We start from the raw sequence: 57,410 nt of genomic DNA on the forward strand, positions 1-57,410 counted from the left end.
CTAGGTACAATTAGCTTAGGCAGCAGGTGAGATCCATAGGTAACTGCTATTAGAAACAAATATGGCTTGGCTTGTCAGCGCACTGTAAAGGTCTTTTTACATCAGGAACAATGCAAATAAACAACATGAAAAAGAATGTCTTAAAGGTGTTGGATAAAACAAAACAAACAAAATTAGGATAGCTAGCTAAACAAGAATATATTGGTATAGGTAGAAAGCCACACCTGAAAACTGCTATTTACCAAACGAACAGGGTTTGGTGTAGTGATTTTAAGAATGCTAATAGTCAAGTATAAAATAATCTATTTAGCTACATTAGCCTTTAGCGCACTATACAAGTCTGTAGACAGTGACAGCGGGGATAACTGCTTATGAAAACAGATTGGGCTTGGTATAATATATACTATATAATATTAAAAAAAAGCAAAATACATTTAAAAAAAATATATGACTTGATATCATGTTTGCTAAGTAATGTAGCTCCTTAGCTAACAAGGATGACTAATCATTTTTGGTCAGCGCATTAACACTGAACTACATTAACAGTTACCGCATGAATACTAAAGTACATTAACGGTCAGCGCATGAATACTGAATTACATTAACGGTCAGCGCATTAATTCTGAACTGCATCAACAGTCAGCACATTAATATTTACATTAACCGTAATCAGTCACAGGTGCTGCATGTATCGGGAATTTACCAACGGTTTCGAACGCAACTCCGCCAATCAGATGTGAAGATGAGAACCATCCGTTCCAGGATTGGTTAATCATTTCCAGTACTTGAGGAATGCAAACGTGGGCAAGTGCCATATTGTCCAATCGGTGACTTGGCCACGGAGCACAGCGGACCTCATTGAGAGCAGTTTCTGTTAGAGAGGCAGACTGAGAGCAACGTTACCGTACGTGGATCCTGTGAGCATCACCGGGAGAGCGCGCAGACATTCACCGCAACGACGAAACTGAAATAACGTGACTTGACTCGAAATATACCCTTTTTTAAAAGCGCATCCTCTCGCTCATTTTATACGCTTTCTTTGTGTTATATTTTGTTGTTGTTGTACTGGCGGGGAACAGCGAGCGAGGAGGCTTCACTGCGGCTGATCAATTTCCTCTTCCAGACCTGGGAATTACAATGAAAAATGTAGGTGACACGTTTTCTTTTACAACCCAGGAATCACAATAGGATTCAAGCGAAGGCGGCAAAGAAAACGAAAGGTAAAAAAAAAAAAAAAAACACTCATACTGAGCACCTCTTGTTTGAGAGACGTAAAAAATGTGAATTCAAGTGGCATATCATGTTTTTAACCCTGCGTAACTTCAAAGCCAGTCACATTTGGTTAAGAGGAAAATGTGTCCGAGTGTCGTACTTTACATCATAACATCCCCAGCCGACCCCTGGGCTTTTAAAAATTATTAGTGGTGGATAATATGAACTTAGAGGCGTCAATAATGCCACATTTTCAGGACTAGGACGCATATGTAGCACTGCAATGTTTGCGCTTTATTGTTGAGCTCTCGTTTATTTTATTGAGGCGGAAAAAAAACTGTTATCACCAGTGCATTGTAGTTCAGTTAATACGATGCACTGTTTTCTTCTCTTCAAAGGGGGAAAATGGTGACGGGTGCCGCATCTATAGGATCAGCATCCTCTCTGTGGAGCCCCTACGTAAAAGAAATAACAGGTAATTTATTTTTTTTTGCTGCCTTTTTGTTGTGCTGCTGCAGTGTGTTAGACAGGCGAACAGGTTTTTGATCATGAGGCTGTGCTCTCATCTGCTGCCATCAATGCATACATACAATACAGTAACGCCTCGGCATAATGCAACAAAACCCTCCCATTTTGTGTCTCACACTGTGATGCCCTGAATGCAGCAGCAGCATCAGTCACACATGGAGTCACCTAGTAGCTTATAAAAAGAGAATAATTGTGTGTTTTTGTATGCACATGTGTGCGAGTGTGTGTCACATTATAGTCTTGCAGAAAAAGACTGATTATATACATGCACAAACACACACACACACACACACACACACTCAAGTGCCATGACTGGCTCCAGCCTGAGCATAATTGCCTCATGAATGCTAATGCAGAAACACTGCAAACTAACTGCTCCCCTCTGCACTGCTGCCTCATGGGCTCACAGGTGCTGGCTAGCCTTACCTAACTTATTGTGTGAATTTGTGTGCGTGCATGTGTGTGTGTGTGTTTGGGGAAGCATGCGTGTAGGTGTTTGTGTAGGTGAGTGTTTGTGGATGATATCACCTTGCATATGGTTGCAGGGCCATGTGTGGTTGAGGATGTGTTTTAACCAGGGTTTTTAGAGCTGCACACCTACACCTGCCTCAACGGGTTACTAAAGTGAGGGTATTAGAGAAGTGCTTCCCATCCTCCATGACTGACACACTTAGATTCAGCCTTTTTGGCACATAGAAACGTCTGCTGTGATACTTCACCTGCAGCAGAGTGACTAATTGAAACTTTAAATAAAAACATGACTTGAAACACTAAATCTGTGAAAACAGCTTTCAGCAATGCATCCTGCATTTAGGACGAATTCTGTTTTTTATAACTGAATTACTGTAAATAAACATAGATGATTTAACATCTGAACAGATTTTTAACAGCGTCACTGTAGTTACAGGAAATGTTTGAGCGAAAGTAGGATCGCAATGAATATTATTTTCTTTACTGATTAATCTGTCAATGAATTCTCAGTCAGTAAAATGTCAGTAACAGAGAAAGTTGGCTGTCCTATTTTCAAGAACTCAAAGAGATGTCTTCACATTGACATCTTCACAAAGTTTAAAACCCAAAGAAATCTGTTTATAACCATATGAAACAGAAGGGATGAAATTCATTCTTTTAAAAGCTGAAAACAGCAAATGTTTGGCATTTTTGCTTAATAAATGACTTAAATGATTAACTGATAATGAAAATATCAGACTTTTAATTGTCTTTTGATCAATAATTGATTACTAATTAAACATTTTCGGGCTATAAACATGAATGTTGCATCCTCCTCATATCACCTGCAGATATTCTAAGAGGTTTGGCAGCATGTTTTAGATACTGAAGCAAGATTGCAACTAATGATTATTTTCATTATTGATTTTCTGCATCTGACAATCACCTTTGCATTAAGCAATTTATCACTTAGTCTATAAAATGGCATAAAACTGATAAAAGCTTTTTTGTTTTTAAATGGGCTGTTTCCCAGAGCCCAAGGTGACATTTTTAAATTCCTTGTTTTTTCTGATCAACTGGCCAGAACTCAAAAAATATTAAATATATAATCATGTTAAAGAGAGAGAAGCAGCTAATCCTCACATTTGGGAAGCTGAAACCAGGAATTTGGAATTTTTGATTGATAAATGTCTTAAATGATTAATTGCTTGATCAATAAACTAATTGTTTCAGCACTCAAAACATGGATGACATAACTTTTTTTACGTTACATCCAGATATTTGTAGCAACCTCTCTGGAGTTTGGTTGCAGGAAATGGCAGTAACTATTGATTAAGTTGTATTATTGATTCATCTGTTGATAAGGGGACCTGAGGCTCTGGTGGTGAAATGGGTTGGCTGCTGATTCCTGGGTTGATGGTTCGATCCCCTGCTCCTTGAACCCAGTGTTGTGTCATACAGTGTAAATATCTATGTCAAATCAACTATGCAGACGGTGTTCTGCTGCAGCAGAAAGTTGAAATTCATTTTTTATTATTTTTGCAGATGATCAGTTTTTTGGTTTGTTTAAAAAATTTAGTGAAAATTAGTGAAAATGCCCAAGTGATGTCTTAAAATAGCTTATTTCGTTTGACCAACATTTTAAAACAAGAAGACATTTAATTTATAATAATGTAAAACACAGTCTGGCTGCAGCTAACAATTCATTTCGTTATTGATTAATCTAGAAATCATTTTTTTCTATTGATGGATTGAGCGTTTAGTCAATAAAATGTTGATCTTCTGTTAATCGTTTAAAGCATCAGCGCTAAATAAAATATTTCAGTGTCAGTTCCTCATTTTCGAAGAGCAGAGGCATCTTCTGACAACATTTAACATTTAACATGAACATGAGGCTAAAATCCTGTGCAGAACAGGAAGAGAGAGAGAGAGAGAGCACTCAGTACACCCACAGCAGCCTCCATAGACCAGACTGCAGTGCAGCCACAGCACATGTTGTGTTTGAGTAAGGGGCATAGCTGCGATTATAGATGTGTATAACCCTACAGCTGAATGATCACACTTTGAAGCTGTTTGTAAGCCTGTGTACGCCTACCTTTGAGTGAAATCAACAAGTTCACGCCCACTCTCTGGGGGCTGTTGACAGGCATTCTGGGAAACGCAGGGAACCACAGCCTGAAGTGGAAGCGGACGAGAAAGTTGGTGCAGCAAGTTGATGACAAAAGCATTGCACATCACAGGTGGATGATATAACAGTGTCAGAGTATCAGAGGGGGGTTGTTCCTTATAATGTGGTGTATTTTGGGTGATGCTTAGCTTAGGTGCAGAGTTTAGGTTCTTAAAAGGTTGTGTAAATGATGATTTGAAGCTACTGTCCCTTGTACTGTAATGGGCGACTTTAGGTCAGTTATGGTTGTGCTCATTCCCGATACGATGGAGGAGGTGGATCGTCTGCATCTTTGCCATCCATCATGATTGTTTTATGAGTCAGCAGTGATTAATCTGATAGGTGGTGGTCAGGCTTTCAGCCTTCCCCAGAGAACGAGCTGGAAATGGGCTTCGTACATAGACAAACAACCTTGACTGCACCCCCGGATGTTGGGGGATTTTACCGGCAGCTTCTACAGACTCTCAGGTGTTCATGTCCTCAACGGGGGCGTGGGTGCAAATGGCTGATGGCATTCTCTGCACACAACAACCTCCAAGAACAAACACTCTTGTGTTTGTACTGTACAGTGACTCCTCTTCCTGGAACTCCTCCACTGCATCATTGACGTGAGTGAGAAATGTTTACAGGTGTGGAAAAACCCTGATCTAACATCTGTGGGTGTATTTTTTTAGATGATGATCCCTAAGAAGCAGCACACTCATACCAGAACCTTGACTTTTCTCCAGTGTCACCTGCTTCCTTTTAAAGTGACATGATATAACTGCACCCTTCATGATTTTATTAAAGATATAAGTGAAAATAAGGTTTGTAACCCTTCAGTTTAATCCCCAAGAAGCATACAAACATTCAGCTAATGATTTTTTACACACTATGATGTAGTTGTAAAGCAGCTTTAAGGACATTTTAAGTGTTTAATAATAATAGTAATGATGATAATACATTTTATTATAGAGTACTTTTCATACAGGAGATGTAGCTCAAAGTGCTTTACAATAGAAATGAAATAGTACAATACAATAAGGATGAATAGTGAAGGACAATGAAATTAGGAAATAGAATAATTTATTAATGTACTGTGCATGACAACAATCGTAACTTCTTCTGAAGACATGCAGTATATTATAGCATCAGTCATTGTCTGTTTATACAGCGGCCTCCTCATATAGATGTTGCCAAACCGCTGGAAGAAAAAATCCACACAGTCACAGCCGTTAGTTCATGTACACTGCTTATAAAAGATAGATAGAGGGACTTCAAGTAAAGTGTTAAACGTTAACTGCCTAATTTTGGAATGACCCATTTGACGTCTGGCAGACGTCTTTTATTAAAAGTTCCAGTTTAATTGGTGACATGTGACTGACCTGGTTGGGCTCAATGCTGGCTGTTCCCAGATCAGTTGGGAATATAGTCAGTGATACTGGAGCAGACTCGGAGCCTGCGTGGCAGCACTGGAAGCTATTTAGAATCAATCACATCCTTTATGCAAAGACAAAGTAGAACTCAGCCTATTATTCACACTTCTCCTGCTTCACTTCTTGGAATTTAAGTGACTCTTTAGATTTGTATTTCTGGAATGGAAAAGAAGCTTTTTCTCTGTGAACTTCTCTGCTGTGTAGACCCAGTTTTAATCTGGCACATTGCCCTTGTGCCAATGGCTCTTATAGTTTTCTGTGAATGAAGGAAACTGTCTCCAATGTAGTAAATCACAATAAGAATATGATTTTTTTGGTTCTTAAATTTCTCCTGCATGTAAAAGCATTTAGTAGCAAACTGAGTGACATTTAATAGCCACTTAAAAAAAAAAAGGTATGGCGTTTACTCCCATGTTACAGATACAGCTTGTAGTAACTGCTTATTTGTGATCTCAGTGCTTCTCATGCACAGTGCAGCCCCTCACTCATACTCATGTAACAATCTTCCCACACTTGGCAGCAGTGATTGTTGTTGAAAAGATTGTTTGTTGACTTGTTTTTGACGATTCTTCTCGCCAGTGTCGCTGTCTGAGCGAAGCCGAGCATCCAGCATGTGCCACTGTTCAACCTCAAGTTATTTACCAAGCGGTTAGTCATAGCGCTCAGGCCTGGAGTGGTTATACGAGCAGCGAGATGAGAGCTGAAAATGCCCCTCGCTGGACCGACACCTTCTAGTTGGCTGTGAGGGAGGTGCAGCTCAGATCAACCACCTCTAACAGATGGGACCGTGTGGCGACATCCCACTGCTGCACATACATGACAGCAAAACATTATGTTTAATTTACGCCTGCTGAAGCTGTCACCAAGAAATATTACACCACTGTTTCCGTGGAGAGGGAATAATTATCGCCTAGATCAGATTGACTAATTATACAGTTGATAATCTTTTGAAAGAAATATTCAAAGTGGCTTCACAGGCCGGCAGCATCGGTACCAACACAGCAAATGAATGTGTGTGGTATCTGTGAGATGTCTCACAATGGTCCTCATTCACTGGAGCTGTCACTATCTGTTTCACACTTATGATGAGCACATATGGTGTCATAAACTGAGAGTGGATGATGTAATCAGTAATAACATTTACATATCGCATGATAACTCTTGAGACAAACAGTGATTTATAGTTTCAGTATTGATTAAACCCTTATTTCTCATATAGTTGCTTTATAGACATCGACGTGTCAGTTCACTGTGATTATTTGTCATCTTTTGCACCTCTTATTCTGCACATTATGTATTCTGGCTTGGTTCATTTACTGATTTTGATTTTATATATTTTCACCAAGGAGTGGTTAAGCTCAGGTCGAAATCAGAAAGTCCAGATTCACATTTCTCTGCCTTTAGGTCCGTCTCTGCTGTGCCAATGAAATTACAGCCAAATATGTCACTATTGATTAATCTGAAATGTGTTCAGCTCAAATTACAATTGAAGTAATTGTCAGTAAGGAACTTGTATTTGTCTAAACAATGCAACAGACATTATCTGCAGGATTATATGGAACTGATTTTGTGGGTAATATAAAACCTTTTGTGTAGTTACACTGGGGGATACAGAGGCTGTGACATGGGCTGCTTTGGGCAAAAGCAGTGATTCTGTCATCTAATTCAAAGTTTTTGTTTCCTTACACCAGCACAAAAACTGCTTTGATGTTAGGGAAAGGCATTTTAGTGGCGTCTGTCCTCAGGAATTGGACCTGGATGTTATTTAGAGGGAGACTATGTAAAAAAAAAAAAAAAAAGGCCAGAGGGCCAGAGAACGAGTCAAAAGCAGCCGTGTTCTTGTGCATAATCGTCAGATCCTTGAAAATGAATTGATTTTACCAGTTGTCACTGAAAATGAGATGAAATAAATGGAGCTTCAGAGGAGTGAACAGCTTAAAGTTTAGACCCAGGTTGTCACTGTTGTTGTTTCAGTTAAGATGTTGCAGGTTTTATATTGTTAATAGAAACATTTGGAAAGTGTTATGTGTTTCTTAAGCATGTCCACTGGTGTATAATGATATAACAAATATTACTAAAACATATATATGTAACCAAATATTCACTGTAGGGCATAAGCAATTTAACATCACTTGAGAGTACTCATGTCTTGTCATAGAGAAGTTTTACGATACTTGTAGGTATCACAACCCAGAATGTAGAAGCCTTCAGAAAATGAGTCACTAGAGTTCAGCCCTGTTGTAGTTGCTGTATATACTGTAAGTGTAGGTGGGGGTGGCAGTCAAACTGCCGACGGTTAAGTTGAACTTAAAGCAGTGTAAGACGTCTGCCCCTTTTAATATGGGACTGACTGGTGAGGTGAATAATGCCCCTTGCAGTCCAAAGATGAAAAATTGTAACTTGATGCAAATGTGGATGAAACTGAGTGCCATGCAGTGATTTACAGAAGAAAACAATGTATGAATGTGGTAGAGCAGTGGGACAGGAAGCTGAGAGGTTATTAAAGGTCATGAAGCTTATTAAAGCACTGTGAAAGTCATGTACCATACATTAATGGTGTACAAAATGAAAATCCGAAACGCAGTGAATGACTTACGTAAGTCTGCTTTGTATGTGTTGGTTGGTTAAATTATGTAGTTATGGCTCAACCCACCAAACATTACTCACCTCTGGCCGAAATAAATCATTATGACATTATGTAGTGTCATTCTGACGAGAGTTAATGGAAGCATCGGCCTTCTATAATACTCCTCACTCCACACTATCATTTGAAAACTAGGCTACATTAATGGATTTTTATTTTTAAACCGGTTTTATTCCACCACCGCCGCATCACTGTGTCAGGACCAAGGGCAGTGCATTGACCTTTACGGACAGAGTTCACAGCAGTAACGCCTCTGCCAGCTTCCCCCAGTCCATATTAGAATACAGAGCCATACTGTTGGTGCTGCTACTGCTGCTACATGCCCTTATGCACTGGCACATTTCCCAGCATGCTTCAGAGAGGCAGGGAGGGAAGGGAGGGAGGGAATTTAGTTGAGAAGAAAGAGAGAAGTATTGAGGACGGGGGATAAAGAAGAGAAAGAGAGGAATGGTTATAGAGAAAAGATGAGAGAGGAATGAGAGTGAGGTGAAAGACGTGTAGTTGTAGGGAAGAGGAGGCACGTGGAGGAGGAAGATAGTGAATGAGGAAGAGGAGACAGAGGCTATATTCATATAGAAACACACCACCGTGAGATGATGGCCGCCTGACGGTTGTTGATATGGACGCTAGCCAGCAAGACTGACTGATATTTGTTTGTGTTATGTTACAGAGAAACGAACATGACACATAAAAAAATGATCCACATAGTAACAACGGGAACAAACGTCTTTTTTTTTTTTTTTTTTTTTTTGCTTCTTTTTTTTGTTTTCTCTCTTTTCAATGCTGCAATGCTATTCTGAGAAAGATGCTTCGGCCCACGCACTGCCAGAGAGGGAGGGAGTGAATGGATGGAGGGATGGAGTGTGGAGAGATAGTGTTTGTATGTGTGTGTGTGTGTGTGTGTGTGTGTGTGTGTGTGTGTGTGTGTGTGTGTGTGGTAGTTACAGGGGGGTCTGCTGCACTAACTCACTGCCTGTCGGGGGTCTTTACAGCTCATGTGTCCCTGCAAGGGAAAGTCAGACAGGCACACGGCAGTGAGACAGGTACACAGGCACATATACAGTATACTACAAGCTTCGAGATGGATGCACAGGCACACACACACACATATATATATATGTATGTATGTATATATAAGTAGTAGCCTGGCTATAATGGTTGAAATGAATGTAAAGATATTAATACTATTTTTTCAATTATGATGTGTAATACCAAATGAAACTTATGCATATCTATAAATAATAATAATAATTAAATTCAATGCAATGTGTTTCACTGACTTTTGTAGGGCTGCAACTAATATTTTATTTATCATTCATTGACTTATCAATTGCTCTTTATTAGTAATTGATTAACTGTCCACTGACGAGAAGAGTGAATATTGCTCACTTTCTCTTACACTTTCTCTTACACACTAAACAATGGATGTTTACCTTGATAAATTACCAAAACAGTTAATTGAAAAATCAAAATTGTTGTTGATTTATTTTCTGTCAATCAGTTAATTGAGTAATTGACTATTAATTGACTAATTTTCTCTTAAGTGGCTCTCTTTGTTAGCTTTATGTACTTGGAGTCAATAATTTAGATGACTACATTTAGTAAAATGATAACATATGATCTTATAATCACAATATCACTCCATGAATAGTATTACAAGTAAAAGTTAATAGAAAAATATCATCCAGCCTGAATATATATTGTAGACAGGAAAAAGGTTTACTATTACATCATTTATCCTGAATGGATTTGAATTGATTTATAAGTAATTCTGACTGCACATAAATGTATGTGTTTGTTCTACAACCAAAACTCAAATCACTCGTTAACCACGGGTGATCTTTTCCATATGTGCTTTCTGAACTATAAGTTGTCAGGTTCCTTCTAAATGAAGCACAATATGGCAGCGAGTCAACAGACTGGCACCACGTCTCCAAATGTTTGAATCACTCAGGGAGGCATTACTCATACATTTTAGGTTTTGTAACATACTGTGCTTAAAATAACTGCATTTTCAAGTAGGTTTTCTCCAGAATTACTGCAGTTTGGACAGATGACTGTGGATCAGCATTTAAAATTTTATATAACAAATAGCAATATTTATAGTTAATATACATATTTACAGTGGTTTCTAAAAATCTGAGACCATTTTCCCATTCACCTGAATGGGTGGGTGTAACCCAGGTTATTTTCTGTAGCTACAATTTACAATGTCCCCAGTCCCATCAGTAGGATCTACAATTTACAGATGGTCCGTAAATGCCTCACATGCAGGCTATCTGTAGATGCTAAGCTAGGCAGCTGCGCACAGAGAAGCCTCTAGTCCCTACTCAGCTACTGCAGTGCACGCAACTCAGACAGGCGTGTGGCCAGAAGTCTGTGGTCTGTTTGAAAAGAGTGAAACTGAGTGATTTTATCTACCTGTGCAGACCGCCCAAGTACAACCTATGTATGGGAAACACTGCAGTGTCTATGGCATAAATGGTATTGTCTGACAGTAGACAAATGTTTAATGTGTCACCCTTTATATCATCATATTCCCATCTCTACAAAACAGTAAACTAAATCTTTGTGGACTACTTCTGAGTAAAATATGATATAAAACATTTGATATAGCACATACTGTATACTATAGTGTTCTGTCACATGCTGTTGGCAGGAAGGCAGAGCAGCAGGTATATAGGCAGCAAGACAGCACACACAGCAAGACGAATGGCCAGGCTCAGCAGGAAGACAGGAAACGCAGGAAGATAGAGTGAAACCAGCAAGGTTATACCGACAGACAGATAGAGACACAGACACACAGTATTTAAGAAAACTGATCCGCATTCGCAGACTCTTAGATTAATAAACAAGCTGGATAGCAAGAAGAATATCCTTTAATAAACACAGTCACAATGAAATGAAAATGCGATTACTTGAACTTCCTGGAGAACAGTGTTATCTTTAGTGTTACCTCATTGTGTTGTAGTAAGCATGAAAGATAACAGCCCATAAAACTGTCACAGATGTTTGAACAGTCCCACCTCTGCCCCTCACATCCTAATTTAACAAGAGATAATATCAAACTTAGAAAGAAAAAATGGACACAAAATGCTGCAGAATTATGTACTTTAATGCACTGTTCATTTAGAATTTGCATTACCCATGTGTAGTTTTACTGGATGTGAAATTTTAGCATTACGTTTTAAGTTTTTATTCTCTTACACCTGCAGACACCCAGTCCATGTTTAATCCTTGAATGAACACAAGTGTGTATATCTGCATTTGTGTGCGCGCCTTCAGAATTGGAGTGTTTTTACTTATTCTTTTTTTTATTGTTATTGAAGTAATTCACTTATTGCCTAGAAAGCAACAGAAGTTCAGCTGTTTGTCAGCGGGGGCTTCTCGATTACGACATCTGAAGAAGCGGCTCGGAAAAGCCCCCGGAGGGTGGAGACACATTGATGTGAAGCCCGGCTGTCAGGGCAGCAGCACAGCGCCCAGAACCTTCCAGCGGAGAGGAAGTTCTGGGCTCTGGGTTTTTAGGTTACTGTGATAACTCAGGGTGAGTGAGTTTCAATTGTTAACTTTATTTTAGCAACATGTCATCAACATGCTCAACAATGCTCCACACATAACATTTTCAAAGGCTAATGTTAGCTTGTTTAGGCTAACAGCGACAGCTCATAACGTGAGCTGGGAGCTCACAACATTAGCAGGCTGCTGTCATTACTGTTTAGTCTTTCAGAATATAACTCTGACTTTATGGGTCTGTCACTCTGTTAGTCGATTTATGTAGTATGTTTCGTACATCTGCCATCTTTGGCATTACTGACTTTTCTATTCAGGATTCTGTAAATGGTTTGTCTCCTCCTGTATAACGTCTGTGATATTGTCTCTGGCTACGAGAAGTGAACAGTGAACAGTGCGTGGATTCTGAGCCTTCATAAGCTCCTGCAGGTTAAACTGGGCTAACAGAACACTTTTAGGGCTGACTGACTCTGAAAGACTCACTGTGAACAGACTTGAAAACACTCACTAGCCTAGAAACATTAAGGCTACAAACAACCCATAATGCAACACTCTGTAAAAGACCATAGTTACAGTGGTACTCCCTCCATTCAGAAATAATATCTGACATTGTGAGCACATTAAAACCTAATATCTAGAGAAAAAAACCCTTTTATATTCAGGCCAATACAGAATCCTATCTGTCTTGGTATCACAGAGGCCAAAGGTCCTGAAAGCCTCTTAGTACATGTACTGTAGTTTATGGTGACATAAACTACAAATATTAACTAAGAGTATGTCATGTATATTTTAAGGTTTGTTTGATTTTTTTCCTGTCAGCAGTGTTATGCTGAGCCCCTACCGTTCCTGGTGCTGCAGGCCTCATTCTGTAAACAGAGCACGCACACACACACACACACACACACACACACACACACACACACACACACACACACACACACACACACACACACACACACACACACACACACATCTGTGGTCTCTTTCCTCTGTCCCTCTGTCAGATGAGTCCATATGGCAGCTGTCATGTCGCCTGCTCTCTTTTTATCAAAGTCAGATCACGGCTGCTCCCATCTCCTCTGTCAGCTGATGTTTTATATATACGTGTGTGTGTGTGTGTGTGTGTATGTGTGTGTTGTAGGCAGTATATGTGCTATAGGTCCCTCAGTTAAGCAGAATTTCAGGTTTAATCAAGCATTCAATAAGCTGTTCTTACAGTTGCTCAAGGCAACAGCATTATAAAATACCTCCAACCTCCAGCCTAAATCACAGCATCTCTAATAACAGACTTCCTGCACAAATTTCCGCTCTGCCCACATTAAATTCTGCTGCTGTGTTTGTGCATTTCTTCACACAGGAGGCAAAACAGTCAACATTATGAGCAAATCTCCTAATAAATAGTGCAGAGTTTGACTTTACTGAAATCACATTAACAGATTTACAGGTATTGAAGTAAAACATTTCCAAATTGTTTCTTGCTGACAGTTTGAGGTACACAGTAGAGATAGTTTTATTAAATTTATGTGGTACAACAAATATTCAGTTAAAGATTTTACTTTCAGTCACCTCAGTAAACTTTGCTGTTGTTGCTTTGTTCGTTTTTATGAATAATGTGCATCATTTTTCAGCCTCTCAGATACAGAGATTTTCTGTTTTATTTCATTACAAGCTGATTATCTTTGGGTTTTTGACTGTTGGTTGGATAAAACAAGACAACAAAGACCATAACTTGAACTCTGGGATAGATATTCATCTCTATTTTCTTACATTTTACAGATTATAAACAATTAATTGATTAATGGAGAAAACAAGCAGCAGCAGATAATTTGATAATGAAAATAATTGTAATATTTTCAGCCCTAGTTTGATATTTAATTACTGATGCAAATCAAATGTGAAAATTTGCTGTTTTCAACATAAATTAGGTGTGTGGGTGTAGGTGTGGGTGTGTGTGTGTGTGTGTGTGTAGTAAGTGTGTCGTCAGAAATAATCAATCATATTAAATCCAGTGACTCCAGATTACAGCATCACATTAATGATCATGTTTTTCTCCTGGTAGTTTAGCTCAGGTAATACAACAACTAAAGTTACTGAGAATTAAGTCGTTTTAGGGAGATTAACAACTTTAGATATGTATAACGTCTCGTCGTCTGAAAGTATTTCATATTTATGATGGATAATCCGGAACAAACATTTAAATGGTAATGTACATTTGTGTGTCATCATGTCATGTATGTCACTTCACAATTCAAAAGCTGTACTGGTGATTTCCAAAAACATTTCTAGACAGTACGTATATACACAGAATGTGCTGATTCGTTCTTAACAAACCCTCACATCAGCATCTCAGACCACAGCAAAACTGTCTCCTTACAATCCCCCTGCATGTTGTGCTCTTGTCTTGCAGTGTGAAAACTGGTGACAAAGTGGATGTGAACCTGTGAGAGAAAGACTTGAAGAAGCAGAGAGAAGGGCGGGAGCGACTCAGATCTCATCAGGACTGTCCCTGTACCTCGTGGAGGTTTCTTGAGGGATTCTCTCAGCTGCTTTCAAAGCTGAGGCTCCTCAATAACCATTCCTACTATTTCTACTCGTTTGATGTTGTTGGGATCTTCCCCGTCTCGTCTGTTGTTTTGTTCCAAGCAAGACCAAAACCAGGTGCCAAACTGACTGTGTCAAGAGAAGAAGCAAAAAAAATCTATGAAACTATCTATCACCAAATCATCATAAGAAGAGTTTATTTAGCCATTCAGCCTTGAAAACCTGATTTATTAAAGCTTTATTTCTCTCCCCCTCAGCACATGAACACACTACAACACCTTGCATCCCATTAAAATCATATTTAATCTCAACACATCCTATGACAACATATTACTGAGATATTTTAGAAACAAACAGTTACGTAAAAGTTTATATCCATTGTCTTCGGTCAGTGTTTGCTGCTCTTAACGCTAAAACTGCGAGATTTTTCATACTGGGATGATGATCAGTGCATTATTGGCTCAAAGTGCTTTATAAACAGATCCTCCAGCTGATGGGTTGTTTGTAGCTGGTAGCGTGGTACGCAGTGATAAGTCCCCGCCACGCTCCTGCGACGTCTGAGCGTTTGAAGGCTTCAACTGGACGGGGTTTTTGACTGACAGGCAACAAAAGCCACGTCTAAACCCGATAAATATAAGCACCACTACCACCGCCACCGCTGCTGCTGCTATCTCAAAGGCTCTGAGATATACCGTCGTCTCAGTCTGCGCTGTGAAACACTGTCGACACTTTTCCTATCTCCTTCTTCCAGTTGCTTATATGAGAGAGGCCTCTCACTCGTTGTCGTCTTCTGTTTTCTTCCACGTGGCGCTCAATTACGCCACGCCGAACGAACGCCCCCTTTATCCAATCCCAGTGACCTCTTCAAACTTTTTTTGCATTCTTCCTTTTATTCTACTAAAACATGCAATTTAAAGCCTTTCACTGTATTTACATTTTTTGTGGAAGGAGATCCAGCTTTTAAAAAAAAAAATAAATAAAAAAAACATAACCTAAAGCCATACTGAACACCAGCCATATGAATACCTTTCCCATTAACAAAACACCTCACAATGTTTAAGTGATCTTCAGTCACGGTGCACACACACACACACACACACACACACACACACACACACACACACACACATTCAGGGAGTCAATGAGGAAACTGTTCTTGAGAAGAAACTTCATTCATTTGGATGAAAGAACAGATTTGTAAGCTGTGACTTTTTTTTCTCTCCAGCTCGCACTCCGAACTCAGTCTGTGACCGGGGCAGCCTGCGGTGCCAAGCGTGGCAGTGAACGTGGCCGTGCCGAGTTCCCGTCGTCGTCCCCGTGTTCCTCTGTGTTGACGGATGAATCCGGACATTTTCATGTCTTTTCTGTGGGCAGAACCTCGCTGCCCTGCTAGAACCGGGCCCAAGCCTTCCTTCGTTCTCTTTTGCTGGGCCAAGCTAAATTCAGAGCAAAGACACTCACACAAGGGTATCGAACGCACATAGATCCTCACGTTTTGTTTTTTGTTTTGTTTTTTTGTTTTTGGCTTTTCTTTCTGTAATTTTGTCACCAATCTCTCACTATTGATCACTCTTTTGTGAATGCCTTGACATGCTCATCTCGGTCCTCTAGTAGCTGCTGGAAGGATTTGATGCTGCTTAATGCTGTCATCTAGCCGTAACCTTTACAAGTCAAACTCAGTCCACAACTTCTAAATTCACCATTCTACTATAATTTAAACCAAAACTTAAAGCATATTGACCTTTACTAATTCTCTTCCTCTAAATCTCTTGAAAGGAAGAGCGTGATTATTGGGCAGATTGTGTGTGATGTAAAAGAAATACAAATTAAAGTCACAGCTTGTGCCAAATTCAGACTGAGCTTCACCAAACAAAGCTGAGATCTCTAAAGCTGCCAGCAGTGTTGTTTACACACACACACACACACACACACACACACAGCTTGAATATTTGATTTGATTTCAGAAACATTATTTTTCCATGCATGATTTTACACAACAGTTAGTCACATAGGACAACAGAAGTGCCAAACTCCAACAAGAATTCTTCCAACATCTGTTAAAGCTCATCAAACGTGAAAAACAAAGTTTACATACAGCGCTAAATGTTTACAGACTCCATTTCTCCATCACGGTTTCTTATGTGAATTGTAACTTTCGTGTGCCATAAACAACTCCCAGAAAACTCTTTAGGAGGAGATATAAGACTCTTTTTTTGGAGGGGTCATTATATTAAGAGTTTACAGTTTCCTCACACTCATTTTGTTTACAGAAATCTTAAATTACTGCCTATTTTGAAGATTTTGAATTTTGGCCAATAGACTGTAAAATAAATAAAATACTACAGACCAAAATAATAATAAATATCTGACACCTGCTGCCATAAAACAAACCCATATTATCCTGTACTGATAATTGGTGCAGGTTTTAATTTAAATTGATTAGTTCAGATCTATAGCCATTTTGCAGGCAGTTCATATAGGGCCTAAAAACTCTGAAAGACCTCATTGTTTACAAAAGCTGCTCAAAGGAAAGATTTCTATACAGAAAGAAATGTTTACATTAAGATAAGAGAGTGAAATGCCAAACACGTTCATGTAACATCGCTTGAACCAAGTGAATCTGCTAAACTCCAAGAGAAACCCTTCGCACCTGTGCAGTGTGTACATAACAAGAAGGTGTTAGTTCATCAGACTGGAGTTAAAACTTTTCATACAGAGGGTTTTTATAAGTGAAGAAGCCGCCATCTTGGAAGAGGACACTGATAATTCAAATTCTGAGCTGTTTTCTGTGATTTTTTTTTTAACATCGGCTCAAGAACTTTGTGATAAAACAATGAGACCAACAATTTCAAGAGGGATGTTTTGCTCGTCCCTCGTTGTCCTGCTTTTCTGCTGCCTCGCTGTCTCCACGGTAACCATCACCACAGAAGATGTTGATGGTGATGTCAGGACTCTGACCAGCAGCGGTGGCTCCGCTGCATCTGGTAAAAAGAGCACCACCATGTTCCTCCTTACCGGCTACAAGCCGCCGCTGCCCGCTGGACCCAAGGTGGGGCCAAAAGTGGCCGAGGTGGAGGACGGGGATATTCCTCCAGTGATGGCCGAACTCCCCCCGAAGCCCCTCCCTCAGACCATGTTGCCAAGGAACATGACGGCCGACGCCCTGAAGCCTCCGCTCGGAGCAGCCCAGGTGGCTCCACCTCCAAGACAGCTGGTGGATGTGGACGTGTGCAGGTTCGGAACAAATCTATTTCCTGTTGTGTGGTGTAGTGTGGTTATTCTTATAAAATCAGCGCGTTCATCACTGTTTATTTTGAGTGTTAAAGTCAGAGTGAAACAGCAGTTAGAGCATCTTTAACTTCTGTAAAGTGCCATGAATATGTGAGCAGGGATTCAGATGAAATCAGTGACATTTGATTGGATTGTGGAAAAGGCTTATGGTTGATGCCATATTTCCATCATATTTTCTACATTGCTTTTCACCATTCGAGGTTTGGCACTCTTTTAATTGCATCCTCTTGTTGCTCCCTCTTCTGCAGTGGTTAAATGGCACCTGACTGACAAACCACCTCCTAACATTTGCATAACAACAGTGGATGGAAATGAACTATTTTTTAATAAAATAATTGACATGTTTTTTATTTTATTTCTTTAATTTTGAAATGTGCGCTACATTTGGATGGAAATCCACCTAGTGATAGACCAGAATAAGGAGGATTAGTGTTTAATTAATAAATTAGACCTCAGCTGAAATCAAAATACATACCTCCTAGTGTGCTAGCTAATGATCAAGTGTGGATTTATATGATAAACAGAGTTAGCTAGTCATCCCAAATCACATTTGATTGGATACATTCTTGTAATTGACCGAGTTTGAGATTAGTCATCAAAATACTTTTACAGGAAAAGAAAAGAGAGATTTTTATTTAAAAATACCCAAAAATGATTTCTTGAAATTAAATGAGAGGCATATTACAAGATAAATGAACAATGATACAGAGGGGGAAATAAAATCTCTGGGAAGTCAAAAATGCTTAAGCTTAGGTGTGTTGTAAAAAGTCAGCAAAGTTAACCTTCAAAGGAAAGAGCCTTCAAAGTTATGTTCATGGTTGTAGCTCTAATTTATTTCTGTGTAACGTGTTGATCACACTGGGTGCCGTGAAAGCGAGGCGCATCATGATTCCTCTCCTCCTGCAGCTCTGATCTTGATCTCACTGAGGCTTATATTTTGCACTGAGAGGCGTCTTGCTGTTGCTAGGCAACATGTAATCAGCTCTAAATCAGTTGTGTGTTGGCGAGCAGCTACACACCACAACTATCGACAGCAGGCTCATCCAGGCAGTCAAAAGCAGCACTAACAGTACAATGATAACAGACAAACAGATCTATAAGTTACATAAAGCCCAAAATGCTGCACGAGTGCCCCCCCCCCAACTTGTTGATTGTTGAAAAGCCTGAACCCTGCACCGTCAGACAGCAGAGAAACCAACACCTTTATCTGCTTGGAGTTAAATTCTTTCAGAGAGAGAGCTCCTCCGATAATAAATCATGGTCCCTCGAGGACGTAGGCAGCACTAAATGCTTCAAACCCAAGGAAACAGCAGTCATGAAACTTGTGCATTAGCTTATTGGAAAACTGCTATTGTAAAGGACCAACGTGCAAAAAAACCAAAAAAACAATAACGAGCCATTGCACTTAATGAGGACTTTTACATTTGGTACTATACGTATGTTGTGATGCATTTCTACTTTGACTTATGAAAATAATTGAATCCTGGGTTTTTACTTGTAATAGATTATTTCTTCAATATCTTGCTATATCCAACTTGCAGGAGCTGCAGTTTTATTAATGAAGGTGAAATGTGTCACAACAGACCAAGAATGAAGCATTGTTTTGCTAAAGAGACGCCCCAGACTATAAATCATATTTTCCAGATGCATAAAAACAAACTTTTTTGATACATGACCCAAAAAAAATTACATCATCACAATTTTTATATATGTTTTCAGTGAAAATAAAATGCAAGAATTGTAACATTCCAACTGAAATTGTGACTCCTATCACAATATCTGCAAAAATTGTCTCTTTTTTTGTTTTGTTTGTGGAGTTGCTACTTTTATTTAAGTCAAATATCTGTGTACTTCCATCTTAGCATGGTAGTAGTAGCAGAGGCATCAAGTACTGTGATGCAGATGACAAAACGTCTTTGTCAAACTTCGTTCCACAGGGGATACTTCGACGTCATGGGGCACTTTGACAGCACGTTCAACTGCTCCAAGGGCAGCTACATCTACTGTTGCGGTACCTGCCACTACCGGTTCTGCTGCGAGCACCAGAGGAACCGGCTGAACCAGGACTCTTGCACCAACTACAAGTCCCCCGTCTGGGCCGATCCACAGGTCACCGTCACCGTGCCCGCGGTCAACAAGCCTGACCCAGACTTCGAGACACTCCAGCAGCAGAGCAGCAGGTGAGAGTCTGTTCGTCACTGCTTGTAGTAGTTAAAGCCAATGTAGCAGTTTAACAGTATAAATACGTGAGTCAGAAATGATAGAATATGGTAACAATTGGGCAATGTCACATTACAGCAGCCACATGCCACATGAATGAAACAGAAATGAACAACGGACACGATAAAAGCGTAAATAACTAAATACTGAAATATGTTCTGTTTGCTTAATGTTTTCCTGTTCTGCTGTGCTGAGTGAGCTAATGTCATTTTCCTCTAAAAACAGCACGGCCTATGTGATCGGAGGGGTGATCTCCTTCACGCTGGTGGTGGCTGTGGGTGTCAGGATCGCCTTCAGCAAGGTGGCGCGTCGACCCCGGAACAGAGACATCAACATGCCCAGGTGAGACTCAGTTCTAGGACAGAACAGACCTGCAGCTTGTTTACTTTGTTCTTACTAATAAGTTTATGTAGCTGTATTTTAGCATCTGGTTTGGTCTGCTAGAAAGTGCTGCGTGATAAAGATTACAAACAGAAGTCATATGACCCACGTTTTACCATTTGAATCATAACGTTACAGAATTATACCGTGAATTAATTAAATATTTTAGGCGAGGACAAAGGAATTTGCACAAAACAGCTTAAGGTTTCTACTTAAGTATGGCGTTTAGGGTTTAATTTCTCCTTAGTTGAGGAAAAAAGTTAAGGCATTTGCAGCAGTGAAAGGGATTTTAAAGCAGTACAACTCTACTGCATCGTTAAGGGTCGAGGAACACGTCTTGGGATGTGTTGATTTTCTTCATTTATCACCATAAACTCTGCCATGTTGCAGTTAAGATTTTAAGTTAAGATTTTTTTCCTTACTCTGGTTGCTAAGGTCTTTTGTGCAAAGGTTTAACTGACTTTAAGTGATTCCTTTAAGTATAAGACTAAGATAAGGAGAAAACCTTAAATACTTAAGTGAACATTGAAAACATTTTAGGAGGAAACTTAAGGGTGTATTGTGCAACTGATTTTATTTTAAGGACACCTAAACTCAGACTTTAAGGAAAATCTTAACTTTAAGTGTTTTGTGCAACTGGCCCCTGAAACTTATACAACTTTAACATGTAAAAAGACTTTTAAAGATTAGTTTGCCTCTGTAAAATAGCTGAGTATTTCATTGTATCTTCCACATTCTTATTGTCCGTCTCCTTCCTGTTTTCTTTACATCTCTCTCTCTCTATCGTCTTCTCTCCCTCTTCTCCTCCCTCCCTCCCTCCATTCATCCATCCATCCTCTGCTGTGTCAGATCACTGGTGGATATCCTGCGTCACCAGTCGAGCCCTGTGCAGCAGGGAGAGAGGAACAACACCACAGTGTTGACCACAACCACCTCAGACGGACGCACATCCAAAAACCTCTACACCCCCATCCTGCAGAGCAAAGACAACCGCAGTAAGTGGGAAAACAAAACAAAGAGACACATATGAGTGACACACATTTGTCGGCATGGAAACAGAAAACGAGGTACACTCACAGTCAGGTGAAATGAATGTTTGATTCAGGGCGCGTTGTTGTCTCCCCCGGGACATGGATGGTAATTCTCACTGCGTTTATTCAAATCTCAGTTCAATCTCAGTATCAGTAACACACATCACACTTCAAGTAGAATACATTTGCTGGGACTGAAAGGTTGTCAGACACAGCTATTTAGAGAAGCTGATGGATAATCTCAGTGGGCCTTTGTTTTGAAATTAAGCTACATTACATTAGTCATTAGTAAAAATCCGTCTAATAGACCTTTTAATGGCTTGTAGTGTTGATTCACCTTTAATTTTTCTCTATATACTTTTTCTCTAAATATTTTTCTCTAAATTACTCTAGATCTAACCACATATTTGATGCCTATAAAACCTAGTTAGTATTCACTGTATGTGCACGAATAATGAACATGAACAATTTGAAAACATATAGTGGCATTAATGTTATTTCTGTGCCAGAAAATACTCTGACATCTAGAAAATATTGAGGACAATAATTAACTTCTTTTCTCAGTAAATTCTCTCTTATATTATGATTCTTAGGCAGAGAAAAGAAGCTCTCCTCTGTTTCTCAGTTGTTAGTTTTTGGGCAGATGTTCAGCTAATTATAATTTTAACCTAAAAAGTTGCTAATTAACTAAATGCTCAACACAGCACTGTAACTGAACCCCTGAGGGTTGACAGGTTGTTATGTCATGACCAAAAAAATAAAGAATAAAATCACACCAGCAGTTAGTTTTGAATTTAAATGCTGAAATGCACTGGAAGTCTTCTATATATTTTCTCATGTGGCAGTTTTTTAATATTTGCAATTACAGATTGATCTTTTAGACATTATTTGTTTTACATTTGCTGTTTGACGTAATCATGGCTTTGACAGTAGCTGCAAAAAGTCTTAATTAAATTTTTGTTTTCTCATTCTTGTGCATTGTTTCACAGTCCTATGTGTTGTTGCCAATGAGACAAAAATGTTACTCGCATTAACAGATTTTAGTTGGAACGATCACACTTCTCCGGTTTCAGGAAGAAAAGAAAAAGAAAAGTTGCGTTTTCCCTCTGAGCGACGGTGAATGTGTTGATTTTGTTGTACTCTTAGCAATTCACACAGTTACAGTCTAAACAAACACAAACAACACACACGTTTCTCTCTTTACTTCTGCTCTGTCTCTCTGTCGCTCTGCCACTGTCTCTCACCTCAAACGAAAACAAGCCTTCTTCTCTCAGTCGCTCCAGGATTTGAAATGTTGTCAAGTGAAAATGAAAATATCTTAAAAATACTGGATTTTTGCTACACTTGCAAATACTCCTGCTCTCCTGGGAGTAGGAGTACTACATACTACAAATTATAATACAAACTGATCCTCTGCATATGACATGTGATTATAAAGCTGGATTTACTAGTTTGCAAACAACTAAAGCTGCAAATAGTGTTTATTTTTAATAATTTTCTTGATTAATTCTTGTTTTTTTTTTTGTTAAATTAGAACGGATTAATTCATAACTCAAAGATATTCAGTTTACAATGAGATAAAACAGCAAATGCAGGTGTTCACCTTTGTGAAGCAGAAGCTGTTTAGCTTGAAAAATGACTGAAATTATTCATTGATTATCCAAATAGTGGCAGTTTAATTTTCTGCCCGTTCACTCATTGATTAATTGACTAATTGTTGCAGCTCACAAACAACAAACAGGTTAAATGGACCAGAAAGTACAGTAAGCTGAACTTACACTCCTCATACAGAATAAAATCCACTACCTACCTACGTTGTACTTCATCTCCTTCCTGTCTGGAGGTTTTTGCTGCACCACATCATGTGCTGATTAACATCTTGATTAAATATTGTTAACAAGTAAAGACAAAAAAAAAGCTAATTCCTGGAGGGACTGACTTTTTCTCTAAACTGTCTTTTTCTCTCTCTGTCCTGTTTCTCTGCTGTCTCTCTCTATTGACACAAATGCTTACTCAACACACGTCTCTTGTGTCTCTCGAGTGGTTGTCCATCAGTTTGTCAGCTCTGCTCTCTTTGCAGCTGGGAACTTGCACCACCATTTTAACCAGCAGGGGTCTGCTTCCAGCCCCAAACACTCTGCTACCATCGGTAAGCCTCATGGTTAGCAGCACAGTCTAGCACAGGCGGCGGCGAGCTGCTGGCCGGATGAACGGCCTTACTACCACACTGTCTGTCTGTCTTGTTGTTGGTTTGACGGCCTGTTGTAGTGCGCTCTTAAAACAGCTGTGCCACTGTCAACACTACCTTGTGGTTTAAAACATGTTTATAATGATGCATTTTTTTGTACATGGTCGTGTTGAAAGTGACACATCATTGATAAGAGTGTGAGCTAAAAGTTGTCTGGCCTGCCCTCTGCTTAATGCAAGCCTGTCTGCCCCACCACCACCCAATATTACCACAAGCCTGCTTCCAAATGTGCTTCTTCTTCTTCTTCTCCTCCTCCTCCTCTCTGTGTAGCAGTGATGTGCAAGTGTGCTTGCAGCTGACACTACACATTAATGGAGGTCTTGGCTTAAGCAAGGTCACTGCACTTCCTGAGTCTGTTTTCCTAGGCTTTGCACCAAGAAAACAAAAAAGCAATGTTAGCACTGTCCTCAGGAAATAAGCAGAACTCCTACTGGAAAAAATAATAGCTTGTGAAGGCTAATTTGGTGCATCTAACATGGCTGCCACTGAATTCTGGATAAGGTGTTTGTGGAAATATGATGAGATGATGAACCTAGCAGGTACACAGCTGCCACCAACGTCAATAGATGCTGATATTTTTATTATTTTAATTTATTATTCAGTTGAATGTAGGTTTTGATGTCAGGTACCAAAATCCAATGTCAGGGCGACATCTAATGCCAACATTAAACAACAACTTTAGCATAAATAGTGCTTTTATGTGTGCTGTAAGCAAAGGTTGTCAGTCCTTCAGTTGTTAATATTAACCAGCAAGTCAAACTCCCTTATGTTAAGTAACTGATAAAAAGTTTAAGAAACTATTGATTAATTGTATACAGTATTGCTGGAAATTATATCTGTAACTGTTAAATGTTTTAGAAGCCTCACTTTGTTTCTATGAAGTGGATAAAAAGGGAAATGGGAAGGATTCATATTTTAAGTTTGATTCACATTTGTGTCATTCTTCAGTGTTTGTGCCACGAACCCTGAAGAGTTTACTTCATTGATGTCAGTTCATTCTTGACATCTTTGGTTCTAAAGGTAACTTGGTTTACTTTAGTTCTGTCCTCAGTCTTCCTGTGTTAGATAACGTGTGCAGCCACCTGGGAGGAAACAAGAACAGAACACTTCAACTCTCTGAGTCAGACACTCTGCACATGTTGAAGTTCGTTTTTCCACGATGCCATTATCAAACTTCTCTGTCAGCCACCGTAGGTGTTCCAAAAAAATTGATTACCTTGCACTCTTGGAAATGACCAGGCTAACTCTGCACATTTAACTCAATATTTGGTGCTTTTTAGGTATATTTTCTACAGCCTTCATTATCCTCCGTTCTGTTCCTACTTTAAAACCCATGATCTCACAGCTGGCATTGCTTTTTTGCCACCGTGTGTGTAACATGCACGGTACAGAAGTTGATGTGGTGTGTGTTCCCTGGGTGACGCTTAACTGAGACATTATTGGCCATTATTGCCCATTACTGTCAATGGTCAATGACCAGTATATGTCCAGCAGTAATCTTAACAAGATCGCAGCCTATAACCATTACCACACTGAGTGGACTCGACATCGATTGTGTCTCTCTCAAACACAGGAAACAACAGCAAATGGCCAATTTTCCACAGTTACATAATCTTTTATCGCTGCTTTATATTTTCATATTTTTACATTTTAACCTTTTTTTTAACATTCTCTGCTGAGACCCAGCAGTTCATATAGTTTCTCCTTTTTACAAATTCAGCTTCTCAAATGACTCCTCAGAGGATAAGCGATGTTTCCAGCAATTTGCGGCATGTGATTTCACCTTGTCCCCGTTTAAATGTACAGAACCTACACATGCCGGGTCACCACCGAGTGCACCTTACAGTACATGTGGGGTCCTTCAAAGTGCTGTCTGTTTGCTGTTTCAAAATATGAATGTACTCGTATACTGTATGATGTAACTGATATGAGTATACATGTTGCAAAACAGACACCCCTGCCCCTCCCCCATACTGCTAATCTTACATAAGACACATCATTTTTATGTGTATTGATCGATGTGCTGCTTTTGCACTTTGCATAAATGTGAATGTGTGTATATAGATCCCCACCCCCCCACCCTGATGCCATCAGTGCATTTCTATGTATTTACATGTGGCTGATATGTTTGTGTTGGAGCCCCAGATTGAACAGTACAAGAGTCGTATTTATAGACGGTCACCATGGAGCTCGGAGACACTTCCTGTGTTTACTGATCATTAACCAGCTTGTATCTTCTCCACTTGTTCTGTCTTCCATTTCTCTTCTTTTTTTCCGCTTTGTCTTCCTTTTCTGCCATTTCTCTTTTCTCTTCTTTTCTCTCATTTTTTGTTCCTGCTCTCCCCCATTCTTATCCCCATACATCTCACTTTGTCCTTCCTTCTTCGTCACTACTGTTCCCCATCCTCCTATGCTCCATCATCTGTCTTTTTTCATCCTCCTGTTCCATTTCTTCAACCATTTTCCCCCTTTCTCTTTACACCTTTTCCTGTCCCTCCATCCTCTCTCATTGTTGCTCTCCAGAGCGTGGATCCCGTATGAACAACACCCCCCAGCTCTCCTCTGGTCCCACCCTGCTTTCAGGTAGCGGTAAAGGTCCCGGCAGCGTTGGCGTCGGCGGTGGCAGCATTATCGGAGGCGGCATGAGACACAACAGCAGTCACCCGTCCTTCTCCCACTCCTTCCACAACCTGGCCCAGCTGCCGCCGTCCTATGAGGCCACCATGAAACCTGAGATCAGCCGCTACAGCTCCCTGAAGAGACTGGGTGAGCTTGTGGGGGGAGATGAGGGGATGTAGAGAGAGGGAGAAGGGAGAACAAGGGAGGCAAAGAGGAAAACCTGAGGGGGAGGGAGGGAGGGAGAGGGCAAGTGGGACTAATTGATTATTCAGGACCAGTGAGGCCTTTCAGGTGATGCAACACACTCACTAGCAGCTGTACCGCTGATTACATTTATAAAACTGACTGTCTCAAGGGTTTGACTCACTGTAAATACATAGTTCATTTTGATTCTTTGACATAATCATGTGTTTAGAGGAATTCTCCACAGAAAGTGTTTTGAAAAGTGGCTCTTAAAAGTTTGAAGTTTGCTCCTTTGTGGAGGATGCAACCTGTGGTTGGCTTGGATTCACAAAGGTTAAAATGGAGTCAAATGACGAGGAGACACAGGATGACATCAAAAATATATTGTGTTACAAAACCTTCAAAGAAACTTCTCTTACTACTCTTACAGTATAATCAACTCTCAGCTGTTGGTCCAAATACTAACTATGTTGACATTTATGTATAACATGTAATACTAGCCTCTTATTTGGTTAACCACAGTCAACTAACCATCGCTGTGATGTTGTATATACTCTGCTCAAAAAAATGTATAAGTATAACACCAAGTCAGTTAAACTTCAGGGATATCAATCTGTCCACTTAGGAAGCAACAAGTGATTGTGAATCAGTTTCAGCTGCTTTGGTGCAAGTGAAAGTGACAACAGGTGCAATGCAGAGGATAAAAGCAAGACATCCCCCAAAAAGGGAATGGTTCTACATGTGGTGGCCACAGACACTTGCTCTCTCCTTCTCCTTCCTGACTGATTCTTCTCTAGTTTTGTGTTTTGCTAGTTTCCGTGTCACTACTGGTAGCATGAGGCGGTACCTGCAGCCCAGTCAGGTTGGACAGGTAGTCCGGCACATCCATACGTGCGGCCGCAAGAAGGTTTGCTGTGTCTCCCAGCACAGTCTCAAGAACATGGAGGAGACAGCAGGAGACCGGCCGTTACACAGGGAGAGCTGGACAGGGCCGTAGAAGGGCATCAACCCAGCAGCAGGAGCTGGTCTGGGAGGAGATCCCCCAGGACACCATCCTCCGACTCATCAGGAGCACGCCCAGACATTGTCAGGAGTGTATACAGGCATGCGGGGTCATACACAGAGCTGGATCAGCCTGTGGTTTCAATTTTTTACCTTGATTTTCAGTGTGATTGTGAATCCAGCCCTCACTGGGTTTCCATTGACCGTTGTTACGTCATTTTGTTCTTAACAAATTATACAATGAACATCAGTGAAGAACTTCAACTTGAATAATTCGTTCATCAAGATCAGATGTGTGATTTAAGCATTTAAGCACAATAGTCTCTGCCAACTCAACTACGGGCCAGTTATTCTCACATCAGCTGGCTGACTCCCACCCCACCACTCTCTTTGTGGGATATTTCTCTTCTCGCAGCCCAGTTAGTTCGACTTTCACACAGCTGATGCTCCAGTGAATGAGAGTCCATTATGGCCGTAGCCAGGCATGGCCGCCAGGAGATTTATGAATCAACTGCAAAGCCAAATAATCATCTCAGTGTAGCCTGAATGTGCAAACTGTTTCTGCTAAACAGCCATAACAGTAAAGTAAACAAACTGGAGGAAATGATTATAGGGGTGGGAGGGGTGAGATGTGTCAGATGTGAAGGAAATAATGGAAAAGACAGAGAGTGACAGACAGATGGCGTAAAGGCGTAAACAGGGTAAAGAAAAGCATTAATTTAAAAGAGAAGAGTAGAAAAAAAGGAAGTAGGGAGAGGCAGAGAAAAAGGAGTTGATGTAAGGGTTAAAAAAAAAACGTAGAAACATGGAAGAGCATAAATGTGAAGAAAGAGGATCAGGGGCTGTAAAAGAGCTGAGTGGGCAAACAAGGATACAGCAGGGAGAAAAAATAGATATTCAGAAAGATAGAGATGCAGAGAGGTCGACTGAGCAGAGGGAGAAGAATGAAGGAAGAGGCAGTGAAAGAAAGGAAGAAAGGATTGGAGGGAAAGAGAGATGTGGAGATAGGGGGAGGGGCGTTGGCTGGCTGGTCTGCAGGGGCCTGGCTGCCTTCGACAGGGAAGAAAAGATGTTTGAGAGGCAGTGGCTGGCAACCTCTCCCTCTCTCTCCCTTTCTCTCTCTCTCTCTCTCTCTCTCTGTCTTTACCTCTCTCACCCTGTGACTGCTGAAAACTGCAGGGGGATGGGAGTCGCCTCTGCAGGCTGAGTGATGGATGGTTACTACATGGGCGATCGTGTGTGTGTGTATGTATGTGTGGTGTGGCTGCATCTGGAAGTGGAAGCAATAATGAGGAAAGCGGAGACCAGATGAGACTCTTTATTATTTCAGTCCAGTGAAAAGGAGAAAACACTTCTATAGGTGACGCGGTGCAGCGTCTGGAAATCACTTCCACATCAGACCTTCAAAGGTCATCGAATTTCCCTTCGTCTTCTCATCTCTGAAGCTGCGTCTCTGTCGCGTTTGTGGCATCTGTCCTTCAGATCAGAAAATCTGACTTGCATGTTTTAGTTTTTTTGTTTTGGAATCAGCAGATTAATCCCAGATCAAAAGAAACACTATTTCTTTCCATCCTTTCTCTCTTCCTCACTATATTTTCTTTGCCTCAGTGACTGAAAAAAAATGGACGATTGAACCTCCTTTTTCTTGACCTTCTTCTGCCCGATCGTGTGGTTTTAGGCACTACACTTCCCAAGGTTCACCTGTGATTCAAAAGGCAACGTTTGTGTATTTTCTGTTTGACAATTTTCCATCTGCTCAGTAATGAGGGTGTTCACTCCTCATCCTAGTCTGAATTTGTCCGAACTTGTCGCTTGAAGACTTAGCAGGCGTTCAGACAGAAAACAGCCCTGAGTTAAACTCAAATGCATGGGGGCTGAGTTGGTGGAGGTTTGTTGTTTCAAGTGCTGGTGAGACGTTTATATTAGACCCTGTAATTAGATCATTGGAGTTTGAAGGACAGGTTTATAATGCAATGAGACAGGATTTTACAACTGTTGGAAGTTATCGTGGCAGAAATCATTTCATCTTTTGTTGTGACAATCTTGAGATAAACAGCAGAAATACAGCTTTTCACATTACAGAGTAATCCACCCTAACCCTGCCGTTTGGTAAATGTTCAGCCAAGTTCATGTTTTTATTACCAGACAACCCTCTGGTGTTTTGTAGGAGCTCTTTGCGTTGCTATCATTGAAATGAATGGTGCGGTGGGTTTTATTTTTTTCAAGCTAAAGGTCGGACTGAATGCAATCTCTGGAATGCCAATCAAAAGTAAGGAGGCTCTGAGCCTCTCTTCTGTCAGCCAGACTGTTTTCTAAGTGATTGTATAAAGATATAATAGATTTCAGGTAAACACTCACAGAGAAACCAAATCCTGCAAGGTTGGATGGTGGGTTGAGGTGGGCGGGGCATTGGGCATGGCTGAGAGCGGTGACTGCTTGTGACATCACAAAGTTATAGAAGTCCTGACGGCTGGTTTTAAGGCTCAGTGTCTGAATGCTGACTGTGCATTTCTCTGTGGACTGAGCGCTTTGATACCATCACAGTATTAATATAGAACCTAGACCTGCTTTATAATCAAAACATACATGGAAAGCTACCTTTATACTATATGGGACCTTTAACAGGAAAATAAAGACGGAAACCTAAAGCAAAGCACTTTGTACAGTCGACAAAAATCCACAAATCATGAAATCCACATAAGGACTTGTGCACTTTTTGTTACCAGACCAGTTCAGAAGACAACCCTGAATGATATTTAAATAATATAAAGAATGTAATAACTAAAACTAAATAGACAAGATCTCAGGATTGGTACTAAACATGGCAACAGTTCAGGTCTTAAAACGTCCATCTCGTGCCACATTTCATCTCCTCAGGGCCTTTCAACCCTCACTGACATGATACACAAGACTATTTAGTTTGCGAAGTCCCTGAGAGTCCAGTCTTCTTTTTAATCTGGTGATTACAAACCAAACAGAAACACTAAGAACAGATTGAGTTCTTTGTAGCGGATGATTTTCCCAGAATAAAGCTACAAGCCGCTGATCCCTTCAACAGGAAAACCAGATACAGGCTGAGTCACAGTGGCACTGAATCAATGACACTCAGTATCTTTACTTGTTCGATTATTAAAAGCCTGCTTTTTTAGAAAAACACCCTAAATGTCAGTTTCGGTGGAACGCCCCTTCAAATGGAGACCAAAATGTTGTCATTATGAGTCAAAGAGAGGGAATGCAGCCTCTCGCCAACCATTGTATGAGACCTGGTCCTTTTGATGTAGTTCCCCATATGGCTGTGCAGAAAGGACACTGATAAAGGCTTCTTTGTCTGCGGTCAGCAGCCAGGGAGAAACCTCGAGATAATTTGGCCTTACAGGATGGGAGTAAACAGAAAGAGAGGGAGAGAGGGGAGAGATGAAGAGGAGGAGAGGATCAGGACATGAGACAAACAGCGAAAGAGAAAGATGGTGGTGAAAACAGAGAGAGAAAAACCTCGAGAGCAGGAGGAAGAGAAGCTGAAAACAATGGAAGGAGAATAGAAAAGCAAAAGGAGTGGAGGAGACAAAGGAACAAACAGAGGGAGAGAGGAGAAACAGAGAAAGAGGGAAGACAAGGCGAGAGGAGGTAAAGAGGTGCCTGGTTAAAGGTCAGGTTTAAATTGGCTCTTGGGGAGCTGCTTCCATGGAAATGCTTTGAAGATTAAAGTGGTCTCAGGCTGCAGAGCAGAAAGCACAGAAACTGTATTTCACTATTAATGAACCTCGCTAACTGTTCTCTCCTCACTTCTTCATCTCTACTTTGTGTCTCAATTTCTTTGTTTCCATGTCATTTATGTCGGTGTATCTCGTTCTTCTCTCATCACACAGGTTTAAACTTTCTCACCTCTATTACAGTCTGTTTCTTTGTTCTCCTCTCTTTTACCTTTATTCTGTTATGCCTCGTGTAATATACAGTATATCTTAACTTCTTGTCCTCCTCTGAGTCGATCACTTCCATTTCACCTTTTTTTTTATCTCTCTAACTCTACCACCGCATGTCTCTTCACAGTCACAGTCACAGTATTTCACCTCCTTATCATCCCACACACCTGTGATGGATTTTCTTTTTCATGTCTTTTGCCTCCACACGTACAGCATCTGTCGTCCTATCCTTTTGTTTTTTATTTCCTTCCTTCCTGTCTTTTTCTTTAATTTCTTTGCATTTTTGTCTTTTCGGCTCTTTTTCATTTCTGTCATCTTTTCCTTAGAGGTTCAAAGTTCAACAGTTGAGAAAGCAGTCTCACCACAAGGTCCATTTAGTAGCTGTTGTGGAGCTTTCAATCAAGATCTCCATCAGCAGTATTGTAGATGTTTAAATTTCTATTTTATCTGAGCACCAACATAGACAAGGAGCCCTCAATGTGCACTTTGATTACATGGTCTCTGTGTGTTGATGAAGATCATGATCTATGATTAAAGCTCCAGAACAGCCAAAAAATGTACCTTGTGTTGGATTGTTTTCTCAAAACTGGTTCTTTTCTTTTATTCCAACCAGTTAACAGAAAATATAATGATAGGATCATTCAACAATTAAACTGTCACTCATTTTGCTATCAGTGTCTGACCATATTTACATATAGTGCTGTGACGAGTCACTTGACAAAAATATAAATAGATTTTGATATTTTTTTAATTGTTTAAGTCCTTTTTCAGGAAAAAGAATGGGAAAAAGTTTCTCGTTCCAACTTTTCAAATTTGAGAATTTGTAGCTTTTCTCCTTTTTTTTATCATTACATCCACGAAGGACGTTATGTTTTCACCTGTGTCTGTTTGTTTGTCAGCAGGATGCAAAAAATACTGATTTGGTTTGCACCAAACCTGATGGAGGGATGGGGAAGAACACGTTAAATTTAGGTGCAGATCCAGTTAAGTGGATGGATCCTGGAATTTTCTGTCATTTTCTTAAACATTGCGAGACACTTTCTTCAGTTTCTCAGGAAGCAAAGTTTGGATCTAATAATAACCTGGATCTGACAGACGTGTGTAGTATTGTTTGGCCTTGGTGGAGGTATGCGCTTTACTGAGTGCCACTCTAATTTACTATGAATTAGAATTTTTCTCTCTGAAGTCTGGTCTATATTGTTTAGCAATGGCCTTGACGGAGGTCTGCATTCTCTGAGTACTATTCTAGTTATAACTTGAATGTCTTTGACCTGGATTTGGAAATAAAAAGCATTTCAAGACACTATTTTGGACTCTCGGAAACCGTGACAGGCATTTTACATTATTTTATACATTTAATAGATGTGAAACCAAGTCTTCTGTATTGCATACCTGGTAGACCTGGTAGGATAATCAGATCACGAGCAGCAAACACTGAGTTTATTAGAGACAGAAGATTTGTCATGAACTACTGTAATCAGCATATTGACAGAATGATTGACAGAATGATTGTTTGTGAGCACTCAACCTTTTCTTTAACAAGTGATTGAAAAAACAATTGACATATTAATCAATAAATAAAATAAACATTACTTGCAGCCATATTTACATCTTGTACAATTATGGTTTTCTTGTGCTGAACCAGAGAAAGAGCTCGATGAGTACTCCAGCTACCACAACTCCAAACGTCGCTCCAACAACGCTCCACCATCCTTCCACTCGTCACAGCACCACCTTCCCTGGGGGGGCGACTACACGCTGGGCTCCAGGGGCACGCTGCCCCTCAACGGCTCCCGGCCTCGTCTCCACATCCCTGCCTCCACCCCGAACCCATACCCGCTGCCTGCCCAGACGCCGTACACCAGCTCATCCTTCGACAGACCGCCGCGCCGCGTCCGCTCCCAGGACCAGCTGCTGGCACTCGGGGAGGGCAACACGCTGTCCCGCCTGTCCAAGAACCAGCAACACCAGTACTACAAAGCCATGATGAGCACCAGCAGGAGCTCCACCTCGCAGACGCTCCGCAGGTAAGACAAGAGGGGACAGAGGGCAGCGGAGCTGAGAGGAGGATTGTGATGAGAGGAAAAGCAGATGAGACGAGCAGATGAAACACAAAAGAGAAAGGAGCGAGATCAGAGAAGGTGAAAGATGAGAGGAAAGCAAAAGAGATGATAATGATGTCAGGTGACATGAGAAGATGGAGGAGAGACGAGAAAAATAAGAGCAAAGGGAATCAGAGAATATGATAAATGAATGTCAAGAGCAGAGCAGTTTCATTGAGTCTGATGAGGTGAGGGTACACTCTGTGTAATTTTTATAACACAAAAATTCTGTTCAGTCAGATTTCAAACCTTGTACCTCATTTGACTTCTTTTAAAAAGTGAGTCCAACAAGTTAAACAAGCTCCACAGTTTCTTCTTTCTTGACTTGGGAAACAAATGTGGCTTAGGTGAGACTGAAGTCAAAGTTCATTTTATGTTTGATAACTCGTTATGTGTTGATTTAAAGGTCCCATATTTTACACTTTTCATTTTACACTGTGTTTTATTTGAAGTGTTGATCCATAAGAAGATATATTTGTGGTTTAAAGCCAAAAACCATCTCAATATAGTTTTACACTTCCTCTCTCTCTGGAGCTCTGGTAACAACAGGTCATTGGCCAATCAGAAGAGAGGAGGCTCTGAATCTCTCTTCAGATTTAAAAATATAGCAAATTTCAGGTAAACACCAAATCCTGCAAGGTTTGATGGTGGGTCCAGGTGGGCGGGGCTTGGGGCATGGCTGAAAGAGGAGACTGCTTTGTTGTGACATCACAAAGTTGCAGAAGTCCTGACATCTTGTTTTAAGGCTCAGTTTCTGAATACAGGCTGTGTGCATTTCTCTGTGGACTGAGTGTTTGATAATTTCACAGTATTAATATAGAAACTAGACCTGCTTTATAATCAAGGAACACATGGAAATCAATATGGGACCTTTAAGGTTTACAAAAATGTTCTTAATTTCTGATTAATTCTGCTGGATGACTGATTATAAGAAACGTGTGCTGTGGTTTCACCATGCAACAGTCATTTTTTAGTGTCTAATTAGCCCATGATAAACAAGTGTGTGGTTTCAGGTCCCACGAGAGGCTACTGGTCTCACCTGACCGCCTGGAGGACCGGCTAATGGCGATGGGGCTGATGATGGGAGGAGGTGACAGAGGCGGAGGAAGCGGGATGGTGCCCACCATGGGCCGACTCAGCCACCACCAGAAGGCCCAGTCACAGCAGAACATCTGCGTCACGCCGTCCATGGACCGCCACCACATGATCAAGATGAACTCCCACCCGACATCAGGCCACGACCACGACCGCAGCTCCGCCGCCATGCCCGGCATGGGCATGCACGGCGGCTGGGACCCACATGGGGGCCATGGCGGAGGCGGAGCGGGGACGGGCCACCCCAACGCACGACGGATGGCGTTCGCCAGCAAGAGGCAGAACACCATCGAACAGCTGCACTTCATCCCCGGAGGAGGAGGAGGGCAGGGACTGCGGACTGGGAGTAAGAACGAGGTGACAGTGTGAGGGAAGGTGGGAGAGAGGAAGAGAAAGAGTGAGGGAAGAGAGGTGAGGGCTGAAGTTGTAAAGACGCTGATTACAAGATGAAGGATGGAAAGCAGTGAGGCGTTTAGTGGGAGGATGAAGTGGAGATGAGCAGAGAGAGGCGAGGTTTGATCTCAGCTGGCCACCTCACAGGGCTGCACTCTGTCCTGAGGACGAGCAGCAAACAGCCCCCCCTCCCCTTCATAAAACAAAAAATGGTGGACGACAACATTATCTCATAGTGAGTAGAGCCAATTGATTTTCTCCTTATCACTTTGTTTGTTGAAGAAGAGAATATTCAGTCATTCTTTGTAAAGGGAAGACAGAAACGTCCACTTGAAAAGAGCAAAAAATATGGTACGAGTGCAGTTTGAAGGCTGCTGGTATTCGCTGTGACTTTTATTGAAGGATACCTGCTGAGTCGAATTCATTGACTTGTCCTTGAGTTTTATTGCACTGTCCTCTGAGTCCTCGAGTGCTCTGACAGAGATCCACCTGTCTTTGAATCCACTGTGGATGACAGAGAGCGCCGAGGCAGAGACAGACGGGTTTGCTTGTCTTTCTATTTATACAAGTATTTAAAACCAAACAAGTTTCTTTTGTATGAAATTAACCTGATAATAATATTAATAATAGTATTAACATTACTGAGCCCTGTAGGACTTTGTGTATACTTGAACGTATTTATCCTTAAGCCAGACGGTTTGTAATTTACAGGCTGGATATGATTGGACTATCATGAAAGTGAAACTGCTAAAATATTCCAGCCGAGTACAGTTAGCTGTCACTTGATTGCTTTATGGCTTGATTCACTCTAGTTTCAAATAAAACAAACGCCATTTTTGGAGAAAAACTGTACTTGCGTCAATGCAAACTGCTGCCATACAGGCCCCGTCACACCAGCATTTAAACGGTTAAACTTTTGTGGCAAAATGAATTCATTTCAGTAAGATCACTAGGTTTGGCTTCAGGGGTGAAATTAGTATAAATTATTTTACTTTCAAGTTTAACTTTGGTGAACTGTGAAGTGAATTTGACAAATAAACTGTCTGTCACTGCTGAGTGGATGGAGAGCCAGAGAGTCTAAAATGGAGTAAGCACCCCTCACTTTTATTTTACCTTGTCTGTTGGAGCGTAAACATCTCCACAAAACAGACGTATTTTTTTAGATACTTATAAGACAGAAGTTTACGATACAAATACGTCTTCTGAACTAGTAGAATTTGTGAAATTTTCGCGACTGAGCTAAGAAACTAACTGCTAACTGTCAGTTTGAAATCCTGTTAGCTTGTTAAGCTGTCTTTTTCCTCTGCAGTAAATCTTGATGTATAATACTAAACTAATACTAAACAGAGGTTGTAACTGACTAATGCTGTGACCCAGCTGGTGAACATTTTTGTGGTGAGCTCACCAGCTACAGCTACAGTAGTTCAACAACTAACCCCAAGCTTTTTAAATCCAAATATTCTTTCTTCCTGGTGTGACTGGGCCTTAAAATCCACTAACATCCACCCTGCAGTCTGATTCTAGCTAACTTTAAGCCTTTGTACAGTGAACTCTAGTGGGTGTTTATCATCTATGAAACATTGTGCTGTGACCCTTTGCGTTATAATTAGTCCATTTTTTTTTGAAATTAGAAGATTCAACCTTGCTCAGACATTTTGATATGGCCCCCAGCAAAGCAAACATCCCTCAAACAGTGTTTTAAACTTTTCATCGTGAGTTCGTAGAGAGTCGTCGGTTACTACTTTCCGCGACTGATTTGCTACCAAGCAAATGCTCCCGTACGTCGACAACGCCACATGTTACCTGCGAGTTCAGCTGCTCACCTCATATGAAGGGAGGGGGTGGGGGGTAGACGGGGTTCAAGGCCGGGGACAATGGACACTTCACACCAAGGGCTATACCGAATTATCTTTGTGTGTCTGTGCTCTGTACAGCGTTTGCTTCACATTTTCATTACTTCTGCGTGTCAGTGTCAGGAGGCATGCTTGTGCACATGTTCACCAACTTTTTTTTTTTTTCTTAAATAGAAAGAAAATATAAACATGCAAGGAAATTCAAAGCAAAGGAACTTTTGTGGAACATGTAAAAACACACCTGATAGCATTGTCGCGGGAGAAGTGGTGGCCATAATGATGTCATATTTTGTACATTTTTTTAGTTTTTCTGGCTGTGAGATGGACCTTCCAGCCGTTTAGGCTGGATTTACCCTCGAGTCGTGAGGCCTCCTTCGAGGTTTTCAGCTTCCCCTCTGAGTTGTATTTTGACAAAGACAGACATGATTGGTGCCAGCCATTTTAGTCTTTTAATATGATACATGTTGCTCACGTGTTAATGGTTTATGATCATTATGTGTAAGGATTCCCCCTCGATCAGACGATGAACGCTCTTATCATGATTGTTATTTTTATTTATTTACTTATTTTTTGTCTAAACATGTATTTATTTTTTTAATCTCTGTGAATTTTAATGTATAATCCTGGATTTTCAATATTCAAACTTTATAGTGGAATTTAAAAAAAAAAACTAAAAAAAGAAAAACATTTGTATTCTCGACAACAAAAAGAGATGATGCAATCAAAGAGAAAAGACGAACCGCATGACGATGTCAGAAGCCAGTGTTGATGATGTCATAGTGCTGACTTATGATGTCATGGTGTGTATGTGTGTAAATGTACATGCGTCTGTTTTAATTTGTGTGCCCGTGTGCGTAACTCTCTCAGTGTCTTCTTCTTCTTAGGAATGCTGAACCTCATTTTTTTTTTTAACCAAACTCGGGTTTAGTCTTCGGCCCCACGAAGACGATTTTCACAACCTCGAGTCTCGTTACGTGTTCATATCAACTTGTAATGGAATTTTAAAGGCCTGTCGTCATTTAATTAAAAAAAAAAGGGGGAACATTGATCAATCACAGCTTTTCTTGTTGAGCTACGTTCACCAAAGCGAGGACTTTTTCAAATGTTTGAAAATGTAAATTACTGAAGGCTTATATTGTGTCAAGTTTTGGTATTTGAATAGAAGCGGAACAGCTGAGCGTGTTGATTAGCACTCGGCTGATGAGCTTGTGTCGCTGCTGTTTGACTTAAATATGTATCCGCAAAAGTGATCTGTTTTTTTCTAAGCAACTTTCTCATCCGCGCTTTAAAAACTTTCAAGGTACAACAGTGACTCGACGTACAGTGTTAACAGCTTTTTAAAGTTGCGATACATGTGAAGGGGAAAAACAAATTTGCGTTCAAGTGTTTTTTTTAGCGACAGCATTTGTTGCTTCAGCGGCTTGTGGAGGAGAATGTATTGTGACGGACTAGAAAAGAAGGTTTTTACAATGAAAACATGTCAAATACTTTTAAAACAGAAAGAGGCAAAAAAAAACACAGGAGGGGAAATATAAACGACAAATGAACATTCAGTTGTATTTTTAATGTCTCTCTCATTTCTTCTCATACCTTCAAAGGTCTGATACAGATGTTGTAATCCATGTTCGGTTAATTGCTCCCCCTGATAAAACTGTGTGCCTGTATGTTTGAGGCTGTGTGTATACAAGTGTGCGTGTATGTGTGTGTGCGTGTTACCCACCTGGGGGGAGGCATGGGCATATTTGTATTCTCAAAGCTACTCTGCATACCTCAAATTGTATGATACATTTATTTATTACATCCCCTTCTATGTCTATTTCCAAGAATATTCAAACAAAGGTCTCACAGATGTGCAACCCTTTTGTTATTGGTGATCAATTCTTGCGTTTGTAGAAATCATACTGTTTAATTGATAATAACAATAAAAAAAAAATCCCACTACACCTTGTTTGTTTGTCTTGTGTCATTAAACTTGATTCTTTCTGTTTGACTTTTTCAATTACAGGCTGATATTCACAGTTAGTGCTGAAACAATGAGTTGATCAACTGATTAGTCCATTGACAGAAAATTACACTACATTATACAAATATTCATCAGTCTTGTTAAACAATTAACAGTTTGAGTTTATGAAGCAAAAATGTCAAACCTTTGCTATTTTACAGCTTCTCAAATGTGATGATTTTCTAGTAGAAGATGACGTGCAGCATGGGGCCAGCCGGTTACGACTAAGCCTTAATGGTAAGCACTCTATCAGGTGTGCCACCAAGGCTCCCCTGTAGCATTCACGATTGATTATTTTTAATTTTTGATCATTGATCATATGATAGCTATACTCTCTGTATATCATATACTGAACATAAGACATAAAATCTGCAATGTATTAATACTAGTACTGACATGGAGCCTGGGCTCTGGTTCTGATAACACAATGATGCTTTTTCTGAGAAACAGAAATATGTTTTTCTACAAAATCCTCATGTTGATTTTACAAAAGAAGCCAAAGTTTACAAATGTTCAAAGAAAAGCATCAACAATTTGAATAAAATAGTCTAAAATTGGCAACATTTATAATAAAAATCAGGAACTATCTGATCACAAAATAAGTAAACAATCTGAGCACATTTGATGTCACTACTCAAAACACTTGTAGACACACTTATAGACAAAGTACTGAGGTTTTATAATCCAGCCCTAAATACACAGCAGATCTCTGTTTTGAATAAGGTCTTGATCTACAGTATGAGTGGGAGAAATGTGTTCAATGCACTGTTGTGTTTCTGTAATCAGTCCCACCTCCCTGTGTTTCCACACCCAAGGGAGCAATTTGAGGCTTCACACAGGGGAACATCAACTCTCCATCCCATCCCACCCACTACTTTAGCACAAATTATTAAATCCATTACAGTCATTAAACTAAGAAAATTAGGAAATTACAGGAGGGGATAAAGACACGGCAGAGCGGCTGAGCCAGGCTGAGATTCTCTGCTGTCTACTCACCGGCTCAGTGAGCTTCATGAATATATGGAGAACTTTAAACTGGACTTAAAACTAAGATTTCTTTTTCTTTTCTGACTGTTTTTTCATAAAATTGTTTATTAACTATTAACTGTTTGTCTGTTTGTTTGTTTTGGTGTGACAGCAGATATTTCCAGCAAAGCTCTCATGATGAATAAATGTGTTTCTGTGTAGTTTGTAGCTGTTTTGGGTGAACTGACCCTTTAATAGTCCCCCTGAGCTTCTGTTGAGACTCTGTTTATTCAGTGTTTTATATTCTCACAACAGGGAATTAGAAAAATCCAACGGGTTCATCATTTGGTGCGTGTGCATGTGTGAAATACATGCATGCAGAAATACACGAATACAGAAGTGCAGCCAATTTTTCTCCGCAAAACGCAGACAGACAGACAGACAGACAGACAGACAGACAGACAGACACACACACACACACACACACACACACACACACAGACAGACAGACAGACACACACACAAAGTAAACAGATGGGGGCACACATTCAAACACACCCACTCAGCAGCAATATACAGACACTGTACTATAATGGTAACTTTAATTGAATGCAAATTGGGCACTAGCCACACCGCAGCACATGCATGACACACACACACACACACACACACACACACACACACACACACACACACACTTTGTAATGTTATGCAGCATGCACTGTAATGATATCTTTAATTGACTAATTAACATTTCACACACTTAGTGTGAAAACACACACGCACACACATAAACACGCACACACTCACAGGGGGCTTAATTGTGTCAGAATGCACAGTGAGATCTCTTTTAATGGAGCGCAAACATGCATGCACACGCACGTACAAGCACGCACGCACACACACACACGCTTTATTTATTCATGAGCATCATGCTGGATAGGCTCCATATTTTGCAAACGGAGGGGCAGAGGTGGATGTGAACGGAGCGGCGGCGGTGTGGTCGCGGCTGGACAGACCAACCTGTGCCTGGCTCTACCCGGAACCATTATGCAGACAGGAAACTACCATTTTAACGCTAGCAGCATCGGTGGAGCCGTCGTCTACAGAGGGGGACACCTAAAACCGACACGGGCCGGAAAACAGCCAGCAGAGGCGAAAAGAGGGAAAAACACGACGGAAACAAAACAAAGGCGCTGTTTGGGTGAAGACGAGCCGTGAGCCGAGGCGAGCTGCAGGACTGTGGCGGCAGACAATGGACACATCGGGCCGGGCCAGCGGAAACAGTTTTTGTTAGCGAGTGAAAAGCAGCGCTCCCGGGTCGATGGAGAGCCAGGCCCTTCTCTGTGTTTTTCCATGGATGAAGAAAAAGGCCCCGCTGACAGGCAGTAGGGAACCCGCTCTTACGGCGCACTCCCACCTCGATCTTTTCACACTTTTACCCCCGTGTTTCTGAGCTTTTGTTGCACCCAGACGTCGTATGTTTCAAGGTAAAACATAAAAACAAGCCGTTTCTTGCAGGAGTCGGTCAGCTAACGTGCTAGCTGCCAAGCTAAGCGAAGCTAACGGCTCGGCTAAAGCTGCTAGCGCTATGCTATGTAACCGGGATACCTCCTTTATGCCAGTTCAGTTGTTTAATATCAGCATTGCAACACTATTAGACATTTTGCTTCATTTAAAACACATTGTATGTCCGAATGTTCAGTTGCAGCTAAAACAATGTGGTTTTCTTAATCAGTTTTCGAACCGTTAAAGCAGCATTTGAGCAGTTGATTGATGGATGCTAGCAGGCTCTGGTCAGTGAGTGGTAACGGTAATCTGTTTCTGTCTAACCTGCTCGGACATCGGTGCATCTGTTTCAGACTGTCGGGCCAGAAGGTACCGGTTGTCGGCGGAGAAACCGGGCAGTCCTCCTCCACCTCCAGCACACTCACACGTACATCTGAGGTCCAGCAAGAAGCTCCAGACCTGCGGATCAGCCGGTAAGATGCAATCACACAGCTCCAATTAGGCAAACTTAACTGTTAGATTAATTAGCCTCAGTTTGACTCGTGTGCTCTCATCACAAATTGATTGATATTATCAACATTTAAAGTGCAGGCTTAATGGAGAGTAAAGTGGAGTTTTAAACACACGCACACATGAAAAGTCGCTGCTTTTTTGCAGAAGCTGATACAGAATCTGCAGCTCAGACTGTCTGATAACAACACTGACAGCATGTGTTTATGTGTGGAGAAGTTATCTCCCAACATGCAACTTTTTTTATCATAATCTGCAAAAGATGCTTGTCAAACATTTGATGGTTTCAGCTTCTCCAGTGTGAGGATTTGTCACTTTTTCCAGTCCTTATGTTGCTGTAAACCAAACATCTGTGGGTATGGGACTTTTACTCAATTACAGAAAGCTATTTAAAGACAATCACCCTGGGCTGTGGGAAATTTTTATGGTCATTTTTTATTAATTTCTGCTGTTTCACAGACCAATTAATTGGAAAGTGATCTGTAGGTTAATGGCTAGTGAAAAGAATCATTGGTTGTAGCCCTACAGAAAACCGATCTAAGTTCTTATTGATTTTTCATGATATTGTCTGTAGTGTAACGACAACAAAACGTCTTTTTAGGTAGTCTATACTACAGAGCTTCAAAACGTACATGGGGTCGCTTGAAATGCAGCCCAGGTCGCAGCAGATTTCTAAAACCATAATACTGAAAAAAGGAAAAGTAATTAAGGTGTAAGGTAAAACCAACATGAAGTGTCTTACTAAGATGTTGGGCCACCATGTGCAGCCAGAAAGGCTCCAAGTCTCAAGTGGACTCTACTGGAGGGATAAACATCATTCTTCCCTCAGTTAATGTTTTGGTGATGGAGGTGGAGAGTGCTGTTCAACACGTTGCTCCAAAATCTCCCATAGGTGTTCAGCTGGGTTGATATCTGGTGACTGAAGGTCACAGCATATGATTCACATCATTTTAATACTCATAAAAACCATCAGTGACCCCTCATTCTCTGTGTGGAGGTGTCAACATTTCCTGTTTTCTTCACTCATTTTCTCTGTTAATTTATCCTTGTCTGTATTTCGAGCTCCTCTGTGCTCTTGAAAGTATAATACAGCAGGTTTTGTATTTAATAATTATTAATCAGATGTAGATTTCATGTAAAATTATATCTTAACTCAGTCGTATGATTTCTGGGACTGAAAATGGGTCAAAGGTTAAAAAAAGGTTGAGAAACCCAACTGTGCACTGTAAAGCTAAGACCTGATGTTATGTTTTTTATTTTAAGCATAAGACACCCCACAGAGAAAGATGTTTGATAAGCACGTTTCTGAAACGATCAGATTTCCTGATGCAGACTATTAAGAAAGCCGTGCGGATACTGATTCTACACGCAGTGTTAGTGCATGTGGATAAGCTGCTAAGAAATGTTTTCCTAACATGTTTCAAATAGACCGAATCACATCTAAAAGCAATTTCGAGTAGTTGAGTAATGAGTTGGTCAATATGCAGAAACTTAATCGGCATCTAATACTCTTTTTAGATGTTTTTTTTTTGTTTTTTTTAAAGCAAAAGTAAAAAAAAAAACAGTTTGTAGCTTTTCAAACATGAGAAGTTGTTGCTTTTCTTTACTAAATGAAAGTAAACTGGATGTCTTGATGTCTCTTCCTGGCATTTAATACACAAAACAGTTGACTAATTGAAAAAATAATCAGCAGATTAATTGATAATAAAAAGAGAGACCAGAGAAGCTAGGGCTGCAAGACTCCTGTTTTAACTGTATTGATGATATTCACACAGTAACACATAATTTTGTTAAATTTTCTAGGCTCCTAATTTACATTTCAATTTGATGTAATGGAATAAGAGATTAAAAAGACCCTCACTTAAAAAAATGTTTGCTGTCACAACAGTAAATCAAACTTTAGGTTGTAGCTGCAGATATAAGGTTGCATGTTGAAAATGACAGAAGGCATTTAGGCTTCGTCTTTCAATTTACTATGTAGTATTCATTTATTTTATTTAGAATTTTTGTTTTTGTTTAGAAAACTATTTTTTTCCCCACTTTTCTCTGTTGAGTTGTATTTGTGTTCACAGTTAACATGTTGACCAAACTGTAGCAAACACACCAAGGTGGTTGCTAAGCGTTGCAAACAGTTGAGAGGAAAAGTGTCGTTCAACAAAAATGCTGCAAAATGTTTTCACTTCTTGGATTGGTGGTCATGTGTCACTGATTCCATCAGTCAGCAGCAGGTGACGCGCAGACTAGTTTCTCCTCTCTGGAGAAAAGGTCACTAATCAATACATTCATCTGCTATGCTGATTAGTTTGGAATAAAACTTGACACCCTCAGATTCAGCTCTTAGCCCACACTCATCAATCCAACAGCTAGTTACATGCCTTCACCTGGTGTAACAGGTGTAAACTAGCTAGTTCCCTGGTATTTAGCTAGAATGAAATTCAGCAGCTTTAGAAATAGATGTGAGAGCTCACTGCCTCATGATATATATATATATATATATATATATATATAAATATTAATAAATCTACTGAACTGACATTTTCTCCTCAGGTTGTAGTTTATTAGATTGTTAATGTCATGCACCCACATGTTTTTCTTTGCTAAACTACACTGCCTCAACACATACCCAGGTGTGTTAAATTTTAAAATTAACTGATGATTATTTTCTCATCAAACTGATTAATCGTTTGGTCTATAAAATGTTAGACATTTGTTAACTATAATTTTTCCTATACCCAAGATGATGTTTTCAAATTTCTTGTTTTGACCAAAACCTAAAGTATTCAGTTTATAATCACATAAAGGAATGGGAAATAATCTGATTCAAGAAACATTAACCAGAAAATGTTTGAATTTTTGGTTGAAAAATGGCTAAAATGATTAATCGATTGCCATAATAGTTGTCAGCTGACTGATTGATTGAATGTTTGTTGCAGCTATAGTTATAGCAGATCTTTAAACCAGTTGAGTGCCATTTATTCCAGGCCGTCCCAGTTAGACAAACTGGTAACTGAGCAGAATTTATATGAATTTGCTTTTGCACTAAGACGGCAGAGTTTGTGTTTTAGATTGTGAGTGTGATTTTTTTTTGTTTGTTTGTTTGTTTTTTGTAACAGTTATAGTTGATTATTGTTTATTTTGGCAGTTTCTTTCCTACAGCTAAACTGTTTGATCAGAATGTTTTATTAGTTCTTTGAATATCTGATTCCTAGAATTCAGCTTCTATAAGGGGAACATATTTGTTAGAAAAGCCTGAGGGTGGAGAACAGAAGCATCATTCTTCTCAGTGCCACCATCTGTTTGCTTAGTTCACTGCTTCATCAGCTTTCTGACAACTTTCTCTTTTATATATTCTTCTTATTATTGTTCAGAGGGAAATCAGCATTAAAGTTTTTTTAAGGTTTTGTAAGTTTAATTACAGCCGTATTTCAAAGATATCTCAGATACACGATCAGCTCAGGTTATGAGTCCCCAGTGTCGCTGTGCTCCGCTTCAGGCTGTACGCAGATGTGACGGCACATATGAGGATGTTTGGCTTCTCTGGTTTCTGTCTCAGGGGATAGTTGCTCATGTCGAGTGCTCTGTGCACAGGCAAGGTCAGCGTGGAGAGCGGACTTAACCTCGGCTTTTATAAAGAGATGTCACACAGAAAAAAAGCAAAAGATAGATGCACAAAAACATAAGATTATTTCTGTTCAGGGCTTTTATGCTGATGTTTAATTCAGGAGTAAAAGCAGCAGGTTGTTGCCCACAGTGAAAGAGAGAAAAGCATCATTGTAATCAGATCAAGATTGAAGTGTTTTCATAGTAATGCAGATCGATTGTCAAAATATTTGCTGATTAAATATCAATTGATAAATCGAATGATCGCACAGATCCTTGAAGCAGGTGGGTGCCATTTATCTCAGGCCATCCCAGTTAGACAAACTGGTAACTGAGCAGAATTTAGATGAAGTTGCTTTTGCACTCAGTGGCAGATTGATGTCAAAAGTATTCAGACTCAGGAGATGGTGTTGAATCAGATTTATTCTTTAGGGTTAAAAATGTTGAGGAGTCCTTTAAAGAACGAAGCACTGAAGATGTTTGGATGGGTGATGGTGTCATTATTATTGAGCTGAAACAACTAATCGAATCAACGAATCCATTAGTTGACTGACAGAAAATTAATCAAGAACTCATTTGTTAATCAATTTATAATTTTAAATGTTTTTTTTTTTTTTTTTTTTTCATACTCAAATGTATTTATTTTAGTGTTACATTTGTGAGGACTGGCTGCTCTCCTTTGTTTTGTTTAACAGTAAATTAGAAGTTGAGGGTGTTTCACTGTTTGTGCGACAGTAAACACGCAGTTTGCAGACAAACCGAAATAACAGATTTGATAGACAGGCTTTATCGGTAAGTCAGATGTTATCTGAATCAGCTGTAAATGCTCAAGGTGTCGGATGCTAAGTAATTGAGTGATATCATACACTAGAAATAACACCAGAAGCATCCGTTTCTATATTGGTAGTGAAGTGCTGCGTTCCTCGATGGGTTTACAGTATCAAGTTACTGCTCCGCGCACCGACCCACATTTGTATGAATACATTTTCTTCCTAATTGGTTTTAAAAAAAAAAAAAAAAAAACCTTGGAGGTAGAAGAAACAAAACAGGAACATGATCAGTGAAGTTAATTGAAAATTTCAGTTTCTAAATATCAGATTGCACTTTTGACAGGAGGGATTTGCCGAGCAGCTTGTGTTTTTCGTCTTGCGCACAGAAACACTGTCCACCAGACCACCTTTTGTTTTTTATCTGGCATTTAGTTAGGTGTGTGTGTGTGTGTGTGTGTGTGTGTGTGTGTGTGTTGGAGGCGACAGGCAGCCATGTTATCCTGCAGGAGTCGTGGCATTTTGGGCCGCTGCTCTCTTCTCTTCTCCCTCTTGTTGTCTGTATTTGCCCCACTCACCAGTGTCTCCACATGCTTGAATGGGGCAACTAAAGGGCAACTGACAATATTTTTTTTTTATTGTCTGTCGATTATTTTTCTGATTAATTATTTGTTTGTCTCCATTTCCCAGAGTTCACGGTGATGTTTCCAAATGTCATGTTTTGCCTGATCAACAGATTAAAACCCAAAGATATTTGTCTTTTAATGACTGAAGAGAGAAAATCCTCACAGGGGAGAAGCTGCACCAGAGAACAGTTTAGACTTTTTGATTGAAAAATGACTGAAATGATTAATAATCAAAGTTTTAGCTTGTTAATTATCTGTTGAGCAACTCAGGTTATTCAACTAATGCCATATTAAAAGTAGAAAACCAGTATAATAAGTAATTGTCTCAATTATTATTGGGCCAAGATTTCATGTGGATGAGTTTTGTCTGTAATGATTTCTATGTTTAGCTTTATGTCTAGTAATGAATTCTTAGTTAAACAATAATGAGAATAAAACTGCTCTTTCACATTAAAACGGTGACAGAAAAACACATTTAAACATCCAAAATAAAAATAATGAAGATTAAAAATAAAACATTAAAGAAAACACTTAGCACAAACTCAAGCTCTAAGTTTACGGCAGCTGTTGTGAGGCACTCTGGGTTCAGTGGGTTCAGGCTGTGTGATATTAGGAAACCAGCTGAAGGGAAAACATTTTACCTGCTTGAACAAATGATCAAACGCAGAGCACTTTCCAAGATTTCCAGAGAGTTCGTATAAAAATAATTGTGCAACAGCTGCTCAGGCATCTGAGTGAGTATTCAGTGTGATGAGGGAAGGCAGTGACCTAATTTCCATCTTATCTTGAGTCAGACATTGTCAACACGCTTATATTTTTAGCCAAAAATGTAGGCGACCCTCGACTACGCTTTTATTTTCTCTAGGAAAATGTGTTTTGAAAAGAATAAATACATTAATCTTTAAGAATAAAACATATAAATGTATAATATACAGTAGTACAACAGGAACAGAAACTACAGGCTTTAGAAAATAATGAGTTGTTTATTTGTGCAGTTCCTTTTGTGATGTTCAGCATCCAGCTTTAAGAACCGACGGCAAGACAGTGTTTCTGAACTAACTGTGCCAAAACTGTTCAGTCTATTTGCTCAGTATCGAGTCACTAAATCACTTTCTGACATTAATGTTCCTTCCTCTCCTTCTCTTTCCTCGAGCTCCCAGAAGAACTCCATGAAGGGACAGGAGGGCACTGAAGCAATGGTCCGTCCTCCACGGAAATAGCGGACACACTCCTGCTTCATGACCTGATTTGAAAACTCAGCACACGGTTATGGAACACTTAGTAAAGAAACACTACAGACTCAGTTTTTTAGTATAATTTAGTATATTGCCTATTTATGACCCTTTTTTATAACATCCCACAGAAGCACTTGAAGGCTTCACTCTTGAATGGAGGGTAAAACTTTTACTCTCTGTTGATATATTTATGTAAGAAACATAAGCATCGGCTTTTTGTGGATTACAGCGGTTTGTTTGAAGTTTGGGGGTAGAGGTCACGACGGGACTACCTCTGAAAATCAGACCTTATTAGGTTAACAAAGCTTCACTGCTGTTTCCAGCAACTATTGACTAAGTGCTCAAGGTAGTTTGGCCTTGGACACTTAGCCACATCTGCTTTTGGAGATGTTCCAGTTCAGCAAGTACCCCATGGACATTTTAGAGATGCTAAGCGGACACCAAGCCCATCAGTTCAAAGGCCTTGGGTTAGAACGACAACTGAGCCACCAACAGCAAGTCCAGCTACAGCATCAGCAGCAGCTCCAGCAGCAGCACCAGCCCTCCGCTGACACCTCTGGAAGCCTCCTCTCCGGCCTCGGCCTTGGATCCCTCCAGAGCACTCGGAGTAATGCCTTCGCTGACTCCTCATCATTATTCGCCAAGATGAGTGCCCCCCCCTCCATCTCCCACCAGAGCCAGTCGTCCTCATCGTCTCACAGCTCCAGGAAGTCCAGTAAAATGAGCAGTAGCAGCGGGAGCGGGAGCTCCTCATCGGGGTACCCCCAGTTCCTGCGGCCTTTCCACCCGGCCGAGGCTGCGCTGGCTCAGGAGCAGCTCCACTCTGGGATGGGACGTTTTGACTTTGGTGGGAGCAGCAGTGGGGGGGGTGCAGGAGTCATTGGGGGTGTCGTCACACCTGCGCCCCCGCCTCCGCCGCTGCATCCAGGTCTCTCTGTCCCGCAGCCCTCCCCTGGTCCCTCCTCTTCCTCACCCTCTCCCTCCACCTCTGCTTCAGCCTCCAACAACCCCTCTGGCAGCACTGCAGTCCCCTTAGTCGGCCAGTCTGATCCCCGTAGCCTCCACCAGCAGTTCAGCTGCATGCTCGCCGCCAACCAGTACTTCCTGTCTGGAGTACCCACCAACAGCAGCCTGGAACAGTTCCTGGTCCAGCAAGGCACTCACAACCACTTAGGCTTGGGCCTCAGCCAAGGGGCCACTGAGTCAAACTCGGCCCTAGCGCCTCCCCCTGCCCTCCACTCATCCCACAGCCACAGCCACACAGCTCCACAGCCTCAGCAGCAGCAACAGCAGCTGACCCCTCATGCCTTATCTCATCCACACAGCCACACTCACCATCCACACCCTCTCCACCCGGCTCCCCAGCCTGCCCCACTGGGTGGCTTTGATTTCCAAGGCATTCCAGTCCTTTCCTCCAACCAGATAGCATCACTAATGCAGCAAGAGGCAGGCCTTCCCCTCCCCCTTCCACTCCACCTGTCCCTCTCTAAAGACGATGCATCAAAGTCCGGAGACAGCTCGTCCACGTCGGTTTCCAGCGGAGGAAGCAGGAGAAAGAAAGCGATGGCGGGCTACCTGCCCCAGAGGAAAACAGACAGTAGTAGCCACAGTCACAGCAGCCACAGCCATAGCAGCAGCAGTGTTAGTAACTGCCATAACAGCAGCTCAAGTGGGCACAGTCAGAGCTCCTCATCAGGCCTTGTGGGAGGAGGATCTGGGGGAGTTGGGATAAGTGGCATCGGAAGCGAGCCACCACATTCCTCTCTTCTCTCATCGTCCTCACAGCAACAGTCATCCTCCACCGTCTCCTCCTCCTCGTCTGCCCCCCCTTCCTCAAACTCCACCTCTGTGCTTGTAGCCAACGGTAACCAACAGTTGTCCAAATCCCAAGAGAGCCACAGTACCAGTTCATCTGGCCAGCCCGAACCAGAACCCCTTTACCACTGTGGTGAATGTGGTAAAACCTTCACCCACCTCTCCAGCCTCCGAAGGCATCTCCGCAGCCACGGCTTGACGCCAGAAAGCCAAAGCAGGAAGTCGGACTGTAACTCCCCCAGCCCAGAGAGGATATTCTGCTGTGGTGAGTGTGGAAAGAGATTTAAAAAGAGGGGTCACCTCATCCAGCACAGCGTCACCCACTCAGAAAACCGGCCTTTTGTCTGCACCATCTGCCAAAAGTCCTTCAACCGCCGAGAGTCACTTACGAGACACGAGAAGATCCATGACGAGAAGCCTTTCCGCTGCCCTGCGTGCGGACGTTGTTTCCGCGAGAGCACCTCTCTTCTCAATCACGCTGCGTCAGGCGCCTGCGGCAAACCTCCCCGGAGTTCAAAAAACCGGGGCAGCAGCGGAGGGAGTGGATCGTCCAACCCCAGCAGCAGTAAAATGGGAAGCAGCGGAAACAGGGTAGGCATTTCAAACGATGCTGCAGCATTGGCTAATGACAAGTATGCAACAGATTATTCCAGAAGTCGCTACCAGAACCAGTCGTCCTACAGCAGCAGCGTCGACGACTACAGACGATCACAGTCCTCGTCTTTGTACTCATCAGAGAGCACGCTAGCCAGTGAAATGACCAGCCAAACACTTCGCAAGGCCCCTTTAGCACCTACTCTTCATCCGCACCCTCAAAGTCAGCAACAGCACCACCACCACCAACCGCAGCAGCCACACCTCCCCCTCTCCTCTCTATTGGATGATTCGGAGGACGAGGTCACGAGCAGCGCGATGTCGGCCATCGCCGCTGCAGCCGCGGCTTCCTGTGATATTAACACAGAGAGTCGGGAAGGAGAGAGGAGGGATATCATCGGAGGCCTGCTGGGGGGGTTGGGGTTTGGTAACATGGGTGGTCCATCATCCACGTCCAGCCTCAACGGTTCCACTATGCCTTTAACCCACCCAAGCCAACCCCACACGAAGCCCAGGAGGCCTAGGAAGCCCAGAGAGAAAAGGGACCCAAGCACCATCGTGAGGAGGAGGAGGAGCCCTGCGCCTCCTGGGGATGGCTCAGAGAGGCCGTATGGATGTCAGATCTGTGGCAAACGCTTCAGGAGGGCGGAGACCCTGCGACGCCACAACCGCGTTCACACAGGGGAGAAACCTCACGCCTGCGACGTCTGCGGCAAAATGTTCCGCGAGCCTTTCCACCTCACCAAGCATCTGACTGTGCACTCTGGTCAAAAGAACTACAAATGCAACCTGTGTGGCAAGATGTTTGCGTATGCGCAGAGCCTGGTGCGTCACGGGAAGCTGCACAGGAAAGGGGAGATCGACAACCAGGGGAGGAGAATCAAAGGTGCTGCTGCTGCCCTCAGTCAGGTCGCCAACTCGGGAAACTCTGACTACTTCTCCTCCTGCTCCCAAGGAGAGAAGTCTCCAACATCGGGCACCCCCTCCCAGAGGCTTTATACCTGCACAGTGTGCTGGAAATCATTCCGCCACTACTTCCACCTGACGGCACATCAACAGACTGTCCACGGTGGCGGCGTCGGGCTGGAAAAGTCCTTTCGTTGTGAAGTATGTGGCAAAGCCTTCGCCTACTCCAACAGCTTAGTGCGGCACAAGCTGTCTCAGCATGGCATCGACCGCAACGGGCATCGCGTCAGCCAGTCCCAACCCTCCGGGTACTCGCCCCTCTTCTATGATGCAGGTTCAGGTTCCAACTACACTGGCTCATCTCACATGCAGCAGGGGGCCTCTGCACAGCAACAGCAGCCGCCACCACCACCACCCCCGCCACCACCACCACCGCAACAACAACAACAACAACAACCGCCACCACAACCCCAGCTGCAGCACCCTTTTCACTACCGCTCAAAAAACTTCCAAAAACGGCATGGACAGACAAGAAAGCACCGAAAGAAAAAAAGGCGAGTGGTGATCCACAGCATCATGAGAGACGGAAAGCTGGTGGGTGTCCCGCTGAGTAAAGACACCCGCAGGAAGCTGATGATCCTGAGGAAAAAGAGAGGGAAACTGCAGGCACAGCTCAACAAAAAAAAGCTTCTGGCCCAGCTGAGGATGAAGGGCGGCGTGATGAAAGTGAAGTCATGGTCCGGGGGCGCCGTCAGAGTCACCGGGCTTACCTCAATGGATATCCCAATCAAGCGCTTCCCCTGCCCGATCTGCCCCAGCACCACATACGCCAAGCACGGTTCTCTGCTGGTCCACCACGCCATCAGGCACCCGCCGAGAAACTCAGGCCGCCACGCCCGACTGCGGTGCCAGGTGTGTGGAAGACGCACCGGCTCGTTACACAAAGCCTTGAAACACAGGGGCCAGCATCTCAAACAAGCTGCATTCCAGTGCCACAGATGCCGACACCGTTTCTGGAACTCCCGGCTCCTGGCTCGCCACAAGTTCTCCTGTCGAGGGATGAGCGCCGGCAGCGGGTCCGGGAACTGGGGACTGATGAAGATAAAATCTCCATCGTCTCATAACCAGTCAGATAGTGACCAGTCACCAGTCCAGCTGACGGTTCCAGTTCTGGTCCAGCCTGAGAGATCAACAGTTCTGACTGAGTACAGTCAGTAAAAAAAACAAAAACAGTTTTCTAGAATAGATTCTTTTGATGTTTATTTTTTTTAAATAATCCAAGAAGCAGCAAGAAAGAGCTAGCAAGTTTTTAACAAAAAGAGGTGGGAGAATGGGGAGGGTTTAGTGTAACTCCCATAATACCCCCACACCCCACCCCCGGTTAAATCTGTATACAATCCTAACTTACTACAGCAGAGGTGGTCGATAAATTAGCGTGGACTTCAAAAGGCCCAAAATCAGAACCACTCTAAGTATCTGTCTCCTCTTCCCCAAAGGTGAAGGAACTCTAGACCACGAGACAATTTTAGTAGCATTTATTTGACAAAGGCATTCATCCACTTTCCTTTGCATCCTGTTTTTTTATTTGTAATTTTCCCATTAGCAGTGTTTGCGCATCAATATGGATTGGATGCCTATTGTAGAAGTGAGGTACCTTTTTAGTACCAGTTTATTTTTACAAATTGTTTTCACATTATTCACAGTTAAACAGTATAGTCCTCGTCTCTTGCTCTGTATGTGTTTATTTGTTACCCCCAGTGGAGAATCTCTCTTTTTATATTGAGATGAAATCTGCCCTCAAGATAAAATTATCTTTTTATTAAAAAAGAAATCCTGACCCCACTTAATAGCCTCATGAAAATGACTTTTACATCAGTAAATAGTCGTATCCGGCACAAAAGACAGTACTAGTTGATGTGCTAAAGTGACTGAAAAGGAAAAAAAAGGAGCTAAGACAAAACAGTAAAGTGTTGGTGATCTTGTTTTTAATGTACACTACTTTTGTCATTTTTTAAAGAGGCGTGGATGGAGAGAAAACACGACTCAAACTGTTAATGTGTTCAGGATTTGAAAAGGACAACAGAAATAACCGGAGTGTACTGTACAATTCGTATTATATTTTATTATATATTGATTATTTGCTGTTTTTTACTCCAAGTATCATTTCTTTTATCATTGTTGGTATTGTATGGGTGGGAGGGAACGAGTTGGGGGCTATCTTTGTAAAACAGCGGGATGAGTATATGTATCGATGTGATATTTTTTTTTCCCCCCTCCCTGCACCCCTTTTACCTGCTCCCTCATTGCCACAATTATGCCCAATTTTTTGTAACAAAAGCGTGTACACATAGTTCATTACTTAGGTCCTGTCCAAACGTGTTTTTCTTTTTTTCTGTAAAACTAAAACATGTAATATTACTAAATTACTATCCTTTTCTTTGCCTAAAAGTGAGTTGTTGAAAACCCTCAAATCAAATAAAAAAAATCTGAAATGTTACGTCCACTGTTATGTTAAAAGCTGGTATTTGAAATTTCCCCACAAAGGCATAATTTCTGGTTGTGAGAAATAATAGAAATCATGTTGAAACTTGTGGAACAATAATTTAAGCAATTTATCATTTCCTACAAGGTTTCTCAAAAGAACAATGTCATTTGGTACTAATTATAGGAAAAATTGTAATTTCCTTGAAAGAAAATGTCCACTTCAACACAAGCAAATATTTATTAATAACAAATTTATTTTTGGAAAATTAATTCTTCACGGAGGTTGAATTTTATGCAATCTTGTGCACAAATATTGCATTTCATGCATATTTGTGCACAAGCTAAAAGACTTCCTAGGTGCACTCACATTTAATTGCAATGAATTATTTGGAAGTCTTAAACACATAATTTTCCCTGTAATTAATACCAAATTACTTCTGGAAATCTTTAGAAAAATTTGAAATTATATCCATTTTAAAATACTACCCATAAAAAAAAAAAACCCATTGTGAAAATGTTGTGACCTGACAGATGACATCAATCAAGCAGGCTCTACATTATTTAGATAAAACACTGGGGGAAAGTGGAAGAATGGCGCCTTATGTCTCCAGAAATGTATTGTCATGCACTTCACTTCATTTAAAAAAATCACACAATGAAGTCAAGTTGAGAAATTTGGTGATCTAGTTGGTGTGTTCATACATCACTGCCCAGTGCCCAAAAGAGATACGTTGGAGTGGAAAACAAACTCACCTTTGGCTCTGAAATTTCTGTAAATAACATAAAAATGTAACTAAACATCTAAAAAGTATGAATCTGTGTTGGCAAACTTCACATGGATGATCGCACGTGGTGACTGAGCTCCAGATGCTAAAATATACATGACCACAGACAGGAGTTTTTAAAAAGCACTCCCACCTGTGCTCCACTTGAATTAGACGCAAGATCCACCTCCCATAATATCAAAAAAATGTTCCCAGATTTTGCGATATGCACCTTGGAAGTTTCTACCTCCAGCCCGATACAATGAAGGTGAATGGAATTTACTTTATGTTGCTTTGAAACATTGAAGAAATTACTCAAAAAAACTCAACCGCATGACTTTCCAGAAACAATGTCATGGATATTCAGGAGAATGTGTTTTCTTTGGAACAACTTTCTACGGATGAAATGGCCTCTTTTAAACCATATGACATAGTGTATTTAATTTCGGTATACTTTGATTTAGATAAGAACGATCAGGGCTGGTATTAAAACATTTTTTGACTATGTTCATTTACTTTCAGGTCCATTAAAGAAATACATGTTCTTCACAGTTCAAAACTTGATAAAAACAATAGATTCTAAATTGAAAAATTGACCATTCACTCTTCAAAGCTTTTACTAACAAAGCATCTGTTAATGTAGATTCGAGAAAGTTAATTAAAATGGCTGAAGTTTTGCATGGGCAAGCAAGTTGGTATAATGGTGACAGTAGTTCAGAGAAATGACTTCTGTCAGTCAGTCTTAGTCGTAGTTATAAGTTGGGTAAAAATTGTCAAAATGATGCTTTAGTTTGGTGTGGTTAAGCTCAGTGGATGATCTAGGAGTAGATATTCTAGCAATAAATATTTGTATTTAGACAACACACAGCTGCTATTAAACTACTTATCTATTCCCATCGACCCTCCACAAAGCCTTAGGTCTAGGAGGATCCAGCACTTTATTAAATGGACTACCAACAACTGTCTGTAAAATGCCATTAAGACTCCATCATCCATCCCCTCAAAGCTTGTTTTAGATAATTAATACATCGTGTATATTTTTATCCATCCCTCTACTATAGGAGTGTTGAAATGGTTTTTCTCTGATGCATAAAGCCCACGCACACAAGTGTAGACTCAGAGAGCTCCAGGTATAGTGACAGGAAGTAAGGTGTTGTGCACCTGAGGCATGTAGTAGGTGAGCTGGCCTGACCACACAGCGGCCCCTATTTTTTGGCGGGGGAAACTAGTGTATACATGGGTTGGAAAGGTGGACGGCTGTAATGTTTTGACGCATTACCACCAGTCGCCCACTAGATGGTGCCATTACAATAGAATAGACAGTAAACTAGAGCTGGAAAGGACCAAGGGGAAAATAATTTCAATTCGAAACGGCTCATGAAACTCGAATCACACATTAGTGGAGTCAAGCTGTTGTTCCACACTTTCCCTGATGCATGCCAGCGTACACACACTCCTACTCGTGTGCGTATGTGCGTGTGTGTATATGTGTGTGAGTGACAAAGATTATTTTGGCCTCTTACTACCAACACATTCCTGTCATGTATATTTGACAGCACTCTGTCACCAGATAGGACCTGCAGGCTTCTCCAGGTCCTTCTAGGAACTGCTGCTCTCGCAGTGCAGCTGCTGCAACGGATTCATGAGTCAGTCAAATTAATGTCAACAAGAAACACATGATGTTTATGTTTGATTTACTCCTGTAATAAATTAATAGGCTGTTATTATTATTGTTAGGATATTATTCACGTTTCAGGTTTGCCATTCATTTCACAGGGACAGTATGCATTAACATCCATGTAAGATCTTAATCTGATAAGTAACTAGCAAGCTAAATGTGGAGTAAAAGGATATTTGTAAAAATGTAGTGAGGAAGAAATATAAAGTATCTGAAAATGGAAATTCTCAAGTAAAATATTAGAACCTCAAAATGGTACTTAAGTACAATATTGGAGTAAATGTACTTAGTTACTCTCCACCACTGTTACATTATCAGGTATGAAAAATAGTTTGACACCTTAACATGACAACGAAAAACATTAAATTGTCAAAACAAAAACGTTCTTAATTAGTTTTTATTTTATATTGACATTTTTTGTGTAATATTTTCTTATTTTTAAATGTACTTTTTGTTTGAATTAGTTTAGTAAAATTTACAATATGATATGTTGGATAATAATATATGACATCATGTTTTGTACTTTTATTTTATCTTTTCAATTTCTATTTATTTTTTTATTATTGTAATTTTATAATAGTTATTTAATGTATGTTTTTTTTTTTTTACTATACTTTTTTTATTTTATTTATTAGTTATCTTAGTTAAAAAAATTTTTTATGGATCTTTAGTTAATTGATTTTTGACACCCCCTCCCTCCCTCCCTCCCCTCCTATTCCCCCCTCCAGCCAGCCCCTCACGCGGCAGTGGCATGGGGAAACCTGTGGGCGGAGACTGTGACCTATTTTAAGCCAATAGAAGGCCGAGAACGGCAGCGAGTGACCTAATTTCAGCCAATCGCAGCGCGGCAGAGTCGCCGGTAGGCAACAGTCGGCGCGTGCCGGAGCCATGTGCTTCTTTGGTGTGGAGATAGGGACAACCAGTGGGGAGAGAAACAGTCTAGTCGTTGCTTTTACCTCCGTTTTCATCGTATTAAATACAGTATAATCACTTTAGATGTGATGATTTTAAAACTTTACAGCCTACAGTTACTGTATAATTAAAAACACCATTCAACCCATCGAAAGAAACGTTAATAAACAAGTTTTTCATCTTACACTCCTGACAAATCACAACATGGCGGTTGTATCTCTAACCACTGTAAAC

General features: G+C 41.0%; 2 protein-coding genes across 4 annotated transcripts; both read left to right on the top strand.

The window, feature by feature from the left end:
* Positions 1–825: 825 nt before the first annotated feature.
* On the top strand, positions 826–38,749 carry shisa7b (shisa family member 7). 2 transcript variants are annotated; one of them, XM_056399400.1, is made up of 11 exons: positions 826–1,220; positions 1,611–1,687; positions 14,337–14,587; positions 15,696–17,704; positions 19,699–19,941; positions 20,207–20,323; positions 21,212–21,357; positions 23,474–23,542; positions 26,165–26,407; positions 33,011–33,392; positions 34,481–38,749. In XM_056399400.1, exons 4-11 carry the CDS (start codon positions 17,304–17,306, stop codon positions 34,929–34,931), a joined length of 2,052 nt encoding a protein of 683 aa, XP_056255375.1. In that variant the 5' UTR covers positions 826–1,220; positions 1,611–1,687; positions 14,337–14,587; positions 15,696–17,303; the 3' UTR covers positions 34,932–38,749. The 2 variants fall into 2 exon arrangements, with proteins under 2 accessions (XP_056255375.1, XP_056255376.1); XM_056399401.1 differs by lacking the exon at positions 23,474–23,542 and having other exon boundaries at positions 827–1,220; positions 14,337–17,704.
* A 1,965-nt stretch (positions 38,750–40,714) lies between these two features.
* znf865 (zinc finger protein 865) lies at positions 40,715–53,835 on the top strand. Of its 2 annotated transcripts, none has more exons than XM_056399095.1 (3): positions 40,715–41,266; positions 41,639–41,758; positions 47,942–53,835. In XM_056399095.1, the coding sequence occupies exon 3, from the start codon at positions 48,411–48,413 to the stop codon at positions 52,554–52,556; it is 4,146 nt and encodes a 1,381-aa protein (XP_056255070.1). In that variant the 5' UTR covers positions 40,715–41,266; positions 41,639–41,758; positions 47,942–48,410; the 3' UTR covers positions 52,557–53,835. The 2 variants fall into 2 exon arrangements, with proteins under 2 accessions (XP_056255070.1, XP_056255071.1); XM_056399096.1 differs by having other exon boundaries at positions 47,949–53,835.
* The last annotated feature ends 3,575 nt before the right edge of the window (positions 53,836–57,410 follow it).

Source organism: Seriola aureovittata, chromosome 16, assembly GCF_021018895.1.
Source record: "Seriola aureovittata isolate HTS-2021-v1 ecotype China chromosome 16, ASM2101889v1, whole genome shotgun sequence".
Taxonomy (NCBI): Eukaryota; Metazoa; Chordata; class Actinopteri; order Carangiformes; family Carangidae; genus Seriola; species Seriola aureovittata.

Coding starts and splice junctions, on each gene's coding strand:
- shisa7b (XM_056399400.1), top strand. CDS start 17,304: ATGAGACCAACAATTTCAAGAGGGATGTTTTGCTCGTCCCTCGTTGTC. Junction 23,543..26,164: donor CAAACACTCTGCTACCATCG/GTAAGCCTCATG, acceptor GTTGCTCTCCAG/AGCGTGGATCCCGTATGAAC. Junction 33,393..34,480: donor ACCTCGCAGACGCTCCGCAG/GTAAGACAAGAG, acceptor GTGTGGTTTCAG/GTCCCACGAGAGGCTACTGG.
- znf865 (XM_056399095.1), top strand. CDS start 48,411: ATGTTCCAGTTCAGCAAGTACCCCATGGACATTTTAGAGATGCTAAGC.